Source organism: Anolis carolinensis, chromosome 2 (assembly GCF_035594765.1).
Source record: "Anolis carolinensis isolate JA03-04 chromosome 2, rAnoCar3.1.pri, whole genome shotgun sequence".
Classification (NCBI taxonomy): Eukaryota; Metazoa; Chordata; class Lepidosauria; order Squamata; family Dactyloidae; genus Anolis; species Anolis carolinensis.
The window spans coordinates 35618639-35690727 of record NC_085842.1 but is presented as its reverse complement, the minus strand read 5'-3'; the positions used below and the strand labels follow the sequence as shown (position 1 = coordinate 35690727).

Genomic DNA, 72089 nt, shown 5'->3' with positions numbered 1-72089 from the left:
TTATGATTCCTAAAATCCTGCAGTTACCAAATAGGTACCTGTGCCAGACACATGATTCCTCTCTTAACATATAGCATGTGAACTAGAACTATGGGTGGGTACATCTACACTGTAGAATTAATGCAGTTTGTCACCCCTTTAACTCCCATGTCTCAATACTACGGCACCATGGGCATTGTAGCTTAATAAGGTCAGGAGCCTTCCCTGCCAAAAAGTGCTCCTTCCATGGAGGCCCCAATGGTGCAACAGGTTAAAACCCTTGTGCCAGCAGGACTACTGACTTGAAGGTTGAGTTGCTGACCTGAAGGTTGCTGGTTTGAATCCAGGGAGAGCTCAGATGAGCTCCCTCTGTCAGCTCCAGCTTCCCCTATGGAGACATGAGAGAAGCCTCCCACAAGGATGGTAAAACATCAAAACATCTGGGCATCCCTTGGGCAACGTCCTTGCAGATGGCCAATTCTCTCACACCAGAAGCGACTTGCAGTTTCTCATGTAGCTCCTGACATGGAAAAAAAACATCTTCCATGATTCCATAGCCTTGAGCCATGGTAGCTGAAGTGGTGTCAAACTGCATTAAATCTACAGTGCATATCCCCCCCCCCCCCCCCAACGCAAGTCCTCTTCTCCAGGTTAATTGTATGCCATTCCCTCAACTGCTTTTCACACAGGTTTGGACACATTCTAGCTTGTCAATATTCTTACATTGCAGAACTTGACCAGGGGAGACTTGATTAAGACTGTTACGTCCCTTGATCTGGACACTTACTTCTGTTGATACATTCTTGAACTGAGTTAACATTTTTCCTCCTACATCAAAGCACTTTAGCTTCTGGTCTACTACAGTCCTAGATCTTTTCCATAGATAATACAGTAAAGCGAGTTGCCAGCCATTCTGTGTCTGTGTATCTAACTTTTTGCCGGCCTAGGAGTGGTGCTGACTCACGCAAGGATATTGTAAAGGCAGGGCCAGCACATACTTTGCCTTGTATTATATTGCACATTTGCTTGTTTTTCCATTTCATCTGGATAATTTGCTTTATAATTGCGTTGTGCAATTTTGTGGTTTGTTATTCTTTCTTCCTTTTGTTTGTATATATGTATATGTATACTCATTTACCCTTAGAGCATATGAGTACAGGCAGTTCCTGAGTAACAAACATCCAACTTACAAATTACTCATAGTTAAGAACTGGGCTAAGACAACAGGAAGTGAGAGAAACCTATCCTTAGGAAGGGAAATTTACTCCTGAAAGAGTTATTATTTTGGGGAAACAGGGTCTCCACTGAAGTTTTACCATCAATCCTTGTTTCCACAACAAGCCACATATGCCAAAATCCAATGATCACAGGGACAGAAAGCATTATAATTACATATGAGAGAGGCAGTGACACACCCAGCCAAAGCATTACCTTAATGATTTCCTTATCTGGCATATGGGGCACTAGGATTTCTCTTAAGATTGTTTTCTCAAACGGTTTTAATATTCCTTGGAGCACTGCCACGCAATATTGTTATGAGCAGCAACAATTAAGAGAGCCAGACAGCTGCTTCTCACTGCAATGTCTCTGTAGCGAATATCACAAGCATTGAGGCTGGCACCTTTATTTGCCTGTAAAAATGTCTTATGATTTCGGGATATTTATTTTCAGACTCCCCCACCCCTACGTTTCTGTGTTCAACTGTAATCATGCATTTTTTAATGATCAAGGCAGGCCTAGTTACATATTTTTAGTAGTATTAGTATCCTGCTTTCATTTCTGTGATCGAGACACAAAGCAAATCACAAAAAATATAAAACAATACATGTCAATACTAATTGCATGTCTTTGTACTAATTATTCACAAAAGAAACTTTCCTAGCTTTGCTATGTTTTACACAGATAAACGTTTTCCACAGATAAACGTTTTCAAAAGAAAATATCTTGAAAGCCTATTTCTGAGACCCAACATAATATAGTAGGTCGAGTGTTGGACTAGAACAACAAGGGTTCATCTACATTATATAATAGTTGGAAATTACGACCTTCTTCAAGCCTCCTCTAGTAATTTGTTTATAATCCTGTTGCTTATTTATTGTATGTTCTGATATGCAGCATTCTTTCCTGGCTCTGTTTTTCCTGAGAAGTTGTGGGAGGGGCTGCAGACCATGTGATTCGTTCTGGGATGAGCACAGAGCTCAGACTCTGACCCTTTTAGACTTTGGGACTGCTCAGATCGCAGACTTGTAAACACTTGCCTGTTTATTCTAAGAGATGTTGTTACTGGATGTCACACAGAACCTATTTCAAACGTATCTATAACTGACTGATAAGTTGTGTACCTATGTATGCTGAATACATGAAGGTTGTGAGTAAACCAAAGATGTTATTTTTTTTCACCAAAGTCTACTTTATTTTGTCTCTTGAGTGCATAATATAAAACAAGTTGTTTTATGGAAGAGTAGATATATTTTGGGCACTGAAAAACACTTCTGAAAAACTGCTATTTTTATGCATTGGCATATTTTTGTTTTCCTAACAGATCAGAGATAACAGATGGTTCATTCTAAGAACTGAAGCAAATTGCCTTGCATAAGTACATTTGGTTGTATACCACTTGAAAAGATTATACTCAAATGGGTTTTTGGCTCTTCCCTAAAAGGCTCTAAATGCCATTTTCTAAAAAGTTATGATTTTTAAAAGGTCATGCTTTTTTAGAAACAATTGATGCAGTTTGACATCAATACTATGGAACCATGGGAGTTGTACTTTTGCAAGGTCTTTTGCCTTCCCTGCCAAAGAGTCCAGGTGTCTTGCCAAACTACAAATTGCAGGATATCACAACATTGAGTCATGGCAGGTAAAGTGGTATCAAACTGAATTCATTCCACAGTATAGTTGTACCCTAGAAGACAACTGAATGACTTAGCCACATTTCTCGGGGTTCCAAGAAGGCATAAGTATAATTTTTTTTCCTAATGGGAGGGGTAGCTAAAACCCCAGGTGACAGGATCAGAATACAAAATGACCATAACAGATTAGAGAGCCAGGCCAGAACTAACAAAAGAAATATCAACAAGGGGAAATTTTGAGTGTTCAACTCAACTATGCCTCTGCAGACCAAAGTTGAGTCTCAGTTCAACCATGAAATCCCACTGAGCTCGTTATAGTGTTTCACCCAGAGGGAGGCCAATTTTGCAAAAAAAAAAAAAAAAACACAAAAAACCCCACCCTATGATTGGTTTGCCTTAAGGGTCATCATAAATCAGAAATGATTTGAAAGCACACAACAACAGGCTTCGTTGGGTCTTTGTGTCTGCCTTCTATGTCTTTCTTGTGAACAATTTCTGTCCTACCATATTTCTTTAGGGGTTGCACAGGCACATCTGTCTATCTACCTACCATATCTATCTATCCATCCACCCATATACACATACATATATACACAGACAGAGACACATACGGAGTCCCTGGAAAACAATGCTTTCTCTCTTGTCATAACTGTTTTGTACATGGACTTCTCTCAAAACAATCCTAGGGCACAAATAAAACCCCAGAGTTTTTGTATAAAATCAGTACAGTACAGGCTTTCAGTGGTGGCATTCACTGCATGAATCAGAAAAATTAGGACCCGGGATTCCAAATCCCAAGAGAATTAGGAAACAGGGTTGATTATTCTCCCTGGAAATTTCCATGTCCACTGGATTTCAGAAAAACAATCTGGGCAGGAGTGATATCATCAAGACCACTGGTCAAAGATAGAACTAGTAAGAATAGGGGAAGAAATACCCCGAATTGACAATGTTTTGTACAAAAATGATGACGAAAACTTAGTTAGAATGCAAAGCAATCCTAAACAGAAAACAACCATATTTGTCAGAGGAAACAATAAATTGGATGGATTTTTGTACTCGTAGCCGGTTAAAAAAGGATCTTCCTGCAACACATCCCAGGGTGAGAAATCCTGCACATACATACATACAACTCTTTCACCTATCAAATGTGTGCCTATTTCTCAACTGTAAGTCTGCACATTTCATGACCTGCTGTTATCATTGGATTAAAATGGTTCTAGCCTAACTTTTTAAGCAACTTATTATCAAGGCACTTACAACAGAGCTCCTCCTGCTGTTCATCCTGCCTATTTAATGGATTCAATCAGCCTTAAGTACTCCAAAATACTTTGGAAAAAATTGATTGCACAACTTGAAAAAGGTGGAAATTAGCTTGTCTTTCTAGCATTAGCAAATGTTACTATCTGAATTATGAAAAAGTATACCCTCTGTTACCTTTCATTCAACATTAGTCCAGCTGTAACAAGTCCAGGATTGGGAGGCAAGCAGGCTGGTGAGATCTCATTATCAAAGTGGATTTTGGCTTCAGAAAGAGATAAAAGGTGGGAAAAGGCTTTCTTCATTCATGTTCTTATTTCAGCCAATAGTTGCAGAGTAGATGGATAGGATTCCAAATTTGGAGAATTTAGAAACAAAATGTTGTATCAAACAAAATCACTAAAAATAAGGGACAATCTGAATATGTTTATTAAATCTTCAGCCCTGAATTCTGTACCAACTGCTAAACTAGAGGTCAGAACTATGTAACCTTCCTCAATTTATTATTTATTTTAAGAAATTTATATCCCACCTTTCCCCACTCAAGGGTCCAAAACCTAAGTGTTTCTGTAATCATGAACTGGGTGTTTCTGTAGTTCAAAACCACTCTTTTCCAATGCTGCCATTTATTTGGGCCACCCAAAATGTGTTACAATTGCTAACAAATGAAATGCCCCATCACAATCTTTTCCCAATTTGGTAACTTTCGGACATGTTAGATTATAAATCCCATTACCCCTAGTCAGATAGGGTAGCATTAAGATACCAAACTAAGGGACTCCTTCCACCAGGCATTCAATCCTTCATTTTTTATTTCTAGCTTTACTATATTGTTTTGTTATCTCTTTAAATTTTTCGTGTTTTAGCATTCAATACTTTTCAACACACTGATTTCATTTTAACCAATTTACTTGTTTGCAATTGCATTATGAAATAAAGTTACATGAATGTATTGACTGTTTTTGTATCTATCTGCAGCATGGTTCTTATTACTAGATGTTAGCTATTAATGTCAGGGTTGAATCTCATCAAGATATCTTTCCTTGTGAATTTCCACAAGACATTTGCCTAGCAACTGTTTGCTGATTGTAGAAGTAGTGTGACCCAGTGGTCCAAACCATGATAGCAGCTTCTGAATTCTCTTTATCAATCATCAGACATAGATAAGAATTGAAGTTATTTCTAGTCCTATCTGAACAACAGTCATATGAGATCTTCCATTAAGAGGTCTTCATAAGAAGTTGCATTTTCAATGTAGTTTTATAAATGAGAAGCCACTGTCAAAATGTAATACAAATTATGCCAATCTTTCGGTGAATTTGTTGCTCCCAGACGTTTTGTAAGTTGGAACAGGACTGCACAAAATAAATACAAGTAAAAGACAGGATACTTTTGCTCTTGTCTAATGTGTTATACACTGTCACCAAAATGTTTGATCCTCTAAGTAGAGGATGTTCCTAATTTTTTTTCTGATACAGAATGTGATGCATTGCAGAATCAGACCTGAGACTTGTGATCTTCTGGCACCATGACTTTAACAGTGCCTTCCATAACAGTCTTACCACTCTCTACAACTGTACATGACACTGAAATAAAAGCAAGGCTTCTCTTCAGTTTTGCTACTTCTGCTGAGGCCAAAACCTCCTCTCCGACATATAAGGGGTTTGGAAATTTAATCTCCTGTGAAAGAAAAATGCAGCCAGGCCCAGGCATTTTAGTCCCCAGAACAGCAGAAATGAGCCCATTGATTAAAACCCCATGCACAATGGTTCTACCGAATCTGGTTTTCCTTGCATATTCTTCATCCAGGTGTAATGGGTTTGTGTCCCCTGTTAGGTCAGAAAAAGTGGCAATATCCTTCTGCGTAAACCTCTTAGTAAGTTTAGCCCTGTTCCCAACTTGTAGACATAAATGTTTCACATAGGGATGAATGAAGAATGCAGTGATGGCTTCTGGCTTTGTGAGAAACAATCCCTGGAGATTTGAATACAAAGTCTTGCATCTGGGCAACAACACCAGCATCATGGAGAGCTCTGGTACTTCAGAGGCTCCAGTCACTTGCTCTTTCTGAGTATTTAATCCAGCACCAGCTCTCTGCTGTTTCCAGCTAATGCAAGAAGAAATGGAGAAGTCTGGGGAGAAAGGAAAAAGCGCATATATTTGTAAAACAGAAGCAAGAAAAGCCTTAGTAGCCAAATCCATTTCTTTTTGTATAACGCCACACATAAGCAATCTATGTCACTGCAGATCAAATGGTATTACAGACAAAAGAGATCTTGGCTAATATGAACACAGTACAATTCACATATTTCTACCAGCTGAATGTTCCTGGGCAACAGCCAAGCTAATGCCATTAGGCAAGATTTGAACTTTGATCAACAGGTTTGTAGTAGAGACAATAAAACAGATTAGATCAAACTGTTTGAAGCATAACACAAGCCAATCAGCATTAATGCATGACCCAAATCAATGTTTCTCATTTTATGTCATAGCAATTGTTCTATCAAAGCAGCTGGGTCTCTCTGTGAAAGAAATGAAAAGCCTAGGAAGCCTGGAATGTATGTTTGCAGATATTGTGATATGGTATGCTGTTGTTTACCATAAAATCAGCGACAGAAACATAATGAGTAATCCTCGTAGGAAGTAACGTATCAGTGACAATGACTGGTGGACAGGAGATTAGAAGAAACACTGAGCCTTCAAAGCGGCTACCAGGATGTCAAAAGGCCACCAATGGATAATCTCTTGGTGGGAAAGGTCGTTAAGAGGCAGCATGTTGTACTTGCAAAATGGCATGAGGATTGAGGGACATCAAATGATTAGAAATGGTTATGAATTTCCTGCATCACACCTGAAGTGTTCCTATGTCCTAATGCTGGTATTTACACTTTTAGATGAGAATCATAGTCATCGTATCAATTACTCCTTGCCAGAAAAACAATTGTAGCTATCCAGAACAATTAATGTCAGAGAGAGAAAATCAAAACATAGTAATTATTTCATTATGAAAAAGCTATAATATAGTTCTCATAATGTTAATCTTTACAATAATGTTTTATTTGCATACGATGGTATTGGTTGTAAATCATTTTTGGCCACTCCAAACAATGATTTAAAATAGATCTGCCAAATAAAATCTACTCATAAAAATATATATATATACAAACTCAGATGTAAGCAGGTATTACACATACCGTATATACTCGAGTATAAGCCAACCCAAATATAAGCCAAGGCACCTAATTATACCACAAAAAACTGGGAAAACTTATTGACTCGAGTATAAGCCGAGGGTGGGAAATGCAGCAGCTACTGGTAAATTTCAAAAATAAAATTAGATACCAATAAAATTACATTAATTGAGGCATCAGTGAGTTAAATGTTTTGAATATTTACTGTATTTCAAAGAAAAACAGTAAACTAACTCTATAAGTGGAAAAGCAACAATAACTTTATAATAATAATAATCATCATCATCAACAACAAGAGCTTCATTTGTACCCTGGCCTATCTATCCCCCCTGGGGACTCAGGCCAGCTTCCAACATAGTAACAGGAAAACATATAATGCCTACATAAATAAGGCAGAGCTAGATATAGATCTATCATTATATATACTAATTTCACATGTGTATTTCCCCCTGAAACCTTTGCAAATCCTCTCTATGTGCATTTTCCTCCTGCAATATTTCCAAGTCCGATTTATCAATGTTTATATCTATCTAGACATCTGTGTATGTGTGTGTGTGTGTGTGTGCGCGCACGCATTTTCCCTCTGCACTTGCAAACATGTGAGGGTAAAATTCATATAAAATTCATATATAAAATTAATGTATACATATAGGAACAGATATCCAGGTACATGGAAATCTCCATCTATATTTACATAAGATTTGCAAAGACCTGTAAACATATGAGGGGAACATTCATATATTAATGTATTTGTAGGGGGAACATCTATATAAATATTTAGAAGCTTTGGGGTATGCATTTACCCAAGGAAGAAATGCAAGCAAAGTCCCCCTAAAAACAACTTTGTCCTGTTTTCTCCTGCCCTTTCCCACCTCTTTTCTTTCTCCCTTTTTCAAACTCTAAAAGTTGCCAGAAAAGGCTTTTTAAAACTTCTCTCCCCCTCCCAAAAAAACCCACCTCATTTTTGTTTCCTTAGAAATAAAAAGAAATACACGCCTTCTGTTGCTCTCTTTTCCCTCCTTCCCTCCCTTTGGACTCAAATGTTCTTGCAATAATAATAGTAGTAGTAGTAATAGTAATAATAATAGTAATAGTAATGTATCGTGCAAATTTGCAAGAATATCTTTTTTCCTTCCCCTTCTACCCATGCAATCTGGCTTGCAAGAGTTCACATTCTCCTTTCGCTTTTGAAAACATTCGCTTCTTGTCTCTGTCTCTCTCTCTCTCAAAAAATAAGATAACCAGCCTGGGAGGAGAAGCGAAGGAAGGTAGGTTTTGGAAGGTAGGTTTTGGGGTCAGTACCATTGAAATCATTGGAACTTATTTTTGAGAAGACCTGCACAGGTCTGCACTGCCCGATGGTTTTATAATCTTGACTGAATATTTTCTTTAAGCTTACCTGTATGACCCTGAAAGCACAATCTCTGTTCTGATAGGAACCAAGCAATGTCAGAGCACTCCACAGTTTTACCAGGCCACTGTACAAATGGTATAAGGAAGTACATTAATTAAAATTACCAGGAGATATTCCAGTACAACAAGAAGCAAAATAGCATGACACATAAAAATAAAGATAATTAATCTGTTTAGAATGAGATCCATAATTTCTGGGATTTATATTCTGCTTTCTTTCAGAATGGGATTTCAAGGCAGTTTACAATACCATGAAACGCTTATTTCACAACAGTTAAAAAAAATTAAAAATGCCTTTCCCTGAACATTTCAATTCTTGCACTGGTTTATATAAACAGATATTCGTTTTTCAGAAATTGCTCAAAACAGTCCAAAATGCACTTATGGAGATCAATCAGAACAAATGAAGCAACCTTGATTTACTAAGGCTGCACACTTACTGGTGGCCTAATGTGACAACTTTTTCAAACATCTAACATGATTTTCAGAAGTATGCCTTGGAACCTGTTTGCTACTTTTTATCACAGGAAATGCATACTGCTAAGTATCCGAGCCAGGATTCTTGGAATTTGGAATATATTTTCAACCATGAGCAAACAAATTGTGAAAGAAGAGGTATGCACCTAAAACATCCATCAGATGACACTCTTACAGCTAAATGGCATCAATATGACATAGAATACATTTGACGCATTGCTTATTTATTTATTTTTTATTTTCGTTATACGTATTCTGTTGACTATCCCCAAGTCCTTGTGGAAAGGGGGCGGGATATAAATAAAGTTTTGATTTATTGATTGATTATCCTGGTTTTCCAGATCTTGGTTAAACAAAAAACAAGTAATCATTCCTCTGTATCCATGGATTCAATCATAATTGACTTGAAAATATTTTTTAAAATTCTAAAAAGCAAAACTTTGCCATTTCATATAATGGGCACTATTTTACTAAGTCATTTAAAAAACAGAATTTAAGCATCCATAGATTTTGATATCCATGGGAGTTTCTGGGATCAAACCTCAGTGGACACTAAGGGCCCACTCTATATTTATTTCAATTACCACAGAGTCTTGGTTTTATCTGGCAGAGCTTGCCAAGAATGCATCTTCAAATTTCTTACCTATTCGGGACTCTAAGTATTGCAGACAAGTTTTGTTCTTCATATGTCAATACATCAAAAGGCAAAGCTGCTCCAACCTAAAAGGAAATATATTGCTGTTATTGAAAAGTAAGTTTAATTCTCCAGTAAAATATTTAAGAAAACTCTCTTCGCAACACAAGTTGTAGTCTCCCTATTCAAAACAGAGATACAGTGTACAGACATCATTACAAGCCTGGTATTTAGATCAAGTCAATGAGAAAGGACTAAATTTCTTTCTCAAACAAATTTCAGTCCAAGTTCAAACAAGCCCCAAGTACAATTCCCATATCAGAATAATAGAATGGTAAGAATTGAAAGAGTTCACCAGGGCCATCCAGTGCAATACTACCACTTAATTTCTCTAAAAAGAGGGCCAATGCGACTAACAAGACTACAAATAATACAATGTAAAAACCATTCTGCCATACAAGAAAACACAACCAAAGCACTCCTAACAGAAAACCATCTAGCCTCTGTTTACAACTCTCCAGAGAATGTGTTCCAGGATTTCATATGAATAGGTGAAACTGTAATAAGCGAACCCTATTGAAATGAAAGACTTCTGGCCCAAAGATATCATGGATTCATACTGAAGAACCTAGAAAATGTTTAGAGAGAACCAGTATTACAGAAATGGAAATCAAATACCTGTTCAGGTATTGTGAAATTGCAGCTCCCAGCCTTCCTCACATGATTCCCACCCTCCAGGCAGTCAAATCAGTACTAGAAAAGAACCCACAGCAATTCATCTCCAAACAGCAAACATTCAGCAACACAAACAGCCACAACGTACCTCACCATGTAATCGTTTCAGAGCGGAGATGATGAGTTGCTTGTACTCGACAGCATTCAGGCTAATATTGGTGTCGTCTAACTCCCTAAAAATTATTTTTATTATTAGTATTAGATTAGACATTCTTGCATATCGAAAACACAGTATGCTACATAAAAACAGGCGGAGCAGATAGGATATGAACGTCTGGAACCTGAACTTACAGGCGGATCTTCAGATAATGATATTCAGAAGTGTTCTTGAGAACGATCCTTTCATAGGAACTGGACTTGATGCTTTTACCTCCATCACCAATTTCAACCATCTCAGCCAAATTCTGAAAAAGAAAAAAAATGCCCTCACATCCTTAAAACCAACATTCAAGATCACAAATGGCAACTATATTCAAATGTTTACAAAAATGTATGTACACCGGGGAGCTATGTTGTCTAATAACACACAAAGGGGAATGTGAATGCAAAGAGAGGCCTATACAGGAAGCCATTTTTAAAATGAAGGTGGTGCCAAACCCCAATCTCCCATAGATGCCAAGGAATCACTATACTTGAAGTATCAAGAGGCATCTGAACTACAGCTCCCATTAATCCATAGTATTGGACCATGGCAGTTTAAGGAGTGTCAAACAGCATAAATTCTATAGTGTAGATGCACCTAAAATTTCAAGCCACCTGACCAACAGAATTTTAGATCTCAAAGCATAAACAAATATCTCCTTGAAAACAGCCACTGATAAGGCACTCAATGCCAAGTCAGGAACATTTGTGAGGGAATAATCATTAGAGACTGGACAGGAAGTAAACTTAACTAGGGTTTGAGGGCAATCACTGATATCTTCAGAAAAGATCAGTTAGACACATATACAGAATTACAGAGTTGGAAGAAGCCATCCAGACCAAGCAGGAATAGACAATCAAAACACTCCCAATGGATGGCCATCCAGCCTCTGCTTAAAACTCTTTCATTGGGAGAGATGGTGTGCTATAAAAAGGATCTAAGAGACTTTTGACTAAAACCTCGAGGATGTATTGCCAGATGGGAATACATTGGGTTAAATAGACAAATAGTCTAATCCAGTGGTTTCCACTGGAACCCTTCAGAAAACTCCCCCCCCCCCCCCCCGGAAGAACTCTAATTCTGCCCTAAGCATTGTGAGCCCACAAAGTTCTTCATTCTTTTATCTACAATGTCACTATGTAATAAAATTGGGGGGGGGGGGGGGGAAATCTGTTCCTGGTTTGAAAGTGTTATTATCCTGTTCAATTGTGCAGTACTTACTTTGAAAGTCGTTATACCCCCAAAACTTCATTTTTGTAGCTGTCATTTTAACCTTTTTATGTGCCATTTTTAACCTTTGATATGGCATTTTAAACATTTTTTGCAGTTTAATATACTTTTCCCATATTTTTATGATAGAACCAATTAGGGAATGACATTTATAACCTAGAAACAAAAATTGTGTTGCATAGTGTTATTTGAGCGGGTGGTATAAGGGAGTAGGTTTGGAAATAAAGAGAAAACATTTTAAACACAGGGTTGTTCTGAGTTTTTTGGGCTGTATGGACATGTTCCTGAAGCATTCTCTCCTGATGTTTTGCCCACATCTATGGCAGGCATCCTTAGAGGTTGTGAGGTCTGTTGGAATCTAGGCAAGGGAGGTTTATATATCTGTGAAATTTTCAGGGTGGGAGTAACAATTCTTTTCTGTTTGAGACAAGTGTGAATGTTGCAATTTGCCACTTTGATTAGCATTGAATGGCCTTGCAGGTTCAAAGTCTGGTTGTTCAGCAAAGGACAGGAGGGATCCTCTCACCTCTGCAGGAGTCTACCGTATACCATGCAGCTGTGAACAAGTCTACATAGGGATCACCAAACACAGCATTGCCCAGACACGAATCAAGAAACATGAAAAGCACTGCGGACTGATTCAAGCAGAGAAGTCAGTCATAGCAGAGCACTTGATGAACCAACTTGGACACAGCAGATTATTTGAGAAAACAGAAAGGCTGGACCACTCTGACAACCACCATGTCAGACTACACAGAGAAGCCACTGAAATCAACAAGCATGTGGACAATTGCAATAGAAAGGAAGAAACCATAAAAATGAACAAAATCTGGCTACCAGTATAGTAGTCTCACTTATCCAACAAAAACGGGCTGGTAGAATGTTGGATAAGCGAAAATGTTGGATAATGAGGGATAAAGGAAAAGCCTATTAAACTGTCAAATAACGTTATGATTTTACAAATTAAGCACAAAAATCGACAGAAAAAGCAGTTCAATACAAGGTAATGTTATGTAGTAATTACTGTATTTACGAATTTAGTATCAAAACATCACAATGTATTGAAAACATTCGCTATAAAACATTGGCTACTAACAAACTGACTACAAATAAAGACGGAATTGCATAAAATAAACTTGTAGTAACAACATTATAGGAAGTTAAATCCGTAAAAGGTTCAGTCCTTGCTGCCTAGAGAAACAGCTGTAGATTTGGGTGGGAGGCAGACTGTGTTGGATAATCCAGAATGTTGAATAAGCAAGACTCTACTGTATTAAAAAAAATCTAAATTCAGGATAATAAATAAAGAACGGCACTGAGAAAACAGAGGAAATCCGGACAGGAAACAATCAGGTCCAGCTAACACATCCCAACAAAGGATCACCCCAGGCAGGAAGCAGCCAGGCTTTGCAGCTGAAAGGCCATCACATGCGAATCAAGCTGGTCGATTGCAACATTCACACTTGCCTCAAACAGACAAGAGTTCTTTCTCCCACCCTGGACATTATTCCACAGATATTTAAACCGCACTTGCTTAGTTTCCAACAGACCTCACAACCTTTTAGGATGCCTATCATAGATGCAGGCGAAACGTCAGGAGAGAATGCTTCTGGAACACGGTCATACAGCCCGGAAAACTCACAGCAACCCACTTATTTGTATTTGTTAGGTGGACATGAAGGGAAGCATTGCTCAGATAGCCTTTCTCTGAAAGTTAAACAGAATTAAGGACAGACTCAATCTACCTAAACGGACAGTTTAAAATAAGCGATGGCTGTGCGTGCATGCTCGCATACCTGTGTGATTCTTTCTCGCGCATGCGCCAAACCAACACTTTAGGCAAAAAAAACCCCACAACACTACTTCCGCTAATTTTCTGACCAATCAGTGAGATTCCATCTCCCTTTTCTGTCCAATGGCAACAAATAGGCCCAGCTCTTAGCAGCCCAATGGAAAGCAGTGAAGGAGATGTAAAGAATCCGATTGGTCAAAGTATGTGGAAGATGACTGGTCGGTTTTCAACTGCCGTCAGCCAATAGCGTAACTGATAGCTTTCTTCTGTTTTTCGTGACGTCATTGCTTTTTTTCTACCTCTGCGCGGATTGGCGCTCTACAGCTCTAATCCCACCTCCCCGGTTTTTTGGACTTTAATTCCCAGAAGCCTCGGCTGTTTCGGCCAACGAGAAAGGATTCTGGGAGTTGAAGTCCAAAGACCTAGTTTGGGAAACACTGCTCTACAGAGAGCAATGGAGGGCGTCGTCTTTCCATGGTGTTTCCCTTTGGCGTTTGGGAGCTGGCAATGTAGATCCAGCCAAACAGGGCCTTCAGAAAGACATTAGCAGAAAGTGGAGGTTTAACAGATTGGATCCAAGGGAACATCTTACATTATTGAGTACAAGCCGACTCAACAGCGATCCCTAGTGTTCAGATAGGATCATTGCACCCAATTGTGGCTCTCCCTGAGAATTTTACAAACACTGGTTTTACATTTACTGATTTAGGATCAACTACAGCAGGGTTTTTAAAACTTATCCACATAATAAAAGTGAAAATATGCATCTGTGTGTGTGTGTGGGGTATCAACTTACACAGACATGCTCCTGCATCCACAAACAGCTATAGCCCCAACTACCCAGGAGATACCAATGACATTGCAGGTTATAGCGAGCATCATGAATATAGCCAAGAGCCCTGCCAATGTCCTTCACAAAAACCATACTGCCCATCACCCATGTGAAGGCTTTCATGCCGGGACCATTTCATCCTAGATTTCCTGTTTTTCCTACACCACAGACATCTCAGTGTTTCTAACTCTCTCAATTGGTGTGGAATTTGCATGACCCCGCCCACTGCCTCTCCCATAACCCTTTCCTATTATTTTCTATGGCACACAACAAACAGAAATTGATCAGCAACTGAACATACCTGAGAGGTTTGGGGAGAGTTTACCAAGATTTATTGGGGTTGTAGATACTGAGATGTATAGTTCACCTGCAATCTAATAACACGCTAAACTTCACCAACGATGGACCTGGAACTAACTTGGCACACAGAATGCCCATGACCAACACAAAATTCTAGAGGTCTGTGGGGGGATTTCTAGGAGTTGTAGTTCACCTACATCCACCTATGAACCCAAATATGATGAATCTGGGCCAAACATGGCATGCATACCCGATAAGCCCAAATTTGAATACTGATGGGTTTTGAGGGGAATTGGCCTGGACATTTTGGAGCTGTAGGCACTGGGATTTATAGTGCAATCAATGAGCACTGTAAACTCCACCTGTTGGAGACTAGCCCGGAGGGGAAGTAAAGGAGAGAATTTCAGGAGAGCAATAAAACAAGCCTTTTATTGTTATCACAGCTGATGATAAGGCAAAACAGCCGTAGTTACCCACTTTTGTGGGTCCGTACCATGCAAATGGCCATCACAACATGTGCGTAGCAAACAAAGGATTTTATATCTCGGCTTATCTGAAATTGACCAAAGGCTGAGGGTCTTTCTCACCTTCCACACCCACTTTGGCATAGGTGATACCTATGACCTCATTTGTTGATTTCAAGCTAACTTTTGGTCTTGGAACATTCTGGAGAAAGGCACCAGCTCACAGGAAGGGAGGGGCATATGCACAGGCAAAGCTACATAGGCAATAGTTTACTATTTTCTGGCTTATGGTCCTTACACACCAAAGATGGAATTGGATTAAACTTGGCACACACAGCCCCCATGACCAGCAAAAAATACTCTGAGGAAAATTCACCTTGAGTTGGAGGAGTTGTAGTTCAGCTACATCCAGAGAGCACTATGAACCCAAACACCGATGGATCTGGACTAAACTTAGCATACAAACTATGATGAAATTTGATTACTGGAGTGGTTTGGGGGGAACTGACCTTCCTTTCTGGGAGTTCTAGTTCACACACAAACAGAGATACTGCGACTTTCACCCATGATGGACATGGACCAAACTTGGCACACAGAACCTCCATGACTAACTCAACCTACTGGAGAGGTTTGAGGGGAATGACTTACCATAGAGGGAGTTGTAGTTTACCCTACAGCCAGAGAGCACACGGAACCCCACCAATGATGCATCTAGGGCAAACATGCCCAACATAAACAAACTTTGAGTACTGATGAAATTTCTCAGGGTTAACGTGGCATGATGTTAATTGTTTTTATAATTTCATTTTAAATGTTTATTTTATTGTACTCTGTTTTTAAAGGTATCAAATAGTTGCCGATGTGTAAAGCTGCCTTGAGTCCCTTTCAGTTTTGAGAAAGGTGGGGTAGAAGTGTTGCAAATAAATAAATAATAAATAAAAATATGTCAGTTGTACCCTGTTTCCCCTAAAATAAGACATCCCCAGAAAATAAGACCTAGTAGAGATTTTGCTGAATTGCTAAATATAAGGCCTCCCCCGAAAGTAAGACCTAGCAAAGTTTTTGTTTGGAAGCATGCCTGCTGAACAGAACACCAGAGCATGCAGGATCGGTAAATGTACATACCATAGATTGTACATGGAAATAATGGTAGTAACAAGAAATTTTTGATAGGATTCACAGTTTGTCTGGTTATGCTGGTTTGTGATGACAACTACTGTACGTATATAATAAATGTTCAATTTTTCTTCATGGAAAAATAAGACATCCCCTGAAAATAAGACCTAGTGCATCTTTGGGAGCAAAAATTAATATAAGGCACTGTCTTATTTTCTGGGAAACACGGTAGTTAATCCGCAACCTTATGCATTTTGTACATGTAAAACACTTATTTTTTCAAATAACCTGGGTAGAGCCGGCTACCCAGGCTAGTACAGTAGAGTCTCACTTATCCAACATTCACTTATCCAACATTCTGGATTATCCAACGCGTTTTTGTAGTCAATGTTTTCAATATAACGTGATATTTTTGTGCTAATTTTGTAAATACAGTAATTACAACATAACATTACTGTGTATTGAACTACTTTTTCTGTCAAATGTGTTGTATAACATGATGTCTGGGGCTTAATTTGTAAAATCATAACCTAATTTGATGTTTAATAGGCTTTTTCTTAATCTCTCCTTATTATCCAACATATTCACTTATCCAATGTTCTGCCGGCCCGTTTATGTTGGATAAGTGAGACTCTACTGTAGTTTTATAAAACAGAATTTCGGTTGCATCTCTCAAGGTGCATCTATACTGTAAAATTAATACAGTTTGACACCACTTCAACTGCCATGCCCCAGTGCTATGGAATCGTGGGATTTGTTGTTTGCTGAGGCACCGCTCCCTCTTGGTCAGAGAAGGCTAAAGACCTTATAAAACTACAATTCCCATGATTCCATAGCATTGAGCCATGGCAGCCAAAGTGGTGGCAAACTACATCAATTCTGCAGTGTAGAGGCACCCAGAAACTTTAAAAATAAACATTTAAACAATGTTACGTGATTCCTATAGCAGAAGGGTGATGGAAGAATGAAGGATTAACTTAAATAAATATGTTAAAATATAATAAACTTGTCTAACAATCAAGAGAGAGAGTTTTTTCCAATCCTTGTCGTCTTCCACCTTTTGATGCCTCACTGACGTCCTGCTCTTTCAACGCTCGCAAATTTACAGACAATTTCCATTAATTTGGTGTGGGAGTCTGCTCTTTCATCATTTCTTCTTGCCTAAGAGGTTTGCTTGATTCCTTGTGCAAAAGTGTGCAGTCCTAAGGCTTGCTTATGAAAAGTGTGGATTCCTCCTTGAATCATTTTTGAATGTGTACAAATGATTGTGTAGCTTTAGCACACTTTCAAAAATGGTACATAGTGTGCTATGTATTATGTATTTTAGTGTGCCAAAAATGCAATTTCAGTGTATAATGATCCGGTTTCCGCTTTTCAACCAATTCTACTTTCTGACAGCATTCTGGTCCCTAACCCATCAGTGGAGCTTCCCATATACCGTAATTCACAGAGTCATTTCCTAAAGCCTTATTACTTCTTAGGCAGACTGATAAAAAGTTAAGGATCTGCTGGAATTTCATTAAGGAATCCTTTATGTATTCTCAGCTATTGAAAAGCACACAGTAGCAGGGCAAGAATGAAAAATAGAAGCAAAAAGTAAAAAGTACCAGAATCACTAAGGATGTTGTAAACGCTATACAAAGAAATGTGAGTGTAGTTGACATTTGCGAAGTCAGAAAGACTATAAAGACATTGGAACAAAGGTTTAAAAAAGAAACCAAGAAAGGGTACCATTGGCATCCCTTGTCATAGCATGCAATCATGAGAGTCGTTTGGTGAGGTTCCAGCACTCTTTGGCAGAGAAGGCTTTGTAAAACTACATTTCCCGTGATCCCATACCTTGATCTATGGCAATGAAAGTGCTGTTAACACTGCATTAATTCTACAGTGTAGGTGCATTCTGAAATTATTTATGTAAGAATGTAGGTAGGGGAAGGATTGTGGCACAAACATGGAGGGACAATTTAAAAACATCAGATATGTCAGGTGGAAGCCAGAGAAATCACTACTGCTTTGAAATACTGTCGCCTAGCAAAGTTTTCAGTGACAAGCGTCCCTCCACATATGTGGGTTATGCATTCGTTGGCTTGATCATTTGCATATTCCTGCATTTACCACTGCCTCTACTCATGTTCTACATTTGACCAACAGAGTCTCTGTAGGCATTTGCAGGTCCTTTAATGTGATTCTGTTTAGTTTCTGCCTCAGAATCATACTAGAAGACTTAGAAATGCTGTTTCAGGTTAAAAAAATAGTGAGTTGCTGTGAGTTTTCCAGGCTATATGGCCATGTTCCAGAAGCATTATCTATTGACTTTTCACCCACACCTATGGCAGGCATCCTCAGAGATTGTGAGGTCTGCTGGAAACTAGGCAAGTGGGGTTTATGTATCTGTGAAATGTCCAAGGTTGAAGAAAGAACTATTGTCTGTATGAGGAAAGTGTGAATGTTGCAATTGTCCAACTTGATTAGCATTGAATGGCCTTTCAGCTTCAAGGTTTGGCTGCTTACTGCCGGGGGAATCCTTTGTTGGGAGGTGATTAGCTGGCCCTGATTGTTTCTTGTCTGAAATTCCCATTTTTAGAATTGTTCTTTATTTACTGTCCTGAGTTTAGAGTTTTTAATACTGATAGCCAGATTTTGTTCATTTTCATGTCCACCGCCCTAAAAGTCAACCAGGACACCGACATGATCGTCTGCTGCCATAACAGGGAAATCCCCATGAGATATCAGCAATCTGTCCGGATCCATGCAGAAGTTAGAGGCTACGGTTAATCTAAAATTGATCAGATAACAGTCGGTCCACAATAACTGAACAATTTTAATCACATGCATATCATTAAAAAACAGGGAATTTAGTATTTGAAAATCAATTCATCAAAACAACTTTTGGTCCTCTTTGAAAAGATAAAACAGAAAGTATGGCTTATGGAAATTTCCATTGATTTAAATCAGTCTACTTTAATGTATGTATGTAGGTTTGTATTACACCTAACAGCAATAAACCATCTATGTTTCTATGTGATGTGTCTATAGCAATAAAGAAACAATGTAAAAAAATAACAAGAATTTTTAAAGGCAATTATGCTTTTCCTCTCTTTTGGAAATTATGAGGAACAATAAGATATAAATAAGCTTAGCCTGACCCAGAGTTTCCAATTATTGGTTTACTCATGGAAAAATAATCAATAAATGTTGATTACTATGTTAGCAAGCACTCTGAAGATCTGAGATGTGTTACACTGAATGAGAATTTACAGGCGCGATCTCTGCTTTGTTATATCTGCAAATATGAAATTCCAGGAATGTAGATTATTTTCAGAACATAGCAAACAGGTGTTTAATAGCTTTTATATTTCCACTATTACTCATATTACAATTACATTCATCTATCAGTTACACAAAGATGTCTCCTCATAACTAGACACAAGTTTAGAGAGAAGGGGATAATTTATCTTTACCAACCTACACACCATATCTCTTGATTATTTATAATGCATTTATAAATGTCCTATATGGTCAGTAATTAAAAAGAAACTCATCACATTCCTCTGATTATAACTCCAAGGGAATTGTCATTATCAATTCATTATCATAGATATAACTCCTTTCAGCCTTCTTGAGGCCGCATAATGTTTCCGCTCTCTTAACTATATGATTTTAAAAAAATTTTATGTTATCAAGTCCCTTGTGGGATGTCATATGAAGGAAATATGAGAAGCAATGTAAAAATGGAAACAATAGAACACCGTTTTAGGATTGATTGCAAATTATATGGAGGAATCTTCATTGCTCCGTTTTATTAACAGCCATCACAGTCACATGGATTTTCTGCTGAAATCAATACACAGATGTTTTATTGCAAAGATTCTGTAAACTGAATAAAATATCTAAATTTCAGGAATCCATGATAGCTGCCGTCAGGTTGTGTGTACTTTTACAAATCTGAAACACCGGGTGAGGCTTTTTTTAGCCATCTTTTTCAAAAGTCAGTCCTTTTTAAAATCACTAAAATATGTTAATTTGTTTTAATTTTATATTGTTCCTTGCCAAATTATAAAAGATCATGGTATGCTACCTATTTCTCCTCTATACTCTTATAAATTCCTTTTAAAAAATTCAAAAAATAAAATAAAACATACGAACCAACTTTTTAAGATATATATAAAACTACCAAATTGACACAATTACATACAGTCAATGAAACTACAACTAAGTTACAATTAAAACAAAACAAAAAAGACATATAAACAGAATAAAGAAAACACACAGAGAGATACAAACATAAAAACAAACAAAAAAGAGCTACAAACCTCCCACATTCTCATGATTATTATCCATTATTAGTCTACTCCCTGTAAACAATAAGGTAATCAAACACTCTGTATCCTTGCCAATTCCTCTTGTGGAATTCCTTGCCTACAAAGCCTCTTGTTTAGAAATTCAGAACGGTGTCCTATGTCATAATGTCAGCTTATATATAGTCCTAATTCTTAAAAGGGCAGTCTTAAAAAGGTAAAGGTTTCCCCTTGACATTAAGTCTAGTCAAGTCAGACTCTGGGGGTTGATGCTCATCTCCATTTCTAAGCCGAAGAGCCGGCGTTGTCCGTAGATACCTCCTTGGTCATGTGGCCGGCATGACTGCATGGAGCGTCATTATCTTCCCGCTGGAGCAGTACCTATTGATCTATTCACATTTACATGTTTTCAAACTGCTAGGTTGGCAGAAGCTGGGGCTAACGATGGGAGCTCACCCTGCTCCGTGAATTCGAACCAAAGACCTTTCAGTCAGAAATTCCGCAGTTCAGAGGTTTAACCCGCTGTGCCACAATGGCTGCTAATAGCAGTCTTCCATAATGGTTATTAAAATTCCCATAATATTTTTTACTTTATTATACCATAAATAACCATATCACTTTAATCTTAAACCACTGTTTCCAAATCCAAAGGTTTCTTATTTTTCAATATGATCAATTCCTTTATCCAGACCAAACAATTTCAGATCTAGTAAAGCTAACTCTCTTCTTTGCTTAGCATGTCGAAAGATATTATATTTAATTATATGTATGTGTATATATATATATATATATATATGTAGTAATAACAGTAATTTATTTATTACCTTCCTCTCCTTATGGCTCGAGGCAGGGCACGGCATAGTTAAAATATATAAATATGTATTTCTATAAAATACACATATAGGCCACAGCTGAGTTTTTCCTGTTGTTTTTCGTCAATGCGACTGTCACCTGGGATGGCAACATCAATGATCCAAACCTTTTTCTTTTCCACAACTGTGATGTCTGGTGTGTTGTGTTCCAGAACTTTGTCAGTCTGGATTCGGAAGTCCCACAGTATCTTTGCATACTCATTTTCCAATACTTTTGCAGGTTTGTGATCCCACCAGTTCTTTACTGCTGGGAGGTGGTACTTGAGGCATAAGTTCCAATGAATCATTTGGGCCACACAGTTGTGCCTCTGTTTGTAGTCTGTCTGTGCGATTTTCTTACAGCAGCTGAGGATATTATGATGATGATGATTATTATTATATATTAAAATGCATGGAAGAAATATTATCACAATAAACATAGAGTGTGAATTTTAAATTGGATTATTATTTTATTATTATTATTATTATTATTATTTTATATCTCACTCATGACTTCTTTCACAAGCAGTCCCTAAGTTACAAATATTCAACTGAGGCGTCTTCTACACTGCCCTATGAAATCCAGATTATCTGTTTTGATAATCCAGTTTATAGTGCAGTGTAGAAGGGGCCTTAGTAGTTAGTGGCCATGGTGCTCAGGATATTTGTAATTAAAGGTAACTTTTCCAAGTTCGTTGCTTAAGATGCTCATCTCTTTATAGTTAGAAGCAACCGAAACAGAGGAGCATAGTTCATGGTTGCAAGAGTGAAAGAGTCATTATGAATTCAACTTAGCCTTAAGGTGGCATAACATCTAGTAGTGTGGCAATTGAATGATTGCTCACTAAACAATTCTCTGGAGGCTCTGTCAATGTCATGCTCCAGATGTTAGTGGAGGATGTGGCTTTCTGAACACCCCCACAAGCCTTCAGCATTTGTATACAAGGTCCTCCACCCAGCCTCAAGATGAAGAGAGAAGTAACTGAGGCAGGAGGAATCCCAGGAGATCGTGGACCACTGCACATCTTCTCATCCTAGGTAAGCTTTTAATATACATGGTATGCCGGAAAGGTTTATGCATGATCCCAGAAATCGTTGGGCAATGTGAATGCTGAAAGGCAGGTGGAACAACACTTTGGCACAGGTAAGAGGAAAGTTTCGCCTTCGTTATATGTTTACAAATTGCTGCTACTATTGTAATTCATCACACCACCGTGACACTGATTGCTGCTCAGGTATAAAGTCTTATTTCACGACTGTAAAGAAACATTTTAGTTTAGGTTAAAATAGTTCCTGTGCACTTGCCTTTCCAATAGAGTTAAATTGCTGCTGTTCATAATGATGGTCCACAAAGCTGGAGCCACTGGATGCCAGTTTGTACCAAGTTTTCAGGAAATTGTGAAAATATATTAATGTGTCACAAATATGGTACCAGTTCTTGGTACTTTGGGGAGATGACCGATCCACTGCATGAGAGGCATTGCTTTAGACTACAATATTCATCACCCCCAACCAGCATAAATTCCAAACTAACCCAAAACATAAAAGGGGCCTCAAACCCAGGACTTGCTCTTTGAGAAGGTTTTTGAGAGAAATGTTCCTTAGGAAGACAAACAATCATATTGTCTAGTTTCTAACAGACCTCGCAACCTCTGAGGATGCCTGCCATAGAGGTTGGTGAAACGTCAGGAGAGAGTGCTTCTGGAACATGGCCATACAGCCCCAGAAAACTCACAGCAACCCAATGATCTATATTGTTTGAAGGAAATAGAATCAGAAGTAATACATGACTTGTTGCGAGATCCGACCATAGTCATTAAGCATGCAGATAAAAGAGGAGTATAGACTCTGAAAATAAATGAAATGGATAAGATAATGAGGTATTTATACAGCAAATTACTGAGACATCATGCAGAATAACCTGTTCCTTAGTTCCCATAATCTCATTTCAGGAGTACTATGGTTCAATAGAAATTTATCGTTCATGGAGTATGTGACAAACTGGGGCCCCTTGTTCACTGCCATATAATCCAAATTATCAAAGTAGATAATCTGGATTTTATATGGCAGTGTAGAAGGGGCCTCAGGCCCCATCTACCATGCCATATAAACTCCAGATTATCTGCTTTGAACTGGATTATATGGGAAGGAAGAGTCATATAATTCAATTCAAAGCAGATAATCCGGATTATATGGCAGTGTAGATCCATCCTTAAAAATGTATATCCCAATGTATCCCCTTATCTATAGTTCCATCAGTAGTATCTGGTAGATCCCTGTCTATAGTTTGTGAGGCTCTGATGTGTCATTATCTCATCAAAACACAACAGATACTATCCGATGGTATGTTAATGTATGTAGAATGCATCCGCTGTGTGTATGGTGAAATCTAGCACCACCCACAAAGTATTGTGTTGCAATGTTGGAAGAAAAAGAAAGTCATACACCCATTTTCCAGTTGCTTTGTGTGTTTGTGTGGTGTAGCGGTTTGAGTGGATCCATAAGATCAGGATTTGAATCTCTGCTCACCAAGGACACCCTTTGGGTGACCATGGTCAAGTCATATTCTTTTAGCCTTAGGCCCCTTCTACACTGCCATATAAAATCCATATTATCTGCTTTGAACTGGATCATATAGCAGTGTAGAGTTATATAGTCCATTTCAAAGCATATAATGTGGATTATCTGCTTTGATAATCTGGATTATATAACAGTGTAGAAGGGAGCTATGATGAATTTTAAAGGAACTATCCAAAGTTTGGAGCCAGCTTTGGCAAATAGGCTCAGCACCTGGGATAAACTTCATTCAATTTTGCACTAAACCTGGAGTGGATTTATTACCCCATCAATTGCTACTGACTTTATAAATTTCCTACCACAAAATCTAAATGGGGAAATCATTCAGAAAGTTGGAGGGAGAAAACTGAGACTATATCAAAAATTCAAATTGCTTCTTTGTGTGGGTACTGTATTTACAATTATGTGACTGGTACAAAGAAGTTTCAAAATGGCTACAACATTAATTTCCTCTCCAAAAATCTATGAGGAGCAGGATGCATTGCTGAAAGTTGTACAGTATTGGCCCCAACGGGAGCAGGGCCATTGAAATCAAAGCTGGTGAATGTCAAATCCCAGAACCAACTTTTCCAGCCCATCCAATCCACATACTGATCTCAGTTGTTAGGCTATGGAAGGGTGTGTTGATGTTTTGAACTGTTTGTGCTGTGCCACCCAGAGATAATGCATTTTAATCAGACTCAGTCATAGCTGCCTTATCTGAGGTCCTCCTCCTCACTTCTCAAACCTTGTGCAAGATCTTGTGTCCATCCGCCGACCCATCTTGTCTTTTTAATCTCTACATCCTTTCACCTGAGATTTCACCCTATATGCCTAGGATCCCTGATGTGAAATAAGGGTCTTTGGCTAGATCTGCACTGCCCTATATCCCAGGATCTGATCCCAGATTATCTGGCAGTGCAGACTCATATAATCCAGTCCAAAGCAGATAATCTGGGATCAGATCCTGAGATATAGGGCAATGTAGAAGGGGCCTTTGAGGTCACCATGGATTTTCTCAAGCTGTCCCAGCCTGGGAAATGTAGATTGCCACTCCCAGAATCCAACAGATGTAAACAATCTGCACACTAAGTATAATTTATTCAGCAGCTAAAATAAAAGGAACATATTGTCTAGAGCAGTGTTTCTCAAATTGTTTTGGATTTCAGCTCCCAGAAATCCCAGCCAGCTTACCAGTTGTTAGGAATTGTGGGAGCTGAAGTCTAAAAACACCTAGAGGAGCACAGTTTGAGAAACTCTGGTCTAGAGATCAAGGGAAGTACTGGTGTTCCTCTGTTCTGCTTTGGACAATCCTCACCTGGAATACAGTGTCCAATTCTGGGCACCACAATTTAAGGGAGATGTTGACAATCTGGAACATGTCCAGAGAAGGGCAACTAAAATGATCAAAGTTTTGGAAACCATGAATCCCTATGAAGAATGACTTGAAGAGCTGGGTATGTTTTGCCTGAAAAATAGAAGGTTGAGAGGAGACATGATAACCATGTTTAAATATTTGGAAGAGGATCATAAAGAAAAGTTTTCTGCTGCTCTGGAGACTAGAATTTGGAGCAATGGGTTCAAATGACAGGAAAGGAGATTTCACCTGAACATTAGGAAGAACTTCCTACCCTAAGAGCTATACAACAGTGGAACAGTCTGTCTCATAGTGTGGTAGTAGCTCCTTCCTTGGAAGCTTTTAAACAGAGGCTATATGGCCATCTATTGAAGTTGCTTTGATTGTGCTTTTCCTGCATGGCAGGCAGCTGGACTAGATGGCCCATATGATCCTTTCCAACTCTATAATTCTATGATTCTCCCATCTTGGGGTGTGGTAAACCCATTCCTGGTTTCAGTATGTCTCTTGTAGAGATTGGTCTAACTCCAGAAGCAATGTTAATGTTTGAGTCCTAATTTTATTACACATCATCCTTTGTTTTCCTTCCATCATAATTTTTTATTTTGTCTCCTCTTCTCTGATATTTCTTGCCTGTACAGTAAAGTGAACTCCAACTGATAGAAATGGCTTTCGACATCAACAAGATACTACTGATGATCGCACAGTTCATTGCGGGTCTCTTTGACAAGAAATATTCCTCGTGGCCTTCCCTGTTGTTTAGAATCATGATATGGTAAGTGTCTATATAGAAAGATATACAAAGTGGAACAGTTAGGAGATGTTGGACTCAATGGTATTCTGATGGTGACAGAAGCCGCTTCCACACTGCCATATAGAAGCCATATTATCTGCTTTGAACTTGATTATATGGTAGTGCAGACTCATATAATCCAGTTCAAAGCAGACAATGTGGCTGTGTAGAAGAGGCCAGAGAGTACTGCTTCTTAAACTGTGTATTCTGACTCCAAGTGGGGTCTTCTTAGCTCAATGTTGGAGTCTCTAAAAATTTGGCAACAGTAAAAGTTTATCAAACTTCACTGCCTGTTTTAAACATTTGCACAAATCTGTTGTGCAGTGTTTACAGGGGACTCTGCAGAAGATGCTTCACCTGTACTTCACTAAAAGGAAAGTCATCTTGTTTAGCAAGCCTTAGCAAATGTTGGGTTTTTAAAAATCAATAAATGCTTGTTTTTTTTAACCTATATACCTGGGGTCACATAAACATTTCTTGGACCAACAGTAGTCACAAGTAGGAAAGTTTAAGAAGTCCTGACAAAGAGAATGAATATTTAAATGGCAATTACTTCTTTTTGAATTATAGAAATGCATCTTTTCTATAGGTTAGCACGTGCAAAGCCATTTTTAAACTCTTTTCAGGACACTTTCTTTTCATGATGTGGAGTACAGCTCTGAACTCTGTCCTATGAAATAACTCAGACTCTGGAATCTAAGACCCCTTCTACACTGCCATATAAAATCTGGAATATCTGATTTAAACTGGATTATATGGCAGTGTAGATTCGTATAGAGCCCCCGATGGCAAAGCAGGTTAAACTGCTGAGCTGCCAAACTTGCTGACTGAAAGGTCAGCTGTTTGAATCCGGGGAGTGGGTTGAGTTTCCGCTGTTAGCCCTAGCTTCTGCCAACCTAGCAGTTTGAAAGCATGCAAATGTGAGTAGATCAATAGGTACCACTCCGGCGGGAAAGTAACAGCACTCCTTGCAGTCATGCCGGCCACATGACTTTGGAGGCGTCTACGGACAGCGCTGGCTCTTCGGCTTAGAAATGGAGATGGGCACCACCCCCCCAGGGTCAGACTTCATATCATGGGAAAACCTTTACCTTTACTAGACTTGTATAATGCAGTTCAAAGCAGATAATGTGGATTGTCTGCTTTAGTAGCCCGGATTATATGGCTGTGTAGAAGGGGCTTGAGTTCCTTTTTTGAATGGCAACTCCTAGAATCCCTCTGCCAACATGGCCATGAGTTAACACCAACCAGCAACTCTGGGATGACTTTTTTTTTCATGTCAGGAGCGACTTGAGAAACTGCAAGTCGTTTCTGGTGTGAGAGAATTGGCCATCTGCAAGGACATTGCCCAGGGGACTTCCGGATGTTTTACCATCCTGTGGGAGGCTTCTCTCATGTCCTTGAATGGCAAGCTGAAGCTGACAGATGGGAGTTCACCCCACTCCCTGGATTTGAACCATCAATCTTTCAGTCAGCAGTCCTGGCGGCACAAGAATTTAACCCATAATGCTACCAGAGGGCTCCTCTGGGACGATTGGTGTCACTGGAGAGCCAAGGCATGATAACTAAAATGCATTCAGCTATGCTGACCTAACTAGAGTGTGACATCAGTGTTGGATGTTCAGCTACAGTCAGACTTCCACATCTGTGGGTTTAAACTTTGTAGATCTGATTATTTGTGGATTTGATTAATATGTTCTATCTGGGAAACTCTGGGTCCCCCAGTGTGACTTCTGGCAGAAGTTGATCTTGGAGCCATCATGGAGGAACTAGGGATACCTACAGAGGTTTCTCTTTTATTTGTGTTTTCCCCCCACTTTCGTGGATGTCAGACACCCCAAACAGCTGCAAAAGTGGAGAACCTACCTACTACCTACTATGTAGCTGGATGCGTCTCTGCCATTAAACCATTCTCCACAGGCCGTCTATTATTATGTTGGGCAAGGAATGCCACAACTAAAATGTGGAATTTTGGAGAGGTCAACAGGGAGATGTTGTATTGTTTTTGCTTGCAAAACTTCACAATACACTTTCCTACTTTTAGATCTGTTCATTATAAGAAATATAGGATTCATGCCCTTTATTCAAGCTGGAAACCCATGGCTTGATCACCTAGCTAACCTCAACACCAACAATGTTTAGTGCAAGATCCTATTTTGCTCATCCTATTCCCGTTTTAACTTTGGCCATAGAATTCACCTATTCTTCTTTCTCATTCTGCTTTTAGGTACAAACGTCTGAAAAGGAATGTGACAGTTAAATACATTGAGCAAGATGGCTACAAGTTCTGTTACTTCTCCCGCGGGGAGCCTGGATCCCGGCCATCGGTGTTGATGCTTCATGGGTTCTCATTCAACAAAGACATGTGGTTAAATGCCATCAAAGTATGTTTCTGGGTTTTTTTCTGTTCAGATGATAACAACAAAGATGATGATGATTATCTAGCAAAACACTCATCAAGTGGATTGCCACTTAATAAAAAATACAAAGTATACTATACTCATCCATACCTCACAACCTCTGAGGATGCCTGCTATAGATGTGGGCGAAACGTCAGGAGAGAATACTTCTGGAACATGGCCACACAGCCCGAAAGACATACAACAACCCTATACTATTAAATCCCATAGCACACCCCTCTAGAAGCACAGTACAACAATATAGAAGTACTACATAAAATAATTGTGATATGGATCTTGCATAGTAAAAGTTCAATAAAATTAAAATACAATACAACACATTACATATAAACAATACTAACATTTAAATGAGATAAGTTAGATTACATAAAAGCATCTCCAGAGCAATCAACTGCAATATCAGTGATAAATTGTGTCTGAGTTTGCTTTGCTGCCAAGGCAAAAAAAATATCCCTTTTCAGTTGTCGTTGATTGGTATCTCATAGGCTTGTGCAATTCAGCTGGAGGGCAATCCGTTATTGGTATCCGAGTTTTGTTGGGTACCCAGATCCGATTTTGGGAGTCTGCCAAAAATCGGCTAATAGAAAAATCTGCTTTTGACTAGGCATCTGAAAGATCTGTAAAAATCCAGCCAATTGGCGGCAATGGGGAACTTACAAGGCTTACAAGCTGAAGGAAAACTGCTAAAACTGATCCATGCACAAGTCTAGTATCTCACAGAAGATAGAAAATCTTTTCTATAACATGATTGGGATGGAGCTAAGATCAAATAGATCCCAAGTATTTGGTCATTGGTTCAATATACAATGAAAAGGAGAACAATTTCAGGGGCACCACAAATATTGTGATGGTGCAGTGTTGATGCATGAAAAAAAATCAAGAGAGAGATTAGGGGAACAAAAAGAGAGAAAATGGGTTCACACTCAGGATAGTGAACAAGGCAGATAATCGGGACCCAGTATCATTACTCTTGGGCAATTTCGTATTTGCAGAAATGTAATTCTCCAAGGGCTAATAGTAAACCTTCGTTAGCCATAGTAGCAATGTAAGGCATGGAAAAACCTGCCATGAGTCATATGTTTTGTTGGTAAATCCACATGCAGTGACATCTAGTAGGAATGATAGCAACTGTTGCCGCTTTCGGTCACATTTTCCTGCTTGCTCAGCTGCTTAAAAATTCTTTGTCAACCTATTATTGACTCTGGACTACCAAATTATCAAGTTTGCCCAGTTTTACCAGATTCTGGGGCCCTTGTCCTTAACATCTGTTCTTGCAATCAGTTGATCTAGGATCCTTGCAAAAGCCTTGGAGCTTAGGCAAAAAACATAAGTTCATATGTAACAGAAGCAAACTTTTTGTGTGTGTAAGCCACATGCATCTCTGGAAACAGAGCAATTCCAAATCACTTCTCTACCAATTGACTGTCCCACTCTTGACACACTCTTAATTGAGCAGCCAGATGGCAACACTTGTGTCTTGAGATTTTGACTACTTGGATTTTTGTTTTAGATTTTTTAAAATGATGAATCAAACCATATAATTCACCATTCTGGACATAAGGTGGCAGGAAAGGTATAACAAATGCATATACAATTACTCTACTAAGGCTGAAAAATCCACCAATTAGAAGACCACTGTGAAGTTATTGCATGAATTACAATAAGATCAAATCACTACTTGGATTCTTAATCCCCCCTTTCAACTTTTCTCAGCTTTTTCCTAGAGATGTCCACTTGGTTTGCCTTGATATGCCCGGTCATGGAAAAACTACTCGCCTGCTCGCAGAAAACTATACTGCAGTTGATCAAGCTAAAAAAATACACCAGGTAAAGCCTGAGAGGCATTGTACATTGAGATGTCTCAAGAGATGGGGTCTAGGCTGCTAGTAATGTTTCTGCTTCCACACCCTCTTCCTCATTTATTTGTTCACTTCTTGTAATAATATTTCTTCTAATATAATCTAGACACATTGTCACAAATGTGACTGCTTGCTTTTAAAATTTTAAACAATGAAACTATTTGTTGTCGAATGCTTTCATGGCCAGAATCATTGGGTTGCCATGAATTTTCCGAGCTGTATGGCCATGTTCCAGAAGCATTATCTTCTGATGTTTCGCCCACATCTATGGCAGGAATCCTGAGGTCTGTTGAAAACTAGGTGAGTGGGGTTTATTTATCTGTGGAAGGTCCAGGGTGGGAAAAAAGAACTCTTGTCTGCTTGAGACACATCTGAATGGTGCAACTGGCCACCTTGATTAGTACTGAATGGCCTTGCAGCTTGAAAGCCTGGCTGCTTCCTGCCTGGGGGAATCCTTTGTTGAGAGGTGTTAGCTGGCCCTGATTGTTTCCTGTCTGGAATTCCCCCATTTTTTGAGTGTTGTTCTTTATTTACTGTCCTTATTTTAGATTTTTTTTTAATGCTGGTAGCCAGATTTTGTTCATTTTCATAGTTTCCTCCTTTCTGTTGAAATTGTCCACATGCTTGTGGATTTCAATGGCTTCTCTGTGTAGTCTGACATGGTGATTGTTAGAGTAACCAAACCAAACAGGCTTTGAAGCTACAAGGCCATTCAGTGCTAATCAAGGTGGACAATTGCAACATTTACACTTGCCTCCATCAGAGAAGAGTTCTTTCTCCCATCCTAGAGATTCCACAGATATATAAACCCCTCTTGCTTAGTTTTCAACAGACCTCAGGATGCCTGCCAGAGATGTGGGTGAAATGTCAGGAGAGGATGCTTCTGAAACATGGTCATACAGGCCAGACAACTCACAGAAATCTAATTAAACTATTGATAAAAAATGTCTAGCTTAATTTGTCCTTATTTCTTTTTTCTTAATGTTATTTTTTGCCATATTTTATGTAGTTATTGATGTACAGTTTCACATCTCTTCATTTAAAACAATGATATTCACTACAGCATCATGCTTCTCATTTCAGTTTGTTGAGTGGACTAATCTAAACAAGAAGCCTTTCCACCTGGTTGGCATGTCCATGGGCGGAATGATTGCTGGCGTTTACGCTGCCCTCTATCCATCAGACGTCTGTGCTTTGTCCCTCCTCTGCCCACCCGGTAAGTGTTGAAATTCAGCTATTTCAACACTTAAAGCAACTTACTGCTGAATAAAAATATCAGGACTCCATTAACACTGCACAATTATACCACCATGATTCCACTTTAAATGCCAGGGCTTCATTCTATGGAATCCTGGGGTTTGTAGAATGAGATCTCTATCTAAGAATTCTACATGTTCTCCCCTAAATTGCAGTCCCTAGGAGTCCATAAGATGTTGCTATGGCAATTAAAGTGAAATCTTACCACTGCAGCTGTGTCACGACCCAGGCTACAGAGCACCAATAACCATACACAGAGGCCAGAATCTATCTAATATCTTTATTAAGGAAATATATAAAGTTAATAAAAGCAAGTGTATGAAATAGTCCAGAAGTAGACCTTTCAGGAAAGGTCAAAATTAGTCCAAAGAAACAATGTCCAATATGAAATATTAAGGTCCAAAGTTGTAATCCAATAACCGAAACACTCACTTGCCAAGCAAGTGAGGGGAGATGACAAGGTCCTTTAGTCCATGAACTTGAGCAAGGCTAGGAAATAACTTGATACTTGGAACACAAGGCTTGATTCAAGGCAACAAGGCAACGAGGAGCAAGAACAAGATCCGTGGAATTACTTGGCAAAAATCCGGAAAACAAGGCAAGGCTGAGCCCTGGAAAACAAGGCAAGGTCCGTGGAGGTAAACAAGGCTGAAAACGGGAACGAAGGCTTGGAAACAGGAGCGAAGGCTTGGAATCAGGAACAAGGCTTGAAACAGGAACGAGGCTTGGAAACGGAGCGCGCTGTCCACACACAACTTACTCCAGTAGCTGACGAATTGACTCCGCAAGATCCCTTTGTGGGTAAAACACCTAAATAGGGTCTAGTTTTCCCACCAAAGAGCAGTTCTCTGGGGAACCAGAAACGAAAGCTAATCTCTGAGTCCAGATGTATGACTCCTTAAAGATTCCCATGGAAAGCAGGCTTAATCAGCTGAATTCTTAGCAGCTATCCTAGCACTCCTGTGAGAGGCCGCTTGAACTCCTCTCTGTTGTTTACAAAACTCGTGGCGAGAAAACACAGGAGATTTAGGCTCAGGGCTTGTTTGACAGACTTCTGGAAGACAAATCTCTTGCAGGTGCAAGGTTCCCAAATCTGGCTGGGAAGATTCCAATTCTGACTGAGACGGTGAAAAACCCAAGTTCTCCTCTTCATCTGGCACTACAGTGCCATGAGCGGGACTACATGGCCCATGACTCATCACACTATCCCCCTCCTCAAGCCCCCTCTCAAACTGGGACTCTCTCCCCGAGGCGCGAGGCCGCGGCTTGGCGGGATAGGTCTGATGGAAGCGGCGGGTTAGATCAGGAGCATGGACTGTGGAAGCGTCTTCCCAAGAGCGTTCCTCGGGGCCAAAACCCACCCAGTCAATGAGATATTGTAGGCGGCGGCGGTGAAAGCGAGAATCCAAAATGTCCTGAACCTCGAACTCCTCCTCCCCATTCATCAAAACAGGAGGGGGGGCCGGCCGGTCTGTATCAGGGCGCACACCATCCGCCGGAAGGAGTAGGGAGCGGTGGAACACTGGATGAATGCGCATTGAGCGCGGAAGTTGGAGTTTGAAAGTCACGGGGTTAAGTTGTGCCACCACTGGATAGGGGCCAATGAAACGGGCATCTAACTTCCGGCAAGGGCGATGGGAGGGCAAAAAGCGAGTGGATAGAAGAACCCGGTCTCCTACCTTGATTTCGGGGCCCGGCTGGCGATGTTTGTCCGCGTGACGTTTATAGTCCTCCTTGGCTTGGTCTAGTTGCTGGAGCAAGAGTTGTTGCACCGCTGTGAGTTCCTGCAGCCAGTCCTCTGCTGCGGGAACTTCTGAGGTTTCAATGACAGGGGGAAAGAAACGTGGATGGAAGCCGTAGTTTGCAAAGAACGGCGTTTCTTTAGTAGAAGCCTGGACCCCATTGTTGTAGGCAAACTCTGACAGCGATAACAGGGAAGCCCAATTGTCTTGCTGGTAGTTCACATAACAGCGAAGGTATTGTTCCAAAGTGGCATTGGTGCGCTCAGTTTGCCCATCTGTTTGGGGATGATGAGCCGAAGATAAACGAGAGTCTATGCCCAATAGTTTTTGTAGTGCTTTCCAGAAACGAGAGGTGAATTGGGACCCACGGTCTGTGACCAAACTCTTGGGCAATCCATGCAATCTGAAAACATGTTGGAGGAATAGATCTGCAGTCTCTTTGGCCGTGGGAAGGCCATCACAGGGAATGAAATGGGCTAACTTGGTGAAAAGGTCCACCACCACTAGGATCGTGGTGAATCCACAGGAAGGTGGTAGATCAGTGATGAAATCCGCAGAGATTATTTCCCATGGGTGGGATGGGGTAGGGAGGGGATGCAGAAGCCCTGAGGGCTTTTCTCTTCTTGTCTTGGAGCGCTGGCATACTGGGCAGGTGTTGACATATTTTTCCACATCCTTGCGGATCTTGGGCCACCAGAAATCTCTTAGGATCAAATGCATGGTTTTAAATAGCCCGAAATGCCCTGCTGGCTTGCAGTCATGACACAGACGAAGTGCTTTTTCCCTGCCCGGTCCTGGGGGGATGTAAACATGATTTCTATAGCAAAGTAGCCCATCCTTAAGCGAAAAGGGAAAACGTAGTCCTTGGCGAAGTTGGTCCTGTGCCCAGGCGTCCGCTTGCTGACTAGCCCTGATTTCCTGAGCACAAAGGGGTCCTGGAGTAGGGGAAGTTGATTCAATGGGAGTGGATTTGGTGTTTCCCACTGTGAGCGTGGCAAAGTTCTCGGGTTGTAGCAGCTGGGACTCAAAGGTCTCCTTGCGCCCTGCAGCGTATTCCGGTTTCCGTGACAGAGCATCTGCTTGCTTGGTCTGGGCTGGGGTTACATAATGAATTTGGAAGTTAAAACGTTCAAAGAATAAAGCCCAGCGTTGTTGCCTTTGATTTAGCTTGCGGGCAGTTCTTAGATGCTCTAGATTCCGATGATCAGTATGGACTTCAATGGGAAATTTGGCCCCTTCTAACCAATGTCTCCAAGTTTCAAAGGCTGCCTTTATGGCCAATAGTTCCTTTTCCCAAATGGTGTAATTTTTCTCTGGTGCGGTCAATTGACGGGAATAAAAGGCACAAGGATGAAGATGGTCTCCCACTGGTTGTAGGAGTACAGCCCCAATTGCCACATCGGAGGCGTCCGCCTGCACGACAAAAGGGGTTTCAGGATCTGGATGCTGAAGGATTGGCTGGGACGTGAATAATTTCTTTAGTTGTTGGAACCCTTTCTCTGCTTGATCTGTCCAGCGGAAAGGCTGTTTTCCACGGATGCAGCTGGTGATTGGGTCAGACCAGTGGGCAAAGTCTGGAATGAACTTGCGGTAGTAGTTCGCGAACCCCAAGAAGCGTTGCACCTCTTTCTTGTTGGTTGGCGCCCGCCATTCCAATACTGCTGAAACCTTTGCCGGGTCCATGGAGAGCCCTAGTGGTGAGACGCGGTACCCCAGGAAATCTACCTCTTGTAGATCAAAAGCGCATTTTTCCAGCTTGGCATAAAGTCCATGATCCCGCAATCGTTGTAACACCATTCTGACGTGGTTCTCATGTTCTGATTGTGATCTAGAAAACACCAAAAAATCGTCCAGGTAGATGATCAAGAACCGATCTAGATAATCCTGAAAGATGTCATTGACAAAATGCTGGAACGTTGCGGGAGCTCCACATAAACCATAATTCATAACTCGGGACTCGAATAATCCGAATTTAGTCTGGAAGGCGGTCTTCCACTCGTCCCCTTCTCTGATGCGAACTAGATTATAAGCCCCCCGAAGATCCAGCTTGGTGTAGACCTTGGCTCCTCGAAGTCGGTCTAGTAGATCCGAGATCAAAGGCAGGGGATAGCTGTTCCGCTTAGTGATATTGTTCAATGCTCTATAGTCCACCACCAAGCGTAAGTCCCCTGACTTCTTTTTCACAAACATCACTGGGGAAGCGGCTGGGGATTGAGAGGGTCTGATGAATCCCTTGCGAAGGTTTGACTCTATGAACTCCCTGAGAGCTTCTTGCTCCGGTTCAGTCAGGGAGTAGAGATGTCCTCGCGGGATCGGGGCCCCCTCCACCAAGTCAATGGCACAGTCATAAGGTCTATGTGGGGGTAATCTCTCGGCTTCTTTTTCATTGAATACATCCCAATATTCTGAGTACTTCTTGGGCAAGGTGATAATGGGTTCAGTGTCTGTGGCATGGCAGACCTTGGCTACAAGGCAATGGTTTTGGCAATATTTTGAAGCAAACTGCAGTTCTCTGTTGGACCAGGAGATGCTTGGATCGTGAAGTGTCAGCCATGGAATTCCCAAAATCACAGGGAAATGGGGAACCTCGGTAACAAAGAAGGAAATCTCTTCCATATGTTCCCTTATCCACATTCTGGTGGGTTCCGACCACTGGCTTACGGGACCCGTCTTGAGGGGGCGGCCATCGATGGCTTGCACCACACGGGCATTCTTGAAGTCATGATATTGTAATCCCAGAGAGTCGGCATACTCTCTATCAATGAAATTGTTTGTGGCTCCTGAGTCTATCATGGCATGGACCATGACTGGCCCTTTTTTTGCTGACCACAAGGTGACCACTAGAAGAAACAGGACCCCGGTTGGCGGCTCTTGAGTGGGTTTTTTGACCGGGTTGGCGAGCCTCTCTACGCCCGGTCGCTGGCTTCCCCCGCCGGCTGTGCGCCAGCTGCCTCAGACGTCTTCGTCTCCGTGGAGGACGCCGCCGCCAGACGGGCGGCGGGCTTCCCTTTGGCTGGGCACTTTCTGGCGAAGTGGCCCCCGTTTCCGCAGTACCAACAGAGATTTAGGTGTTGGCGGCGGGCCTTCTCGGCGGCATCTAACCTGGGACGCACATTGCCCAACTGCATCGGCACCTCCTCGCTCCCTCTGGGGTATGGGGCTGGCGGTGGGGGTCTCCATACTGGACGCGGCTGGACGCCGGTGGGAGCGGGAGGTTTCACCCCAGCCCTACCGCTCTGGCCTCGGACCCATTGTTTTCTGTTGGCAAGCATGACTTCAGCTCGTAAACATTGATCAATGAGTGCTTCAAGAGAGTGAGGAGGATCCACCTTGGAGATTTCTTCCAGCATCTCAATGTTGAGACCCTCCCGAAATTGTCCTCTGAGGGCTACATCGTTCCAGCCGGTGTTGTGGGCCAGCACTCGGAACTCGGCTATGTACTGGGACAAGGGTCTGTCCCCTTGGGAGAGGCGCCGGAGTTTGTGGCCGGCTGCCTCCAAATTGTCCTCGATTCCCCAGGTCGCCTTAAGGTGGTCCAAGAAATGTTGCGCTGACCTTAGATGGGGGGAGACTTGGTCGAACAGTGCCGTCGCCCAGTTGGCCGCTGGCCCGTCCAAGAGACTGTAAATCCACGCCACCTTGATGTCTTCTTGGGGAAACTCGGCAGCACGGGCCTCTAGATAAGCCTGGCATTGGCGACGGAAAACATGAACCTTAGAAGCTTCTCCAGAAAACTTGGTTGGCAACGCCAGGGCCGGGAGACGGATTCCGCGTTCCTTCAATCCCTTTATTTCTCCCTCCTGCGCATTGAGCTTATCACGGATGCGGTCCACTTCATCCTTGTCGATGGTGTAGCTAAGTGGCTGGCCACCCGGCACGGTTCCGGTAGACATTCTAGCCTAGGTTAATTGGTGCTTAGGGTGGCGGAGTCAAACTGTCACGACCCAGGCTACAGAGCACCAATAACCATACACAGAGGCCAGAATCTATCTAATATCTTTATTAAGGAAATATATAAAGTTAATAAAAGCAAGTGTATGAAATAGTCCAGAAGTAGACCTTTCAGGAAAGGTCAAAATTAGTCCAAAGAAACAATGTCCAATATGAAATATTAAGGTCCAAAGTTGTAATCCAATAACCGAAACACTCACTTGCCAAGCAAGTGAGGGGAGATGACAAGGTCCTTTAGTCCATGAACTTGAGCAAGGCTAGGAAATAACTTGATACTTGGAACACAAGGCTTGATTCAAGGCAACAAGGCAACGAGGAGCAAGAACAAGATCCGTGGAATTACTTGGCAAAAATCCGGAAAACAAGGCAAGGCTGAGCCCTGGAAAACAAGGCAAGGTCCGTGGAGGTAAACAAGGCTGAAAACGGGAACGAAGGCTTGGAAACAGGAGCGAAGGCTTGGAATCAGGAACAAGGCTTGAAACAGGAACGAGGCTTGGAAACGGAGCGCGCTGTCCACACACAACTTACTCCAGTAGCTGACGAATTGACTCCGCAAGATCCCTTTGTGGGTAAAACACCTAAATAGGGTCTAGTTTTCCCACCAAAGAGCAGTTCTCTGGGGAACCAGAAACGAAAGCTAATCTCTGAGTCCAGATGTATGACTCCTTAAAGATTCCCATGGAAAGCAGGCTTAATCAGCTGAATTCTTAGCAGCTATCCTAGCACTCCTGCGAGAGGCCGCTTGAACTCCTCTCTGTTGTTTACAAAACTCGTGGCGAGAAAACACAGGAGATTTAGGCTCAGGGCTTGTTTGACAGACTTCTGGAAGACAAATCTCTTGCAGGTGCAAGGTTCCCAAATCTGGCTGGGAAGATTCCAATTCTGACTGAGACGGTGAAAAACCCAAGTTCTCCTCTTCATCTGGCACTACAGTGCCATGAGCGGGACTACATGGCCCATGACTCATCACAAGCTGTGACCTGTGTGAAATAGTCCCAGGATATCATATCCAATCTCCTGATAATAGGCTGAATCTATACTGTCATATAAAATCAAGATTATCTAAACAGCATTATACGGTAGCATAGATCCAGCCAGGAGCCCAGGAGCGAAGTGTGTTAAAGCACTGAACTGCTGAATTTGCAGACTGAAAGGTCCCAGGTTCAAATCTCGGGAGCTGAATGAGCACCCGCTATTAGCTCGAGCTTCTGCCAACCTAGCAGTTCGAAAACATGCCAATGTGAGTAGATCAATAGGTACCGCTCCGGCAGGAAGGTAACGGCGCTCCATGCAGTCATGCCGGCCACATGACCTTGGAGGTGTCTACAGACAACGCCGGCTCTTCGGCTTAGAAATGGAGATGAGCACCAACCCCCAGAGTCAGACATGACTGGACTTAACGTCAGGGGAAACCTTTACCTTTTTTAGATCCAGCCATGGAGAGCCATGCTGGTTCTACAGTGCCTTATAATCTAGTATTTGATCCCTCCTGCTCCTTTATGTGTAGCCACCAAATCCTATCAGATCTTGGAGGCTAAACAGGGGCAGCTCTGGTTTGTAACTGGATGAGAAACTACCAATAAATACCAGGCTCTCTTTCAGAGGAAGGAACTGGCGAAACCACCTCAGGGTATTTATTGCAAAAGAAACTCTGAAATTCACTGCCTCTCCATAAGTCGATAGAAGACACACATTGTATAGTAATATTGGAGACCCTAGTTTAATATCTCTCTCTGTGTGATAGAGACAGGATGCCGCTTCTCTTTCTCTCAGGGTGCATTTACATTGTAGATTTAATGCAGTTTGGCACCATTTTAAATGTCACAGCTCAATATTATAGAGTCATGGGAGATATAGTTTTACAAGTCTTCAATCCTCTCTACCCAAAAAGTGCTTGTGCTTTACCAAACTAGTTCCAGTGATCCCTAGTGGGATCACTGTGAGGAAAGCAATCCTGTGAGTCAATTCCCTCACCTGGAAAGATCTGGACCTCAGCTTTCCAGGATCCATCCAGGTGTTTAATTAATCTGGAGCAAACTGGGAAAACCAAGTTTTCTCTGGATTAATTCAGGCAAAACTGAGACAGGTCCCGTGTTTTGGGCCTGTCTAGAAGGGCCCTCCGTTATTCTCAAAATCATAACATCCCTCTGCAATATCCCTTTGGCATTGCTTAACTTCATTTGTAAATGGTGTGTTCTACCTCTTAGGGCTGCAGCACACAGTGGAGAGTGAGTTCATCAGACAGTTGAAGGACCTGCGGAAATCCACCAACTCACACAACAACCCTCTCATTCTTATGACAGTACAACAGGGAGAAGACTTACTTAAACTTGGCTTGTACCAGCCCAACACCATCAACATGCAGGTAAAGACATTGTTCTTTTTAGAGTGACACAGGAATAAACAGGAAAAAAGGGATGGGGGGGGGGGGGAGGGAATCTAGCAACACTTTTAAAACGAATTGATGTATATTTTAGCATGAGCTTTCATGGATAGCAGTCCATTTTCTTAGCTGCACTGATAGTGCTATTAAACTCACTGGTTTTTAAGTATAGTGTAAAGGACTAAGAACGACTAAGGCTCTTTCAGGCAGGGGGGAATCTTTTTTATCCCACCGCTGCCACCAATAATGACTGCCACCAATTTGTAACGATGAGCCACCACAGAGCTTAGTGGTTTCAATGTTATTTCTCACTTAGAGGTACACTTTCTTCAACAGTTGCAAGAATAACATATGATGAATCCACTCTCAAAAGACTTTCTCCTTTCCTTGAGCAGCTTAAACCTTTTCCTATTCTTTCAACTAATGCTATTAACTGAACACTTCAGATCTAACTGGAATTGCTTCCTTTTACCACTCAGATTCTACCAATAAACCAAAACAAGTCACTTGACTTGCTTAATATAACACAACTAGAGATCTGAGCTTCCCTGGTTTCCCTAACCTGGAACCAGTTTCTTCCCTGTGACTCTCAGATCACAGACTGTAAAACCAGCCTTCCCTGTGGTTCTCTGACTACAGACCGATTTTTTTTTCAAATTCTGCTCTCTCTTCTGCTAAACGGCAGTAGGCTCCGCCTACATCTCTATAGCAACCAGCTTCAGAATGCTGAGATGGCTACCCCTTCATGCAATAACTATAATAGTTACCCTTGCAAAACAAATACACACGATTTAACATATCATCTGTAAACAAAAAATCATACTTCAGTACATATAGTTATAGAGTTGTGGGAATGGGGTAGAATATGACAGTATACGCAATGATTCCTAAACTCTGGTTCCCCATGTGTTTTGGATTTCAACTCCCAGGAGACCAAACCAGTTTGTCCAGTGGTCAGGAATCCACAAAACACCTGGAGAATCAAAGTTTGGAAACCATTGGGATAGAAAAAGGTGCAGCTTATAACTCATAATCTTCAAACCTCCCTGTGAGATGATGCATCTCTTTCATGCTGCTGATAGGAGTCTTTTCACATTAGTGTGTAAAAGCTTACCAAAAGGCACTTCCCTTGGGACCCATATCTTTTCCATCAACAGAACCACTTATTGGAGCACAGGCCTTGAAAGGAACATTTTCCGTTGCATTATGGGAGTATCTAACCATCTACTGCTTCCTCTAAGCTTGATGTCTCTTTTATTTCTAACCTCTTTAGCTCCTTAAGGGATATCTTGAAGATCGGAGGCCACACAAGTCTTTTTTCTTAAAATGTAAGTAGAAGGACGAGACCAGGATCTGGGTAGTGGTTTTGCAGAGGAGCCCATGTTTCCTCTGAATACATGGCTGAGTAGTGAGCTACAGCCAATGGCTGCTGTTCTAGGCCAATGGATTTGTTGCTGTTGGGAAAAAAAGATTTCCATTTACATTCAGAGTGTATCTTTGGGTGCATCTAAACTGTAGAATTAATGACACCATTTTGCCATGGCTCCATGTTATGGAACCGTAGGAATTGTAACTTGGTGAGACACCAATACTTTTTGGCAGAGAAGGCTAAAGGCCTTGTAAAACTACAACTTCCCCGATTTCATAGCATACCACCAAGGCAGTTAAAGTGATGTAAAACTGCATTAATTCTACAATATAAATTCACTATGTGTCAACTATTTATACATTTACTAAATTTATTTTTTAAACCATCTGTCCATGCATAAGGTATAATAAAAATTCCATGTTCCACCTGAACATGAGGAAGGATTTCTTAACTGTGGGAGCTGTTCAGCAGTGGAACTCTCTGCTCCGGAGTGTGGTGGAGACTCCTTCTTTGGAGGCTTTTAAACAGAGGCTGGATGGCCATCTGTCGGGGTGCTTTGAATGTAATTTTCCTGCTTCTTGGTAGGGAGTTGGACTGGATGGCCTATGAGAGCTCTTCCAGCTCTATAATTCTGTATCTTCTAAAGCACATGTGACCCTAATTCTGCTTTGCTTTTTTGGGGAAGGTTTTTTAGATATGACCAGCATGGAGTCCAGGTATAGCCTTCATGACAACATGAGCAAAATCAAGGCCCCTACGCAGATCATCTGGGGAAAGGATGACAAGGTAAGAAAGAAAGCACTACTGTCTCTATGAAAGTAGTCTCTTTGATTGTTCTGTGTGCTTCTGCAGGCATGTATGAACTTTAGTGGAAACTAATACGACTTCTACAAGTACTGAGGACTGCTGTATGAAGGAGAAGAAAAGAAATATAGTCAGTCCTTCACGTTCTCTGGGGTTAGGGGCACAGGACCCCTGTGAAAGTGAAAAAACATACATAAATAAATTGTTGGGGTTTTTTTGTTTTTTTTACCTAGGAGAACATATCTCCAGGAATTTCTAGGTTGTCCAGCATGACTCTTCTACTGGAAACTAAACATGGAACCACTTGGAGGTCCTAGAGACTATGCTGACCATAGAATCATACTAGAGATTTCAAAAGAGAACATTTTAATGAAAGTAATGAATGAGTAAATCCACAAGAGTCAAAATCACAAATGTAGAGGGATGGCTATATTGATTTTGGGCCTTTATATTTTATGGTCAGTTTATTGGTTTGATCAGGAGGAACGTTGTCTGTAGGAATCTATGATTGATGGTCAGTGGATTTATTGTATTGATGATGAGAACAATGATTATGATGGTCTGTGGTCTTGATTCAAATATCATCATTCTTTGCAATTCTCAATGTTATATCTATGTATTTTGTTTATTTAAAAAAATATGATGCCTCCAACATTGCCCTCTTTATTTCTTTCTTAGGTGATGGATCCTTCTGGAGCAGAAATCATAGCTAAAGGTATTCCAGATTCCCAAGTGCATATGCTGGACAAATGTGGACACTTCATAACCCTGGACAGGCCTACAAAATCAGGAAAACTTCTTCTAGACTTCTACCATTCGGTTTTTGGCGTAGCTAGGAACACGACACTTCCAGATGTCTGTTTTTTCAAATCATGGATTTTAAAATTATCTATAATACTTCTTTCAAAGCTGACACCAGCACACAAGGATTAGGAGAAACTGGATATCAGATGGGATAGCTACCTTCTGAGCCACACATCAGTCCAAGAGGCATGGATTGTACCAGTTTACAACAGTATTTATCAATGACTGAATTCCTCAGACATCCCCATTAAACATGCTTAGGAATGTGCAGTATAGCTGCAATTCTGTGAGCATGGCATCAGACCCATTGAACTCAATGGGACTTACTTCCGGGACTTACTTCCAAGTAAACCAGCCTAGTATCGCCTTGCATGTACATATTGTTAGAACTGTGGGGAATGAATGAATATTATTTCCTGATGAAATAATCGGAGTCAAAGGGAAACTCTGAACTTTTCCTCTCTTTTCGCTCTTTGACTGTGGGTGAACTACAATTCCCAAAATCATGGATCAATCCCCACCCAAACCCCAACAGTACTGAAGGTTGATCATGTTGGGTAGGTGTGCCAGTGTTGGTCCATATCCATCATTGGTTGGGTTCAGAGTGCTCTCTGGATGTCCCTCCAAAATCATGGGTCAAAACCTTCCCAACCCCAATAACATTTTCCATTAGTTATGATGGATTTGTGTGCTAAATTTGGTCCAGAACTGTTATTACTGAGAGTCACAGTGCTTGATGGAAGTGAGAGCAACCTTGGAAAATATATACTAACCTATTATCCCTTCTCTTGCAGTAGAGTCTCACTTATCCAACGTAAACGGGCCGTCAGAACGTTGGATAAGCAAATATGTTGGATAATAAGGAGAGATTAAGGAAAAGCCTATTAAACATCAAATTAGGTTATGATTTTAGAAATTAAGCACCAAAACATTGTTATACAACAAATTTGACAGAAAAAGTAGTTCAATACACAGTAATGCTATGTAGTAATTACTGTATTTACGAATTTAACACCTAAATATCACGATGTATTGAAAACATTGACTACAAAAATGTGTTGGATAATCCAGAATGTTGGATAAGCGAGTGTTGGATAAGTGAGACTCTACTGTATATAGATATAGATATTGATATTTAGACCCACTATGAATCCTGCACAAGGCCACAACAAGCTAGAAGCAAAGGAGAGCACTGGATAATTGATCTGGCAGCTTGGCATATAGAAAGACATTGACACTGACGGAGAGAGCATTTGAGAGTGCCAGTTGAGGTCTCACCAGGCCGGGCAACAGGATCAGAATTCATGACAGAATTCATTATGCCTGTGGATATCTCTTGTTCTATTTCTCATGAATTTCCAGGATTTTGATTTTCTAAACCCAGGATTTTCTCAAAAAGAAACAATGTGTGCCTCCATTATTTGGATCCTCCTGGACTTCCCAGGTAGACCCACTAATGACATGTTGAATGGGAGCGTCATCTTTCCTATGGAGAATCACCTTTAATCTTCTTCCTGTTTTTACACTTTAAAGGTTGAGGTGTGGCCACACATAATTTCAGTGTATTTTGGGCATGATTGGATACAGGGCCAGGAACAACCAGTATGAATCAGGCAGCTCAGGAAAAGAGTAGTTACCTGAATTGGTGGCTCTTTGGAGAGACACTGAGGGCCCTTCCACACAGCCATATAACCCAGAAGATCAAGGCAGAAAATCCCACAAATGAAATGATCCGGTACATTCTCAAATCACTTCTGACACGGAAAAAAAACCAAGCTCCAGAGAAAATTAAAAAATATGTTTCAATCATATAACTGCTTATAGGGCTACCAAAGATGTGGAAAATGTGGTATTACTGATTATAAGACACACATTACAGTAGAGTCTCACTTATCCAACACTCACTTATCCAGCGTTCTGGATTATCCAACGCATTTTTGTAGTCAATGTTTTCAAAACATTGTGATATTTTGGTACTAAATTCGTAAATACAGTAATTACTACATAGCATTACTGTGTACTGAACTACTTTTTCAGCCAAATTTGTTGTATAACATGTTTTGGTACTTAATTTGTAAAATCATAACCTAATTTGATGTTTAATAGGATTTTCCTTAATCCCTCCTTATTATCCAACATATTCACTTATCCAGCGTTCTGCTGGCCCGTTTATGTTGGATAAGTGAGAGACTACTGTATCTTCATTCCTGACAACAGTGTTACATAATGAAAAATCAAAATGTATAGTTCACGCACTGCCTTGCCAGAGAAAGAAGATACATGCCACACAGGTGAATAATAAAGCACAAATGGTTTATTTTTCTTAAACCCAGAACAACATACCGCATGTACAATGTGCTCAGTTGCACCAACTCACATAATGTCCTTTTATGAAAGATTTAAAATAGTCTTTCCTTTGTCCATGTGGATAAATTCCTTCTAGCAGCTCATGAAGCAACAGCACACTTCAAAATCTACATCTTTCTCTCTTCCAACTAACTCTGCACCTGGTTAGCTCAAGCCTGAACAAAACTGCAACAGTATCAAAAACTCCCAGGCTTAACAGCTCTCCAGGCATGGCTTAACCAATCAGGAAGGGACACCCATGATTCTAAGATGCACTAATTTTTTTAGAGAACTTTAGCTGTGAAAAAAGTGTATCTCAGAATCAAGGAAATATTACATGTGTGTATGTATATCCAGTGTGATGTAACGGATTGAGTTTTGGAGTATGCTTCTGGGAGACTACAATCATCCATTGAAACCCACTGGATGACTATAGGGAAGTCACATGCTTGCCAAGAGAGCATCCTTCTATAGTCACCTTTCATCACCATAAGTTTGCAATGATTTGAAGGCAAATAATAGCCAAAAAAACCTCCATATCCATAGCTGCCTGGACCACTGGACTGCATTTAACCATTTAGATAGGTTTGGTACAGAATGTGAAATTGCAGTTATTCTTCTAGGGCAGAACTTTCAAAATATTTCATTTGATGACACACTTTTGAGATATCCATCATTTCCCGACACAGTAATAATAATAAATAATAATAAAACTTTATTTATATACCACCCTATTTCCCGGATGGGACTCAGGGCGGTTTCCAATCATAAAAACAACACATACATTACATAGCAACATAATAACACATTATTAAGCAAAGTAAAACAATACAATTATATAGCAATAAATAACACTTACATGACCTGATCAAGGGTATGGGAACCATAAACCCAATATATTAAAATGTATCATTTTAGGCTAGATAAATCTTGTGCAATATATTCAGGCCCAGAAATCAGCATTATTCCAATGTAATTACTCAAAAACCTGCCGACACCACCAGGTCTTCAGTTCCTTACGGAAATTGGATAATGTAGGGGATTATAATTCAGTTTCACCAGCAAACCAGAGGTTAAACCACTGGATGATCACATCCTCCCTGTCTCAGAGGAAGGCAAAGGCAAACTCCCTCTGAATAAATCTTGCCAAGAAAACTTCGTAATAGGTTCATCTCAGGATCCTCAAAAGTCAGATATGACTTGAAGGAAAGCAGTAGTTTGAAACACAATACCTATTGTCCTCCACCTTTACTCAGGGATTCAGACTAGTTTTCAAGAACTGGCTTCATATCAGAGATTTCAAATCAGTCACACCTTGTATTTGTATGATATATGTTACTGTCAACGGAGCACCCATTATTCATGTAAGATCATAAAGTTGTTTGTCACGCTCACTTCAAACGACCAGCATGAACACAGACCAAAGGTAGCTGCTATCAAAACCAATCTTTATTGAAGAACACACGACTTGGAAAAGTCGAGAATGACATAATGTTTACATACAATCATCTTTATTACCTTTGCTACAACGTCACACCACACGTAAATATCATCACCCAAGCCCCACCCCATGTATCATTATCATCACTACAACACAAACTACTAATTAAAATTGTTTTGATTCTCACTCCAGAATTTCCCATGCTTTGCTGCCAGGTGTCCGTAGGAGCTATAGAGGAGTACGAATTGTTATGGCTCCGATTCAAGAGCTTGCAGACTCAGCTCTTGGAATCGGTCCCATGACAGTTGTTGCTACCACAGAGTTTAAGAAATAAAGTTTGCACTGAAAGGATCACTCCGCCCTAATTTTCTGTTTCATTAGAAACCCAAACTTCTGCCCAAAGATTTGGGTATTCTGTGGAGCTTTGGAAGTTAGTTTGGAAAATAAATTAGTTGTGGTCCCAGTATTCCAAAAAAGTTGCTAATTGCCATGCTATTCAAGGGAATTAATGGCTTTCCCAATTTCTGAAGTAACAAAACAGTTACTTTTCAAATTCTTGTTGTCATTTCATTCTTTTATATCCCAGATATAAAATTAAATTCAAAGTTGCTGACAACACATTTAAAACAATATAGATTATAAATTGTACACAAATCTCAACAAAATAATAATAATGATAATACACTTTATTTATATTACACCCTTCTCCCTTTGGGGACTCAGAGCGGATTACAGCATTTAAATAGGCAAACATTCAATGCCTTTACCATCAAATACAAATGAGACAGACAAATAAAGGCAAAGGCTTCTCCTTTCATTTCTGGCTTCTATAGGTGGTGCTCGTCGATGGCTCCAGAGAGGTGCTTTTTCTCAATTTTCAAGCCGGGGAGCCTGCATTGTCACCTCCTGATCATGTGGCCGGCAAGATTGCTTGGAGTGTCTCTTTGCCTTTCCCGCTGAAGCAGTACTTATTTATCTACTCACATTTGCATGTTTTTGAACTGCTAGGTTGGCGGGAGCTAGAGCTTGACAGATGGTAGCTCACCCTGTCTCATGGATTTGAACTACCAAACTTCAGGCCAGCAGTTCAGCAGCACAAGGGTTTAACCCATTGTGCCACTGCAGTCCCATGTTAATAGAAAAGTGATTTTGAAAACAGTTAATCAATTAAAGTTAAAACATTAAAATCTCTTTAAAAGGACTATATAGAAATCATGAAAACACTTCCATTATGTTATAGTCTTCCTCACTCACTATTAAATGAGAATATCCCAGAGCATACAACATTATTTTTAAAAATGAACTAAAACAGACCCTCCCCTTTATGTGGGTTAGGGGAGCAGGACCCCAACGAAGGTGGGAAAACCTGCACTGAATTAGCCCAGGAGATCTGCAAAATAATGGAAAGACACCCCAAACACCATAATGGATATTTTGAAGCATTTCAATGCATTTTAGTTAGAATTAATTGGTTTTTTGCACAATAAAAATTAACTTATAAGAGGTCTCCAAACATGGTGGAAATGCTCTCCACACCCCCAATAATGCATTTTGGGGAATTTTGGACCATTGGCAAAGCCATTTTGCATCTTATGCACCATGCCTCCCAACTCTCCCAGATTGGCAAAGCCAGTCCTAATTAATTTGTGTGATCCCATTTTTCCAGCTGTTTTTAAAATATACAATTTCTCTTTCCCTCTCCCACTTCCTCCTTTTCTCCTCAGCTCACTTCAATTTCTGCAGCCTGGGTTCAAGTGGCAAAAGTAGTTTGCATGCCATTAACTCAGCAAACAGGAGAGGAGAGGGCAGAACCTTACCCTTCCCAAGAGACATTGGGTGCATCTACACTGTGGAATTAATGCAGTTTGACATCAGTTTAGCTGCCATGACACAAGTATATAGCATCTTGGGATCTGTAGTTTCATGAGGCACCAACACTCTTTGGTAAAACCTCCCATGATTTTATAGAATTGAGCCATGGCATTTAAAACAGATTCTGACTGCCTTAATTCTTCAGTGAAGATGCACCCTTAAGCAAAAGCTAAACAACTGCAGCCTCTCCTTGCTTATGTTTCTTCATCAATAATTTACAATAATTAATGTGTATTATGTTGACCACACTCTGAGGTTATTTGGCTAGATGTATCCGAGTTTCCATCTGTGACATATGTTATGTTGTGCTGAGCTCAGGAAAGTGGCAAAGCAGGAGACTTATGAATAGTGCTTACAATCTTCTCCCTGCTTTTTTCATTCATACAATTTAGTGATTTAAAAGGTACAGGCTTACGTCTTCACACCCACACACCACTCCAGCAAGAGAGAGAAAGTGTGTGTGCGTGTGTGTGTATATACAGTAATTACCTGGGATGGGTTTATTATGCTATGGAGTGGTCTTTTGTTTCTTTTTCCTGCTGCCACAATTACATGTTGTGATTTATATCTTTTGAAACTGGGTGGAGGAAACTGCAAACAAGTTCTTCAGGTACCTGTGGAGTTAATTTTCTCCCTGTCTCCCACTTCTGGCACTGTTGAATGTTTCCCTCCCACGGCTGGTGCGAAGTGAGCAAGAACTCTATGACCAAATTCAGGAAAAAGTCTTTGGGCAAAACATATGGCAAGAGTCGAGCTGGCTCACTTTCCCTCTTCCCAGATTGTAGCTCTGTGAGGAGGTATCTAAACGTACACAAGGAGGTACCCGCTATCTCCTCACACAAGCATTGGTGTATGGATTCATAAGTTCTGCCTTCTGTGTGCTAGCTGGGCATGGCTCCCACCATAAGTAGCAATAGCGTAGGACAATGACTGGCTTGGGCTGTGTGTGCGAGAAGCTCCCAGTGAAATCGACCACAAATTTTGGGAAGTCTGCCCCACTGAGGGGAGACAATATGATCCCAACAAGGAGGGATAGCTACTTTGGCGAGCCGGGGAAGCCCAATCTATAGATCTATATTTACCTGAGACGAAATGAAAGACTCAGCCAGAGTTGAAGGAAATGCCACCGAGGTGATCTTTATTGCGATTCAGCTGAAGCGGATGCGATGCCGCGATAGTTCGTCAGGCAAAGCATGCCATTACAGGAGTACAAGCCATTTTTATAACAAAATCGGGGTGAAGTCTCTTCAAATTTCCCGCCCTCTTCCCCCCACCCAACTCGTCACCGATTGGCTGGCGCGCCTCAGCTGGGGAAGGGTTTGGCTGCCCGCCCTGCGTCGGAGCCAATCACAGGCTCCCTTCGCTTCCGCGACTGACGAATCAGGGGAGAGGGAGGCAGGACAAGGAGAAACAATGTCCTGATGAATGAATCATATGTGATTTGCATGCCTATCGACTCCCTGAGGCTGAATGAGCCTTCTAGGGGAGTCTAGTCCTATTGTTTATGAATGAGACATTGATAGGGTTATGTCCGGTTTTCCTGTTCCCAACTAATTATGATTTCCCAAAAGGGTGAGGCTGAGGTGAACGTTCAATATGGAAAGTCAGGCTATTGCTGCGGGGGGCAGAACCTTCCGACAGTCCCACTGAGCCCCAATGTTGGGTGGTTAAGGTTTTCCATATGGAGATTGCTCTTGGATCCAAAGGCAAAGTCCTGCAGCTGGTCCTTAGTCCTTGGAGAACTAAAACTCCCTTCCAGGGTCGCAGCTTCGGGGAACCATTGCTGAAATCCCCAGCAGTGATCCCCAGGCGTGGATGAGGAGAGCGGCGGCAGCAAGTTTAAATAATCAGCTGTTTGTCCCTTTAAAAATATTTTCTCAAATCAAGAGGTATTCCCTGAGTTTTGGAGCCCTTAGTGCAGAAAGTAAGACAGCAGATGGAATTAAGCCAGGAAAAATATGACACTAAAATGAGGCTGATCTGCCAACCTGTGGATACTGGGATTTATGAGATTCTTTTATCCGCGGTTGGGAGAAATTGGAATATAAACTCATGGAAGGCATCCCAGATGGAATGGCAGTCTCCCGCAGCTCGAAAAGGCTTTTTTCTTAATGTTAGTGCAGTTTCAAGGCAGGAAAGGGACACAAAGTATCAGCAAAGAGAGATGGAAGTTACAATTTGGTTAGTCTTTATTTGGGATTTGTTACATTTGATAATAATCTCTCTGTTCAAAACTCCAGAGAGACGCTCCATGAATATATTTTTAATCATAGTGTTCACCAGGACAGGCAGACAATTAAAAATTCCAAATTTTCCAGCTGGTTTAAATTTTACAAACTTGACCACAAAAGGGCCATTTATCTGACTAAGCTTACATTTCCAAAACTTAGGCAAGCCTTCACACCCCTTTGCTTTCAAAGCATGCCTACAGCAATAATTGATGGCGGATACTCAGGCACCCCTATGGCTCTCCGTCTGTGTGTCTTTGAGGCCTCGGATATTAAGGATCTGCCTCATTATTTGTCATCCTGTCCTTTGTATTCCGAGCCAAGAACTAAAATTCTAGGACCTGTTCTGTTTCTTTTACAATCTAACACCATTTCAGAAAAGATTTTCTATCTCCTGGCTGACACAAACCCTGTGATTACAAGGTATCCCTTTTTGCTCTGGCAGTGCAGAAAATCCCAGCAAGATTAATTTCTGGCATTGCAGTCAACTGTTCTGGAGATGCTTTTACCTAATCATGGTGTGGCTGTTTCTATCCAAAGTGTTTAAATTTTAATAATACTGAATTCTACTTGGTTTTTATCTATGGAAGTGTCAATTCATACAGTATTTTATGCAGTATTTTAAGGGTACATCTCGCCATTGATTTATATAGCATTTTAATGATTCTAATGATTTATATAGTATTTTAATTGTGTATTTTGTATTGTATTTTATAATCTGGTTTTTATGTATTTATTTGTCTGTCCTATATGTGAGAGATCTATGGTCTAAGCATTAATAAATAAACTATATATTATATTATTTCTTCTCCACTTGTACTTGATGCTTATTTAAGACCAGCTTGGGGACCTAGCGGTGCCCAGGTTATTAGAAGAAGGCATTGTTTGTTTCTGGATGTTAGGTAATATCACTGAGGTTTGGTTCCAGATCCGTTGTAGGCTGGGTTCAGTGCTGTCTGGATAAGGGTGAACTACAACTCCCAGATTCCCAGGGCAATCACCCCCAACCCTGACAGTTTTTGCAGTTGGCCATGTTGGGTCTGTATGTCAAGTTTAGTCCAGATCCATCATTGGCTGGGTTCAGGGTTAAGGGTGAACTAAAACTCCCATATCCAAGATCAGTCTCTTCCAAGCCAGGCCCGTATGCGCAGTTGACCATGTTGGGTCTGTGTGTTAAGTTTGGTCCAGATCTGATGTCAGTTGGGTTCAATGCTTTCTGGATGTAGGTGAACTATAACTTCCATTTTCAAGGTCCATTCCCACTAACTCCTGCAGAATGTTCAGTTGGTTATGGGTTATGGTCCCAGTCCATTGTTGGTGGGGGTCACAGTATGAGTGAAGGTACTGCAAGCACCATTATCCATGGCAAGTTTGGTCCAGATCCATCGTTGGTTGGGTGAACAGTGCTCTCTGGATGTAAGTCAAGTACAACTCTTGTAGGTCATTGTGAATTCTCTCCAAACGTCTCGTTCAGTTGCTAATCAATTCCTCTGTTAACTGTTTGCCATAAGAAAGGGTAGGAAAGGGTTAAGGTAGAGGCAGTGGGCGGGGTCATGCAAATTAAGGAACCCTGGGATGTCCATTCTGGAGGAAAAACAGAACATCTAGGATAAAATTGTCCCCATATGAAAGCCTTCACTTTGGTGGGGGCAGAATGGTGTTTGTGGAGGACACTGGCAGGGTTTGGGCTGGATGTTCATGGCACTCACTATAACCTGCATGTCAGTGGGGGGAGAGCCATGGGTGTCTCCTGCTCAGTGGGAGCTATAGCTGTTTGTGGAGGCTGTCTGTGTAAGTGGGCACCTCCTCCACAAACACTCATACACATTTTTCACTTTTATTATGTTTATAGATAGAAGATATAGATATACTGTATGTGTATAGATGGCATGTGTCAAAAATAATAGGAACCTGTAAGCAACATCATGCTTCAGTAGCTATGAAGCCAATATATATAAAACACATATTTTATATATGGAACAATTATAATGGGACTGGAACATCCATGGATTTTGGTATCCACGAGGATTCCTGGAAGCAAACCTCAGTGGATAGCAAGGGGCCACGGTATGATTGCAGAAGCATGCCCAAACACATACATATACAGAGCAGATGACAGCAATATATTAATGTGTAAATTTGCTATTGATGTAATCCTATGTAAATAAAATGAACTGATTGCTTTTCCCCATATGATGAGGAAGCCCTTAGGCTGATAGCTTTAGCAGCCTTTCAACAGGAGATGGATGGATGTCAGAAAGGATTAAAGTCAGACCAGGTGGGAAACTCCTACAGGTTTTCCGTGCTTTTTCCTATCTAGTGTATTTCCTTTGTACTGCTATGGATAGAGTGGAACATTTTCATCCGTTCATCGGTTGTTATGATTTATACTCAGGTAGCTTCTATTCAATTAAGCAAGACTTGAATGCCTGCTAAAACCTAATTGGACAGAGGCAGTCCTAAATCATTATAACCTTGTCTTTCTGGCAAACCAGTTCTGCCTTAACCTGGGAGTAAGTATAATGCTCAGTTGCTTTCAGCAGAAAAAGTGTTTGGTTGTTTGAAATCTGTTATAAAACTTTTAATCTGTTTGTTTTTTCATATGTATTTTAAAAAATTTATTTGCTGAATCCAGGGTACTGAATTTTATATTCAAGTAGAATGGTAATACCTTTGCTTTAGTAGCAGGTAACATATAGTACTTTAAAAGACATTGTTTATCTATCTAATTCAGCAACATTGGGGTCAACAACTTGATGTCCATCACTGTTGCTTATCTCAAAATTTTGCTCTGTGAAATAGATGGGAATTATCTAGCTCTCCAGATGCTGATGAAATATAAGTCAGTCCTAGTCCGCATGGCAAAGGATAAGGAATGCTGGGAACTGGAGTCCAAAGATATGTGGTAGGTTGCATGATTGCCTCCACTTGCAGAAATAGACGAACAAATTGTTTTGCTTGTGTCTGCAAATCATATTGTAAAAATTTGTTTATCGTTACGGGTTAAGCTTTATGGAATATACACTTTAAGAAAATGTGTTCCTATAATATGGGACGTGTGTGGGAAATATATGTGGAATATATATGGGAAATACTTGCCTAATATGCTTTATATGTTATACAAAGAGGAAGATTTTAGGACCATCAGAACTTTTCTGATATTTGGAAAATGATTTTATCTAATTTGAGGCTACATTGTTACTATAATGTATTTCTCCTTCCCTATTGTATGACTGGCCTCCGGTGATGCAGTGGGTTAAACCGCTGAGCTGCTGAACTTGCTGACTCGAAACTTGGCGGTTTGAATCTGGGGAGCGGAGTGAGCTCCTGCTGTTAGCCCCAGCTTCTGCCAACCTAGCAGTTTGAAAACATGCAAATGTGGTTAGATCAATAGGTACCACTTCAGCAGGAAGGTAAGGGCGCTCCATGCAGTCATGCCAGCCACATGACCTTGGGGGTGTTTACGGACAATGCTGGCTCTTTGGCTTAGAAATGGAGATGAGCACCAACCCCCAGAGTCAGACATGACTAGACTTAACGTCAAGGGAAAACCTTTATCTTTATTTATTGTATGACCATGAGTTAATGTATAAGTTTGTACACATGTGTTTTGGACTATAACTCCCAGTCAACAAGATTGCTGGGTTTGGTCTGAATACTGAAACAAATGCAATAAAAAAATTTCCTTCTACTTAAAGGCTTTAAGGGATTACATGAGGCCCCCAAAATATTTTTTCAGGCTCCATACAACCCCCTCCCCCAAAGAAAAACTTCCTACATTCATTCTGAGAAGGAAAGCAAACAACCTTTTCTAGAAGTCTTTAAGGGCTTTTAAAAAATGGATCACAAGCAAGTTCCTGTTCCTTACATTTAACCTTATCTTCCCTAAAACTGTGAATGGACACCAGAACTTTTTTTTAAAAGAAACACTTCGATCAACCTGATCAGTTCTTAGTGGGACCCAAAAAGGAGCCCTTACCTTACCAAAGTTTCCCACCCCTTCCATAATGGGAATTTTAATGGACTTTCTCAAAACATGTTTTGGCAATTATAGTTGATTAAAGGTTCATTGTCTGACATTTTGAATTAATGTCTAGCTCTTTATTTGTTTTGTATTTGCTCCCATATGACACTTATGTTTTGCTTAATGACTAGCTTGCTGTCCTGTTGCAAGTTTCTGTTGACATGTCTATGGAGAGGCAAAGGAGTCATGCACAATATGATTGAAATGACAAATATTCAAGGTTAATGAGCAGCATGGATTCATTTGCTGCTTTGATCTTGCATCCTTCAAGCGCTTCTGAACATTGAAATCTAAATGGGTATCTAAATTGCTGGGGAAATAAAAGGCTAGGTAGGAGGATATTTTGAGTCATATCTTATTTCTCTTGCCTTGAAAATGTGTGTCATCTGCAGTGATGCTATATGTGATACCTCCCTTTAGACTTCTCCACACAGTGAATTAGAAAATAACATCGGGGTCATGAATGTTGTAGTTTTTCAAGGTTTTTAGCCCTCTCTGCCAAAGAATGCAGAATTTCATAGCACTGAACCATGGCAGTTAAAATAGTATTGAGCTGCATTAATTCTACAGTGTAGATGCACCTCTAGTTTCCCATAGACGGGCATTCAATTGTCTGGGAGCAAAGGTCCTTGTCAAATGTGCCTATTCAGTGGAGGAATGAAGAAAGCCTTCCTCAAGGGTCTCAAAACTTGGCAAGATTAATATGGGAAGATAAGATACTTCAGGTAGTAAAGCCTCATAGACAATAGATGGGAAATCAAAACATTTTAATTTCAATCACTTAGTATTAAACCAATATTGCAGAAGTTCCTGGTTATAGGTAGATCAATATAATCAAGGAAATTGTGGCATTGAGTTTACATGATTCAGTTGGGCATCTGATGACCGAGGCTCTTGACAAACCCTCATCCAAAAAGTCACCATAGATTAATGTTCATTGATGGTAAATTACCAAACTCCTGGTACAAAATTACCTGGGAAGGCCAAAAGCTTGAACACTGCTCTCACCCTAAATATCTCGGCGTCACCTTAGATCGAACACTAATATTTAGGAAATACTGTGCAAATACTAGCACAAAGTAGCTGAACACAATACCAACCTGCTGAAACTCACTGATAGCGCATTAATAAGAACATCAGCCCTGGCCTTGTCTTACTCAACTGCTGAGTATGCATGCCCTGTCCGGCATAAATCTGCCCACACGAAACAGGTGAATATAGCACTGAATAAAACATGTAGAATAATCACAGGATGTCTTAATCCTACACCTGTTGATAGACTTTATAAGCTAAGCTGGCATTGCCCCCCCATGATGTGCAACAGGAAGTTGCTGCCAATTGCGAGAGAAATAAAGTTGAACATTGTGAAAGCCACCCATTGTGGGGCTATCAACCTACTCCCAGTAGACTCAAATCAAGGAAAAGTTTCATGAGAACCACCACTTCTCTAAATGTTCCTCGAGCAACAACAAGAATATCCCTGTGGGCAGCAAAATCAGGCAATTCCAACTGGATGGCCCCCCACAAGGGTCTTCCTCCAGGGGCAAACCAAGAATGGGCAACATGGAAATCCCTGAGCAGACTCAGAAGTGGAGTTGGCAGATCAAAAGACAACCTGGCAAAGTGGCACTACCTGGAGGAATCCTTCACCATATGCGACTGTGGAGCAGAACAAACAACTCTGCATATGTATGCTTGCCCACAATACCTTGTCTCATGCACAGAAGAACTGTTTAAAGCTACAGACAATGCTGTTATTGTTGTCCATTTTGGTTTAAAATTATTTAGCTGCTTGTGCTCCCTTTATTTTATCAGTTTTATACTTATTTATTTATGCAATGCTTTTGACATGAAATAAATAAACCAAACTCCTGGCAATACTTTCCCCCAACTCCATCCTGGAAGCATGTCCATCCCAAAGGCAATGTTAATGGTGGATTTTGATTTAATATCCCTCTCGTGTCCTCTCCTTCTAATAAAGCTAATGATTGCCTTATTCTTTTCTTGTAAATGGGTTCCTGGTTATGCACAAAAGTAATAGATACCCACAAATGTAGTGATTGCTTTAGCAATGTTCAGTCAACAAGTATAACGTAAGAACTCATATAGAATAAAATACAATATGTTCAGAATTCACAATTGTAATAAACATAATCCATACATCAAAAATGACTGTAGCTCAACAATATATGTTCTGTATATAATTGTTCACTTATTCAATCAGTTCATTGTGCTGAAGAGCAAGTAGGTCCCAGTAGATCCCTCAACAATATATGTTCTATATATAATTGTTCACTTATTCAATCAGTTCATTGTGCTGAAGAGCAAGTAGGTCACAGTAGATCACGACCGGTTTCGACTAGGTCTTCTTCAAGTGAATTAATCTGGGAAAATTATAATGAATTAACCCAAAAACATATAAACATATAACATATCCATATAAATGTCATTATAAATTTGACATAGAGACTTACAATAGTACATTCATATGTATACCCTTTATGCGCCTGTTTCTAGTTGTGTTTTTATGTCTTCTTCTCTTTTTTTCTAGAGTGGGTCTAAATAAAAGGAACAAACAGTGGCTATAACATAATTTAAGATTTTTAAGTTTCAATTAAGATAGTATCTTATTTATATACTCACAGTGTTGATACTCTGCTGGCTCTTGGTTGATTCTTATAGCGAGTATAAATTGTTATTTGGTAACCTCACAATATAATGGGAAGTTTTGTCCTCAGGTGGGATGATTTCAGGTAGCCATTATTCATTTAAAGCAATATGGGGTTACTGAGTATATTCATATATGTGTTACTCAACACTAGATGGCACTGGTGGTTCTCCCAGTTTGGTTGGAATTTATAGTGTGGTAAGAAATACCAAGTACAGATTCACATGAAGTAATTATATGAATTATGTTCATTAAGACCTCGGGGGTGCTCAGTTTGTAACTTAAACACCCAGTATGATTCTCTTTGTAAGAGTTTAATATTGTAATCCATGTGTTGTGACTGCGCCTTCGGGGATTATGGTTGATGGGGATGGAATTCGAAGAGGAAGAAAAAACCCTCGTGATGAGGGTTCACTGGAGGAGTTGCGCAGGAAGCGACTTAGAGAGCTATATGGGGGATCTTCTGAGGAAGATTCAGATGGGGAGATGGATGCTGAGGAGCAGGTGGTGGCTGGGGAAGCAGGCACTGAATGGGCACAGCCACCGGAGATGTCTGGGGATTTGGGGTTTATGGATACTTCTGAACCTGGGGTTTCTGCAGGAGCTGATCCCAATTGGGATGCTTGGAGAAGGGAGGATGGTTCTTTAAGTGTTCATGGGGCTAAGTGTGGGCAGGATGATTAGGACTCCGACGAATTGCTAGGTACTCCAGATCCACGAGCTCTAGCTGTGTGGAGCTCAGACTCTGAGTAGATTTGGGACACCTGGTGTTTGGGTGTGAGTGTTTGGTCACCCAGGAGGAAGGGGAATAAAATGGGAATGTTTGGCCACTGCACTTTGCGTGTGGCAAGGTGTTGCTGAGGCGCCATTGGGATCTCTGTGTTTCCATGAAGACTGGACTTGGACTATGATTTGAATCTGCTGTTATCACCTAGCTTGGCTCTCACTGTGTCTTATCGTGGACCTGTTTTGGATGACTGCACCCTCTTCAGACCTTGGATCGGAATTTGACCTTGCTACTGCCTTCACCCTGTGATTGATGACTACTATCGGCTTTTGACTCCTGGCTTGCTCTTTGGACACCGCTGTTATCTCCTGACCTGACCTTGGAATCCCGGACGACGTCTTTTCACCATCCTTTTGCAGCCTTCGGCTTTATCCACATTGTGGAAGCAGTCTACTGCATTCTTAGTTTGTTTGTTTGTTTCCTGACCAATTTGGTGTTTTCTTTTGGGAACTGTTCCTTTGAAAACTACAGAGCTGGCTGGCAGGGCTTGGACTCAGAAAGTGCAGTTTGCACTAAGTTTGTTTAGCTTTGTTTTTACCTGCTTGTGTTGCTGAATTATATTTTTGTTTGAACTGCTCTTGAAGCACTGATAGTGAAGTGTTTCAAGGTTTTTTCTGTGTTAACATTACTTTTTGGCTTATCTGCTGAATAAACTCTATTTTTGTTCGCTAATTGGCGTCTGACTCTTGACACCATGTCAGAAGTTTGTGTCACCACTTCTAATATGTGGAATTTAAATGAATCTGGACTGTGTTGGTGATCATGAAAATGTTTGTAAAGTATTGATTCCCTCGACAGATTCCTAATTCTGCTTTTGTGTTCAATGATTCATGATTTTACTGACCGTTGAGTCTGACCAATATATGCTAAGTTGCACTCGCAAACAATCATATATATAACTCCCTTCGTACTACAAGTAGCAAAGTGGGTGTATTTATGCTCCCGATGTGAATGTGGATCTATGAATGTTTTTGAGGCTACTAATTGAGGACATACAGAACAATGGTGGCATCGAAAGTTCTCCATTAGAATTGGTTTGGTAAGACGTTTGTTGTCAATATTTGAATGGATAAGAATGTTCTTAATGTTTTTTGTTCTCTTGTAAGCAAAGGGGGTTTCTCACATCCTGGAATATCCCTAATTAAATTCCAATATTTTTTGATGGTTTTGATGGCGATGTTAGACATGTTTGTAAGGGTGAGTGGCCATATCAACCTGTCAACTCTTTGTTTAGTCCTGTCTTTGAGTAATGTAGTTCTTGGTATATTTGATGCTTTTGAGACAGCTGACTGAATAATGTGCTCAGGATAGCCTCGGTTTCTAAATTGAGATTTCATTATTTCTACCTCCTGATTAAAGTCTTCTTGTGAGGAGGAATTACGCTTGATTCTAAGTATCTGTGAGAAGGGTAAGTTGTTTTTCAAGGCCCAGTGGTGGTAACTATTGTAATGTAGTAAAGCATTCTTGTCTGTGGTTTTTCGATGATTTCTAACCTTTAGTTGATTATTCTCTTTTATAACTGAGACATCCAAGAAAACCACAGATGTTGAACTAATATTTCCTGTAAATTTAATATTAGGGTGAATTGTATTAATCCATGATAATAATTGTTCCGCAGCCTGATGGGATTTACTGATAATAAAAATGTCGTTGATAAATCTGCAGTATTTGATTACAGTGTCTGCAATAGGGTTGTAAGTGCGGTTAAGAATGAAGTTGCATTCTAAATTGTCCATGAATAAATTGGCAATGGATGGGGCCATGGAAGTCCCCATAGCTATCCCTTGCACTTGGAAGTAAAAGTTTTGATCAAATTTGAAATAATTCTTCTCTAAAACGATATCAATTAAATCTAACAAGAAATGTGTAGGAGGGTGGCAGTTAGTTCTTTTGTTCAAAGTTAATTCACATATGGTACGTGCTTCATGTAAGGGGATGTTAGTGTATAATGCTGTCACATCTATAGCCATTAAGACGGAATCAGTAGGGATTGTTAAGGACTCAATTATGTTGATAAAATGTTTTGTGTCTCTAATATATGATGAAGTCAATTTTACAAAGGGTTGCAGATAGAAATCCACCAATTTAGATAATGGTTCCAAAACGGAACCTGAACCTGATATAATAGGACGGCCAGGAACTGGTGTGTTGTTTTTATGTATCTTAGGTAATGTGTACAATACAGGAATTCTGGGATATGAAGTGTTCAGGAAGTTGTATTCATCCTCTGATATGTACCCTAGACTTAGTCCTTCCATGGTGACTGTTCTAATGATAGACTGGATATGTGTAGTTGGATCTTGTTTGATGTGCTTATAATGTTCTCTAACTGATAACTGTCTAAAAATCTCATCCATGTAATCGGTTCGATTCATTAGTACTATCGCTCCCCCTTTGTCTGCTTGCTTCCAAATAATATCTTTATCATTGGCTAAATTCTGAAGAGTCTGCCAATCACTGTTGGAAAAGTTTGATCCCCCCATCCTTCTGTTATGAGATGGTGTATAACATAATTCATTGGTAATAACTTTCTCAAAGGCTCTAATCCCCACATGGTCAGTTATTGGGAAAAAATTGCTACGTGATTTGAACATGGTGGTATTCGTATTTATTTTAGTGCCAAAGTAATGTCGTAATCTAATAGACCGAAATAATTGTGTCAATTCAATACACATCTTGAAAGGGTTGTATTTAGGTTTGGGGACAAAGGACAGACCTTTATTCACTATGGATCTTTCATGGGGTGATAATACCCGTTTTGATAGATTTACTATCAAGTCTTCCGTCTCCCATCCATGGCCCCTTGAAAAAACCTATTAGGTTTGTTTCTGATGCGACCTGTGCGTCTTGGCTCTGGTATATGTCCTGTTCTTCTAGAAGTCACACTGCTGCCTGAGCTATCCGTCATAGATTCATTTTCCTCCTCTGATGTGTGTTCAGTGAATCTAACTTGTTTTCTGGGGTGGAACTGGTTTGAATATAGCCATTTATATACACGATTGTTACTATAATCATTACGATCCCTTTCAAATTTGAAGAAGACCTATTCGAAACCGGTCGTGATCTACTGTGACCTACTTGCTCTTCAGCACAATGAACTGATTGAATAAGTGAACAATTATATATAGAACATATATTGTTGAGGGATCTACTGTGACCTACTTGCTCTTCAGCACAATGAACTGATTGAATAAGTGAACAATTATATACAGAACATATATTGTTGAGCTACAGTCATTTTTGATGTATGGATTATGTTTATTACAATTGTGAATTCTGAACATATTGTATTTTATTCTATATGAGTTCTTACGTTATACTTGTTGACTGAACATTGCTAAAGCAATCACTACATTTGTGGGTATCTATTACTTTTATTCTTTTCTTGCCCAGGTGATAAAGAAGAACTTCAACAAGCAGAGATGGAATTGTGCTTGCACAGGATATTCAAGAGGACCTTGACCTTCATTCTGTCTGTCTTGATATTTACCTTCCTCACCATGTACCACCTGGGACCTTCACTAAAGATATTCCAGATCATGATGTGGTGAGTGTAAATCTAGGAATGTGAATGTGCAGAGTAGTTGTAGGCACACAAGCATTCTGCAGATGTTTGCGGCCAAAACTTCCAGTCTTCACAGCAAATGATCAGGGATCATGAGGGTTGTCATCCAAAATATGAGAATGGTAACAGCCTTTCTACTAGTGATATATTTTCCATAGAAATCAAATAGATAACTTCTTAAGCAGGGAACAGTATGTTCCTCAAGACAAGAACCCCAGGGAATAAATGTGTAAATTAAGATAGCCAGTAAAGAAATGAAGGGTCTAACACAGGTATGGGCAAACTTGGTCCCTCCAGGTGTTTTGGATTCCAACTCCCACAATTCCTAACAGCCTCAGGCCCCTTCCTTTCCCCCCTCAGTGGTGGCTCCTCAGCACTGGGAACTATTGCCTGCCCATGGAGGCCGGAGGCTGTCTGTGCCACATATACTTCCTCAGGTTTTTTTTTATCAAACCATGTTTTATTTTAATGTAATTTTATTATGTTTATTGATCTGTTTTTATATTGATGTGTTTTATTACTATGTTTGTAACCACCTGGGCTTGGCTGTGTGTAAGCCGCCTCAAGTCCCTTCAAGGAGATGGAGGCAGGGCATAAAAATAAAGTAGTTGTAGTAGTAGTTGTTGTTGTTATTAATGTATATATAGAAGATGATAGATAGACAGACAGACAGACAGACAGGCAGGCAGATAGATGAAACATTTGCTTTTTTTTGCAGGAAGCAATGCATTTTGCATCAAAATGGTTGTGATTATGCACAAACCAACCTTTTACAAAAATGTCCCAGAATGACATTAATTATTCAAAGTTCATAAAGAAAACATTTCCAAGCTCTGTCAGAGAAGAAAGAGGCTTTTCTCAGGCTGAATTATATTAAATGAAAAGGTTTTGTTCAGTGAAGGCAGAAGCTCAAGTGTAGCTGTGGAGGGTTTGATTTTTAATTATCTTGCTGGAACAAACCTTTGGCCATATTTGTAAGACTTTTGAGCCTGAATTTCACATGGAGCTCTCCAAGGTGCTGCTACCTGCTTTGCTTCCACTGTGCCTCACTAGAAACTAGAAGCTGATGTCTACTATGTCAGAAGCTGAGTTTTGCTTCACTTTATTATATTTTCTTATCATAGTACAGTCAGCCCTCCACATTTGCAGTTTTAACTTTTGATTATTTGCAGATTTGATTAGCATTAGCTCTCTGGGACTCTTTAGGTCACATATGTCAAACTCTAGGCCTTTGGGTCAAATCCAGTCCACCATGTCATTTTATGTGGCCCTCCAGATGTTGGATGAAAACTCCTGTATTTCTCGTCATTAGACATCATGACTAGAGCAGATGGGAGTCGTGATACAATATCATCTGAAAGACTGCACTTAGTTCTGGGTTGTTGTATGTTTTTTGGGCTGTGTGGCCATGTTCCAGAAGTATTGTCTCCTGACGTTTCATCCACATCTATGGCAGGAATCCTCAGAGGGTGAAACATCAGAGAGAATATTTCTGAAACATGGCCATACAGCTCAAAAAACATACAACAACCCTGTGATACCGGCCATGAAAGTCTTCGACAACACATTGCATTTAGTTCTGTTTAGTCAGAATAATGGGGTTTGGATTTAGATGCAAGGCTTGTGGATGTGATGTCTGTCTTTAAAATATCCTTTACCCTTTCCCCAATCTCAGAGTCACAAGGGTTGTTGGGTTGCAATTCTGAATGCGATTTTCCTGTTTCTTGGCGGGGGATGGGACTGGATGGCCACAAGGTCTCTTCCAACTCTATGATTCTATGATTTTTCAACCCTAGTTTACTGCTACTTGAATGGGATCCAAATTCATGTCTAGCATTGCTACCTCACACTCAGCCTAGAACTCTATCTGAATGGTGCTGGAAGTGTTAGACCTGATTTTGAAGAAGCTGTAGAAAACCAGAAGCAGTAAGGATAAGCCAGGGAGAAAAAAATATGGACTTGAGACAATGGACCAAACTAACAACCCAAGTATGGCAGAATAGGAAGCTGAATGGGAAGCTAACGCAGGAAAATAGTCAGGAAGAGCTATGGAACTTAATGGACCAAACTTCCTTTATGCCTCAGGAATATACTAAGTAGAACAGATCAGAAGCACAGTTGGAAATGGTGTTATATTATTCTGTTAGCATTCTGGGCACACTTGGCTCCAGAAATCAAGAGGATTCTGGTCCCATTGTATGTACAATCCCCATAACTGCAGGATTAGATTACTGAACTTACTATGGAAACAAAAACCATGGGCTGATGACTTGAAAGTTGGTTGCTGACCTAAAGGTTGCCAGTTTGAATCCAACCCGGGGAGAAAGTGGATGAGCTCCCTCTATCAGCTCTAGCTCCAGCTCCAGCTCCATACGGGGACATGAGACAAGCCTCCCACAAGGATGGTAAAAACATCAAAAACATTTGGGTGTCCCATGGGCAATGCCCTTGCAGATGGGCAATTCTTTCACACCAAAAGTGACCTGCAGTTTCTCAAGTCGCTCCTGACACACACACACACACAAAATGAGAATCCAGAAAATTTCCAAGAGAAGATAGCTCTCAAGGTCCTAATTACTGTTATGTTGAGATGCTAAGAACATCTTCCTGCTATATCACAGATTGTATACCATTTAAGTTGATTTGCTACAACAGGTCTAAGAAAGTCCTAAAGGCATGTATAACTGAAGTCTTTTCTGAATTATTCCCATTTCACAGAATGATCATCCAGGTGTAGATAGCAAAGCTGGCAAACACCCTAAAACTTTAATAGGACATTATTAAAGTATTCTTCCTGTGCCAAATCATGTTGCTTCTCTCTGCATTCTTTAGGTACAAACGTCAGAAAAGGGGCGTGAAGGTTAAATATGTGGAGCATGAAGGCTATAGGTTCTGTTACTTCTCCCGTGGCCAACCTGGACTCCAGCCCTCCATTCTGATGCTTCATGGGTTCTCATTCAACAAAGACGTGTGGTTAAATGCCATCAAGGTATGTTTCTATTTATTTTTTCTTTTGCAAAGCTTTGATGCTTAAGCATGGCTGATGTGACTGAAGACACAAAAGCAGAGGAAATAGTATTGTCTTTTTTCCTATCCATTTCCACATCTCTTGCAGAAGAGAGTTTCCCAGCACATTGTGTCCTATCTACTTGCTTCCCACTCAGCTTCCTGAGATAATGATTTCATCATTTCTCTTGACAGGACCATTTCTGTGACAAAGAATACTGTACTAGGTTATTCATTATATGCCATTCAAAACAGTTGCACATATCTCCCCCGCCAGCACCCCAGTCTCTCTAATAGTTAAGAGACATGCACACACCCAAGATTATTTGTACTTTGCACACTTTTACATCAATGGAAAAGTAAAGTATGATATTTGGCATCCTTTAAAATCTCAATATGTTTTTTAAATAGAAAGCAACACTAGGCATGAATCTAGCCCCCATCCAAACATAGAATGGGAAGGCTTATTATTGCTTTTAATGTGAAGGAGACTATTTATTTATTTACAGTATTTATATTCCACCCTTCTCACCCTAAAGGGGACTCAGGGTAGATCACAATGCACATATACATGGCAAACATTCAGTGCCATTAGACATATGACATATATAGACAGACACAGAGGCAATTTAACATTCCAGCTTCCGGCTTCATGAGGGTATGCTCGATTCTGGCCACAGGGAGAGCTACCGCTTCACTGTCCATTTGTGACACCGAGTCCTTTATGGTGTACTTCCTCATTCTTCCACACGCTGCTGGAAGATTTTTTTATGGTGTTGTAAATTAGTTAAATTAGCCTCCCTGCATAAAGTGCTACCTAAATTTCCTACTCGACAGATGCAACTGTCTTTCTGGCTGTATAGGTCAACAGCAAGCTAGACTATTTAATGGTCAGGAGCTCACTTCTACCTGGGCTGGTTTCAAACTTATGACCTCTTGGTCAGTAGTGATTTATTGCAGCTGCCTACTAACCAGTGCACCATAGCCCGATATTTGCTATGGCTTTCAATCATGGTGATGTTAGAACAGGCATGGGCAAACTTTGGCCTTCCAGGTATTTTGGACTTCAACTCCCACAATTCCTAACAGCCTACTGTACTGGCTGTTAGGAATTGTGGGAATTGAAGTCCAAAACTCCAGGAGGGCTGAAGCTTGTCCATGCCTGTGTTAGAAGATGAGATCAAAACTTTCTACCTTCCCATAGACATTGTTTCTGGAATACTATATGTACAGCCAGCCTTCTGTATCCACATCCACAGCTTGAAATTATTTCCTGCAGTCTGAATGTATCTCCTCCTATGAACCATCAAGAACAATAAGATCATCTGGAGAGGCCCTGCTCTTGATCCCACCTACCTCACAGGCGCGGCTGGTGGGAACGAGGGACAGGGCCTTCTCAGTGGTGGCTCCTCGGCTGTGGAACTCCCTCCCCAGTGATATTCGGCAGGCTCCTTCCCTTCTGAGTTTTAGGGAAAAAGTGAAGACCTGGCTTTGTGGGCAAGCATTTGATGAATACATTTTGTTGGCTTCGACTTGGTCCGGATTAAGGTTTATGTACAAGGTTTTCTGGATAAATGGTTCAAGAATTTTATACTGTATGGTTTTAAATGTATTTATTGTATTTTGTTAAACTATTAAATTGTTTTAATTGCTTATGTTTTATCTTCTTGTATTGTATATTGGCACTGAATTTTTGCCAGATTGTGAGCTGCCCTGAGTCCCTTCGGGTGAGAAGGGCGGGATAGAAAGGAGGGAAATAAATAAATAAATAAAAGCAAACCTTGCTTTTGACATTTTATATAAGGCACGCCATTGTATATAAATGGAGCTTGAGCATTCACAGATCCTTTGGTATCCAAAGGAGGTCCTGGAACCAAACCCGATTAGATACTAAGGGCCCTTCATTTCAGAAATGAAACAGTACAGTTACCACCAGCATGGCTCTCTTTGGTTTCTTTCTGTTTCATGGGATCTTGTCAGAAAGGTATCTTCATCCACCTGCCTATGATCTGAAATGAAATTGAATACAATGGTGCTCAAATACATTGATCACTCCACCCTTTGGTGACAAAGTGATCCAGCGAATATTGCTCTGAGCCTTTGGTTTCACAATCCATGTTGTGTCTTTACACAGCTCTTTCCTAAGGGCCTTCACTTGGTCTGCCTTGACATGCCTGGACATGGAGAAACTACTCGTTTGCTAGGAGAAAGTTACACAGCAGCAACTCAGGCTCAAAGGATACATCAGGTATGTTGATTGTAGCCATCATAACTGTAGGATATTTTTAAAACTCACAGTTGAGTGTTTCTAGTATATCAATTCCTCATTTGGCCAAGTCTGGGGCAGACAGATTGAGCATCCTTTTTTCCAGACCCCCAAATCTGAAACAAATTTCAGAATTGCCTACCTGGGTTGCTAAGACGGTGACATCTTGCCCAACGCATTTCAGATAAGGGATACTTAACCTGTACTATAATCAAGTTTGTCCTAGTTCAAGCAGTAATAATATCCATCTAAATTAACTGGAAACATAAAAAGCCTCTTGTTTTGTTCCTTTTCTTCTTTGTTTATTTTTTTTGAGGTCTACATGGTTTCTCACATCTTGAAGTATTCCCAGAAAACTTTCAACAATCACAAGAACTTTCTATTCGCATACCCATGTCAGTTTAAATTAATTCAGTATTTCCCCAAGTGAAATATGCCTCTTTGTGGGTGGTGGATGGCTATGTCATCCCAGAACTAGCTATGGCTATTTCTACAGTGGCTGGTTAATCTAGGGAAGGGCCAGTATCTCATATCATTATACATGGAGTCAGAAGTCTGCTGATTTCTTCAGAACTAGAGCTGTATCTTGCACTCAGTGGAAACTGTACAGAGGTATAGCAATGGGGAGGGCAAAATAAGGCCCTGATGAAACTTCTGCTCACCCAATGAAACTTGTAACACTGCAGGAAATAAGACCATGAAAGCCATTCATCCTTAGAACTCTAAAAGTTGTGTTTGCATTTCTTTGGTAATCTTGACTAACTCCTTTATTTTCATTCCTAAAATCTGTTTCCAAAAGTTCAGTAAAACTCTGAAACTACTGAAATTCTACAAATCTAGAGAGTGAAGGAAACTTTCATTGGATCGGCACAGTTCTGATTAAGGGGTACAGTCAATGTTTGCATTTTGCCCGCCTCCGTAGTTACACTCCTGCATATAAGCACCGATGCACACACACCCCTCCACCCCTTCCTCTACACTTCTCATATCATCTGGAATCTGTTATAAGAAACTGAGTACTTTCTTGGTAAATGATCTCACCAAGCCTTAAAGTCTTCCTCTCACTTAACACCTCTTGGTTTCTGCTTCATGTTTCAGTTTGTCAAGTGCATCGATATGGATAGAAAGCCTTTCCACTTGGTTGGCACTTCCACAGGAGGAATGGTAGCTGGGCTTTATGCTATACTTTATCCATCTGATGTCTGCTGCTTATCACTCCTGTGCCCAGCTGGTGAGTGTCGGGATAAATTTCCTTCAAAGCCTGTCTCCAGGCCATAGGAAAATGGATGAAAATGAACATTTATTATTATATGAAGCAACCATGATATGGCTCTCATCGGAATGTATATGAAAAGGAGCAGTGATGGAATATTTTGAACAGCCCTTAACTCTGCCTTTCTGAATGTTTTCCTACAACCCAAAATCTGTTTACATTTGCCTGGAGAGTCTGGAAGGTAGCATCCTAAAAACTGTGTGTTGCGACATGTTAGTGTGTCGACTTCAGTGTGTAGGCGTCATGCTAATGTAATTAGAAACCTCTGAGTTTATGTGAAATAAGTAATAGAATCATAGAATCATAGAGTTGGAAGAGACCTCATGGGCCATCCAGTCCAACTCCCTGCCAAGAAATATAAATTGACAGGTTTTCATGATATACTGTGTCCCATACATTTCATTATTACAATGTATTTATGTGTCCGTAACTCTTATAAGGAAGCCCCCAGAGGCACAGCAGAACTTGCTGACCAAAAGGTTTGAATCCGGGGAGTGGGATGAGCTTCCACTGTTAACCCCAGCTTCTGTCAACCTAGCAGTTCAAAAACATGCAAAATGTGAATAAATTGATAGGTATCCCTCCGGCGGGAAGGTAATGGCACTCCATGCAGTCATGCCGGCTACATGATCTTGGAGGCATATACGGACAGCTCCAGCTCTTCGGCTTAGAAATAGAGATGAGCACCAAACTCCAGAGTCAGACACGACCAGACTTAATGTCAGAGGAAAACCTTTACCTTTATCTAATTCTTATAAGTGGTTGGTTTAACCTCTGGTTTGCCAGTAAAACTGAATTACTGTGTTGTGAAATCATGCATTGTCCAAACAGCTCTTACAATCAGGAAATTCTTCTAGTGTTTAGGTGGAATCTCCCCTGATATGTTGTGATGACAAAACACATCAAGGAAGCAGTCTAGCGTCCCATATTTTATAACTGGTTCCCCTCAACCTTTCATCTTTGCCTTCTTTCCCAACTCTCAGGTCTGAGGTACCCAAAAGCTAGTGACTTGGTCAAGTACTTGAAGAAGCAGAAGCGATCCATGCAATCACACAACTTTCTTAAACATGGTGTATACCATTCCAGCCGAACAAATCTGCAGGTGAGGAAAGAGCCAACAACTAATGTTCTCTGGTCTGATATTTGCTAATACTGTCTCTAACTTTTGGAAAACTCTCCTTCTCTTGAAATCTGAGAAGATAGATTGGATAATAGACACTCTGTATAGGAAACACTTTCTGTAATTGTTTTTATTAAGACACCTGCATTGTCAGGTGGGAGACCTAAATATCTTAAATTAGTGATTCCCAATTTTTAATCCTTCAGGTGTTTTGGACTTCAGTTCTCAGAAATCTCAGATGATCAGAGATTGTGGGGAAACACCTGAAAGCTAAAGTTCAAAACACCAGAAAGTCAAGAATTTGGGAAGTAATACCCTAAAGTTACAAGGTGCTAAGCAGAGTCAGCTCTGGTTAAGACTTGGATGAAAGACAAACAACGACTAGATTGTGTAGGGTAAATTTTAGAGGCAGGAACTGACAAAACAATCTTTGAATACTTCATATCTAAGAAAACCCTATGAAACTCATAGGATCACCCTGACGGATAACTTAAAGGCACATACAAACACATTTGCTAGGTGCTAAACAAAAACTGGCCAGTAGGCTGTTAGGAATTGTGGGAGTTGAAGTCCAAAACAGCTGGAGGGCCCAAGTTGGCCCATACCTGCTCTAATTGAATAATATTAAAAGCTCTTGATAGTTGAAGCGCATCTGAATCTAGAGATATCACAAATCAGATCCTGTCTGATTTTGGTATCTAAGCAGGGTCAGCCCATGCTAGTACTCAGATGGGAAAACACCAATGAATATCTGGTGCGGTGGGCTGTATTTCAGAGGAAAAACCTGGCAAAATTACCTCTGAGTATTCATTGCCTGAGAAAATCCTATGCAATTCATGGGGTAACAGTAAGTCAACAGGTAGCTTGATGGCACATATACATAAATTGTTTAATTTGGGGATTGATTTCTAATGCACACAGGAACAATTAGACTAGAACCTTTTATTAAATACCTAATCACTAAGCAGGAAACCATGAATAAAATAAAAATGAGAGATCTAATAGGAGAATACAACACATACATACGGTGGTTTGATCTCAACACTGGAACTCCCTCCCACGGGAACTTAGACAAGCCTCGACACGGTCCTCATTTCGTAGGGGCATAAAAACTTGGATGTTTCAGTTTGCATTTGACAATGCCTAGTCCCTTGTCAGAAATGCCCAGTCCCTAGGCTCTACAATAATATGTGCCTCTTTTCACTTTATGGTTGGCGGAGTATAAGAATAAGGTTATTATTATTTCTTGCAATCCTGATACCAATTTCCCATGGGTTTTTTTCCACCTTAGCATCTCAAGGGATACCTTGCAGCTTCGAGACCAGATAAAGCTTTTTATATAAACTGTAAGTGCAATTGCATGACAACAAAGAACTAACAAAACGTAGTACATCTTTCTCCTGAGAGCATCTAAATAATGGATGACATTCAAACTTTGCAGTGTTTGGTGTACAATAGCCTTGTAAAGGGTTTCCCACTATCAGAGAAACTATATTTTCTATGATTGAACAAAGACCTGTATTTTTAAGAGCAGAAGAATCTCCATAGGATTATATGGTCTCAGTGTTATTTTGCTGTCTTTTCAGAATTGTGGAATATGAATTTAAATATAAATATGTTAAAATATTAGCATATTTCTACTTAAATGGAAAGGGTTTTGTAATATTATAGCATAATCTATCTTTTACGAACCAGTGCAGGCATTGAGATCTGCTGGGAAGGCCCTTCTCTCAGTCCCACCACCGTCTCAAGTACGGTTGCTGGGGACAAGAGAGAAGGCCTTCTCGGTGGTGGCTCCCCAGCTCTGGAATACCCTCCCTAAAGAAATGAGACTTGCCCCCTTCAAGCCTTTCAGGTGAGTTTAAAAATATGGCTCTTCAGACAGACCTTTGATCCTCAGTAATCTATGGTCAGCTTGATGAACCACCAATTGTATTGCTCCACACTTTGATTGTTACGGCAGATAGCCCGCTTATTCATAGTTTCTACTGCGTTTTAGGAATTTTTATGATTTTATACTCTTATGATTTTATTAGTGGGATTTTATATGAGCTGTTAATTATACTTATGTCATTGTATTTATACTTGTGTATTGTTGTTTATATGCAGCACTTGGAGTGCTTCTGCAAGCCTTTCCAAGTCCCTTTGGCGGGCTACAAATAAATATTATTATTATACTATAATGCTAGTATTAAAAGCAGCCACCCAAATTCCATTTCCAGTTACCACTGGCAATCACACAGACAATATTTTTGTCTAAATGGCATTTTGTATTACCAATGCAACGTATTTTCCCAAAGTAATACTTCCCAATTTCAGTATTTTAAAAACATAGCTGGGAAAGCAAATCATTCTTTGACCACCAGCTAGGTATTGTCTTGGTAAAATTGGTTTGAGGCCGTTGGGGGTGTTGTGTGCCATCCGCAAAAGGGCTGGAATGCTGCTCTGTGGCATCATTTACTACCAATAAATGCTATCTTATATTAATAAGTTGTGACAGTGTTCCGTGCTAAGACATCACTTGGGAAGGTCTGGAACTACACCCAGTTCTGGGACAAAAGGGCAGACAATGCATTCAACATGGTGACAAAGGCAAGCTTCCTTTAACAGGGAGATGAACCTTGTGACAAAT

General features: G+C 40.4%; 3 protein-coding genes across 4 annotated transcripts; 2 read left to right on the top strand and 1 right to left on the bottom strand.

Moving 5' to 3' along the window:
- Positions 1-5699: 5699 nt before the first annotated feature.
- Positions 5700-13844, bottom strand: rpp14 (ribonuclease P/MRP subunit p14). Of its 2 annotated transcripts, none has more exons than XM_008105433.3 (6): positions 13710-13844; positions 10833-10945; positions 10630-10714; positions 9816-9892; positions 8682-8760; positions 5700-6223 (listed from the first exon to the last, which is right to left on the bottom strand). In XM_008105433.3, the coding sequence occupies exons 2-6, from the start codon at positions 10931-10933 to the stop codon at positions 6167-6169; spliced, it is 399 nt and encodes a 132-aa protein (XP_008103640.2). In that variant the 5' UTR covers positions 10934-10945; positions 13710-13844; the 3' UTR covers positions 5700-6166. The 2 variants fall into 2 exon arrangements, with proteins under 2 accessions (XP_008103640.2, XP_016847175.1); XM_016991686.2 differs by having other exon boundaries at positions 5775-6223; positions 13659-13715.
- An 8505-nt stretch (positions 13845-22349) lies between these two features.
- On the top strand, positions 22350-43278 carry LOC100557417 (monoacylglycerol lipase ABHD6). Its single transcript, XM_016991687.2, has 9 exons — positions 22350-22604; positions 26121-26254; positions 28500-28656; positions 30406-30519; positions 31635-31767; positions 39709-39866; positions 41158-41212; positions 41939-42039; positions 42736-43278. Exons 2-9 carry the CDS (start codon positions 26145-26147, stop codon positions 42988-42990), a joined length of 1083 nt encoding a protein of 360 aa, XP_016847176.2. The 5' UTR covers positions 22350-22604; positions 26121-26144; the 3' UTR covers positions 42991-43278.
- Positions 43279-52941: 9663 nt separating this feature from the next.
- LOC100560311 (monoacylglycerol lipase ABHD6) lies at positions 52942-70835 on the top strand. Its single transcript, XM_016991688.2, has 7 exons — positions 52942-53026; positions 61621-61774; positions 64625-64781; positions 66933-67046; positions 68163-68295; positions 69321-69439; positions 70749-70835. The coding sequence occupies exons 1-7, from the start codon at positions 52999-53001 to the stop codon at positions 70833-70835; spliced, it is 792 nt and encodes a 263-aa protein (XP_016847177.1). The 5' UTR covers positions 52942-52998.
- The last annotated feature ends 1254 nt before the right edge of the window (positions 70836-72089 follow it).

What these genes read in the sequence shown, in the direction of transcription:
- LOC100560311 (XM_016991688.2), top strand. Translation starts at nt 52,999, where the DNA reads ATGTCAGAAAGGATTAAAGTCAGACCAG. An exon ending in AAGGATTAAAGTCAGACCAG is followed by an intron (nt 53,027 to 61,620) that starts GTGGGAAACTCC and finishes TTTCTTGCCCAG; the next exon opens with GTGATAAAGAAGAACTTCAA. An exon ending in ATCACTCCTGTGCCCAGCTG is followed by an intron (nt 68,296 to 69,320) that starts GTGAGTGTCGGG and finishes CCCAACTCTCAG; the next exon opens with GTCTGAGGTACCCAAAAGCT.
- LOC100557417 (XM_016991687.2), top strand. Translation starts at nt 26,145, where the DNA reads ATGGCTTTCGACATCAACAAGATACTACTGATGATCGCACAGTTCATT. An exon ending in TTGTTTAGAATCATGATATG is followed by an intron (nt 26,255 to 28,499) that starts GTAAGTGTCTAT and finishes TTCTGCTTTTAG; the next exon opens with GTACAAACGTCTGAAAAGGA. An exon ending in CCAACACCATCAACATGCAG is followed by an intron (nt 39,867 to 41,157) that starts GTAAAGACATTG and finishes TAACCTCTTTAG; the next exon opens with CTCCTTAAGGGATATCTTGA.
- rpp14 (XM_008105433.3), bottom strand. Translation starts at nt 10,933, where the DNA reads ATGGTTGAAATTGGTGATGGAGGTAAAAGCATCAAGTCCAGTTCCTAT. An exon ending in CATTATCTGAAGATCCGCCT is followed by an intron (nt 10,715 to 10,832) that starts GTAAGTTCAGGT and finishes AATAATTTTTAG; the next exon opens with GGAGTTAGACGACACCAATA. An exon ending in TGAAACGATTACATGGTGAG is followed by an intron (nt 9,893 to 10,629) that starts GTACGTTGTGGC and finishes ATTTCCTTTTAG; the next exon opens with GTTGGAGCAGCTTTGCCTTT.